Source organism: Dioscorea cayenensis, unplaced genomic scaffold (assembly GCF_009730915.1).
Source record: "Dioscorea cayenensis subsp. rotundata cultivar TDr96_F1 unplaced genomic scaffold, TDr96_F1_v2_PseudoChromosome.rev07_lg8_w22 25.fasta BLBR01001243.1, whole genome shotgun sequence".
Classification (NCBI taxonomy): domain Eukaryota; kingdom Viridiplantae; phylum Streptophyta; class Magnoliopsida; order Dioscoreales; family Dioscoreaceae; genus Dioscorea; species Dioscorea cayenensis.
Window position 1 is genome coordinate 7,473 of NW_024087634.1, and position 72,089 is coordinate 79,561.

At 33.5% G+C, this 72,089-nt stretch overlaps 4 protein-coding genes across 6 annotated transcripts; 1 reads left to right on the forward strand and 3 right to left on the reverse strand.

Annotated features, from left to right (window-relative positions):
• The first annotated feature begins 24,181 nt into the window (after positions 1-24,181).
• LOC120255920 (serine/threonine-protein kinase PBS1-like) lies at positions 24,182-28,964 on the forward strand. 3 transcript variants are annotated; one of them, XR_005535143.1, is made up of 6 exons: positions 24,182-24,432; positions 25,029-25,237; positions 25,377-25,566; positions 27,056-27,447; positions 27,626-28,260; positions 28,363-28,964. XR_005535143.1 is itself a non-coding variant. In XM_039263688.1 (5 exons), the coding sequence occupies exons 1-5, from the start codon at positions 24,312-24,314 to the stop codon at positions 28,070-28,072; spliced, it is 1,359 nt and encodes a 452-aa protein (XP_039119622.1). In that variant the 5' UTR covers positions 24,182-24,311; the 3' UTR covers positions 28,073-28,317. The 3 variants fall into 3 exon arrangements, 1 of the variants encoding a protein (XP_039119622.1); XR_005535144.1 differs by having other exon boundaries at positions 27,626-28,236; XM_039263688.1 differs by lacking the exon at positions 28,363-28,964 and having other exon boundaries at positions 27,626-28,317.
• A 4,237-nt stretch (positions 28,965-33,201) lies between these two features.
• Positions 33,202-35,359, reverse strand: LOC120255922 (bidirectional sugar transporter SWEET13-like). Its single transcript, XM_039263690.1, has 6 exons — positions 35,179-35,359; positions 34,571-34,607; positions 34,257-34,467; positions 34,018-34,179; positions 33,783-33,902; positions 33,202-33,673 (listed from the first exon to the last, which is right to left on the reverse strand). Exons 1-6 carry the CDS (start codon positions 35,228-35,230, stop codon positions 33,434-33,436), a joined length of 822 nt encoding a protein of 273 aa, XP_039119624.1. The 5' UTR covers positions 35,231-35,359; the 3' UTR covers positions 33,202-33,433.
• Positions 35,360-54,696: 19,337 nt separating this feature from the next.
• LOC120255921 (probable protein S-acyltransferase 7) lies at positions 54,697-59,715 on the reverse strand. Its single transcript, XM_039263689.1, has 5 exons — positions 59,437-59,715; positions 57,067-57,249; positions 56,046-56,342; positions 55,577-55,810; positions 54,697-55,483 (listed from the first exon to the last, which is right to left on the reverse strand). Exons 1-5 carry the CDS (start codon positions 59,533-59,535, stop codon positions 54,941-54,943), a joined length of 1,356 nt encoding a protein of 451 aa, XP_039119623.1. The 5' UTR covers positions 59,536-59,715; the 3' UTR covers positions 54,697-54,940.
• A 2,502-nt stretch (positions 59,716-62,217) lies between these two features.
• Positions 62,218-64,625, reverse strand: LOC120255919 (mitochondrial import inner membrane translocase subunit TIM8). Its single transcript, XM_039263687.1, has 2 exons — positions 64,487-64,625; positions 62,218-62,619 (listed from the first exon to the last, which is right to left on the reverse strand). Exons 1-2 carry the CDS (start codon positions 64,529-64,531, stop codon positions 62,434-62,436), a joined length of 231 nt encoding a protein of 76 aa, XP_039119621.1. The 5' UTR covers positions 64,532-64,625; the 3' UTR covers positions 62,218-62,433.
• Positions 64,626-72,089: the final 7,464 nt, after the last annotated feature.

Genomic DNA, 72,089 nt, shown 5'->3' on the forward strand with positions numbered 1-72,089 from the left:
TTTTTAAATTACCTTGTGATTTGCCTCTTTCTCAATTTAGTACCTGTGTTTTAATTGTTAATACTTTAGTAGACTTTGGTTTTAACTCGTTTGCAAAAAAAATGGCAAAACATTTAACCCCCATTAATCCTTGCTGATGTGGCATTTAAAAAAACACAAATTTACCTTTTTCCCCTTATAGGTTTATTATTTAAAAACACAAGATCTATTCTAAAAGGCTTATTATTTAAACCTATAAGGGTAATAAGTTAAATTCATATGTTTTCAAAATGCCACATCAGTAAGGATTAACGGGGTCAAATGCTTTGATATCTTTTTGCAAACTGTTAAAACCAAAGGGTACTAAAGTGTTAACAATAAAACCACAGGTACCGAATTGAGAAAGAGGCAAACCACATGGTAGTTTAGAACCATAAGTAGACAGGTAACTAATTTTGTTTTGAGCCTTGTTATCAAGAAGCGAATGCTAGTCATGGCATGATGGTAGACAGAGTGGAGGATGCGTTGTTAAATAAAACTAATAATTTAGAAGACTCAGACCAATCTATGATTGGATCAGAATGGTTGGAGGAAGAAGATGACAGAATGGAAGAAGAGCTTGGCGATGATATGACTCTTGGGCAGGTCTAGGATGAGATAAGAAAAGAAACTCTAGTTAGGAAGACTGTCCAACTGGCAATGGTGTCCCAAAACAAGGGAGAACGGAGGGGAACAACAGCGGGACCTGATTGGTCTTATTCGATCTACTGTCTCCGTCTTTACTCTCATTCTTATTAGTTTATCTCATGGAATTAATCTCTACTATTTTTATGTTTACTGCACATTAATACTGTTAATGAGTTTACTAAAAGTCCTTTATTGGACTTGTAGGGGTTTCGGGTGTAGACAAGCTCAACCGGATCCGTTCGATGGCACATCATCATAAACCTATGTTTATTTGTTTAGTAGAGACACGGGCAAATACTGACAAGGTTCATCAGTTTTGTTCCAGGTTTACCAGAGGTTGGGAATGGGTGGCTATTACCACTGATGGCCGATCTGGAGGCATCATTATTTTGTGGAAGAAGAATTTAGACATTGTTACCCCAATTGCGAAATCTAAACAAGTTCTTCATTTGGCACTATCTACTCCTTCTCTCAATACTTTATTTGTTTTAGTGACTTATGATAGCCAGCAAGTAAATATTCAAAAAAAGGTTTGGAGAGAGTTGACCAGGTTGGCTTCTCTTGAAGTTCCTTGGTGTATTTTGGGCGATTTTAACTCTATTGTTTCCTCTGAGGAGCATATAAGGGGGTGTTTCAATTATTACAATCATAAGGCCCATGCTTTCTCTAATTTTATTTCTTTTAATGCTCTGCTTGATATTGGTTTCATTGGCTCTGCTTTCTCCTGGTGCAATGGCCAATCTGGTCATGCCAAAAGATGGGCCAGGTTAGACCAGTGTTTGGTTAATACTTGTTATACCTCTCTGTTTAACTCTTATAATCTTTTGCATCTCCCTCGTACTTTTTTTTATCACTCCCCTCTTCTTTTAAATGCTTCTATAAATCTTATTTCTCATCATAATGTTTTTCGTTTTGAAAATCACTGGTTAGACTATGTTGATTGCTATGTTACTGTGAGGAAAGCTTTATATTTCCAAGCTCATTCCACCCCTATGCATGCTTTTATTCATATTTTAAGCAGGGTTTGGAAGAACTTGGTTGATTGGAAATCTAAGGGTAATTGAAATCTAGATAGGGATATTAAGGCCACTGAAGGTAGCATCCACTCTTTAGAGATTGAAGAGGCTGAAAACTCCCTTCATCCATCTAACAACATTAGATTGAAGATCTTTACAACAAGCATAAGGCCCTTTTTAGGCAAAACTTTACTAAATGGATGCAAAGAGCAAAAGCTTAATTGGGTTCATAATGATGATCTCGAACACCTCTTTTTTCCAAAATTGTGGACAGTTTTGGAAATACCCATATTGATCAAGAGCAAATTTGTGATACCTTTGTTAGCCACTTTTTCAACTTTGGAAAGATTCCAATAACCTTTCTATTAATTATTTGCTAGAAGTTCTCCCTAATGATTTGCCCACCATATCCACTAGGGATTGTGATTTCCTTACCAAAGAGATCACCAAGGAGGAGGTCCTTCTCACTTTAAATTCTCTTCTCCTCGATAAAAGCCTAGGTCCTGATGGTTATAACTCAGAGTTTTATAAGTTTTTTGGGAAGAGATAGGAGACCATATGTTCCTTGCTATAAATTTTTTTTTTTTGAAACATCTAGAATTCCCAAAGCCTGGGGCAGAACTTATGTGGGATTAATACCCAAGATTGATCATCCCAAGAAGGTTTTTTATTATCACTCAATTTTGTTATGTAATGTTTGTTACAAAATCATTACGAAAATGCTTGCCAACCATCTTAAAGGTATTCTAGGGAGATTAATTAGTAGAGAGCAAAGTGGCTTTGTGTCCAATCGAACTCCTACGGATAATATTATTGCTATCTAGAGATCGTTCACTCTATCAATCAAGACCTCTCTAACCCCCTTAGGATGATTATCAAAAGTTGACATTGAGAAAGCTTATGCCACTTTAAATTGGCATGTTATTGTTGCTACTCTCACTAAAATGGGTTTTCCTAGCAATTAGGTCTTTTGGATCGGTGCTTGTTTATGGTCTTCTTCCTTCTCGCTTCTCATTAATAGCCAGCCTATCAGGTGGTTCTCTTCTTCTAGACGAGTGAGGCAGGGTGATCCCATCTCGTCTTATTTATTTATTTATTATTGTCTCTCAAATTCTTTCTAACATCATGAATAAGGCTAAGTCTATGAACCTTATTCTTGTGTTCTGTAGAATAGCTAAATTATGATTTCAATCACCTCATGTATGCTGGTGACCTGATTTTAATTACTACTGCCTCTAAAAAATTAGCTAGAAATATCAAACCTGGGTTTGGCTATGTATTCTTTCTTGTTTGGCCAAAAGCCTAACACCTCTAAGTCTAAAGTTTATTATCCAATCTAGTTTAATGAAAGGATCTCCAAGAGTATCAGTCATATAATTCTCAATTTCAAAAGAAGTACCCTTCCCTTTCACTTACCTAGGGGTGTTAATCTCTCATAAGAAATTGGTTGCGTCCCATTTCAATACCATGACTAAGAAAGTGAAAAAAGCCACCACTGCTTGGAACAGGGTCAAAATCTCTAGAGCTGGGAAAGCTATTTTGATCAACAACCCAATAATGGCCATTCCTTTTTACTATCTTTCAGTTTTCCCAGTTCCTGATTTTACTCTGGATAAGATGACCCAATCTTCTAGGAAGTTCCTTTGGACTAGCAGTAGCAATGGTAGTGGCATGCCAATGATTAGCTGGAACATTACTACACTTAGTAAACCTTAGGGGGTTTAGGCATCCCTAATTTAAGGTTGGCTAAGCATTACTTAATGGCTAAAAATGTTTTCAATCTTCTCAACCATAAAAATTTTATTTGCGTGGATATTGCCAAGTAGAAATATTGCTTGTTTAATCCTTGGCTCTTCACTACTTCGGCGAAATGCTCTTGGTTTTTCAAAGGTCTTTGTTGAACTACAGATTTTTTAAAGCCTCATATTTGGATTATTATCCTCAACCCTCACAACATTTCTATTTTGAATGTTCCCTAGTTTTTCAAAATTCCTCTGAGATTCAAGCCAACCTACTTGAACATGAATTTGTATTTGGGATAATGTTCATTTCTCTTATTCCATTAATGGCAACAACTGGAATGTGCAAGAGTTTTTTTTTCAGCTTTGGTCCTTCCTACAATTCTCCTATTTTAAGTATTGGGAAAATGGATCCAATTTGTGATAATCATTGGGTCTAGTTTCCAAACACTAACATTGATAAAATTCATGTTGCTATCTATAGTTTTTTTTTAACAGCAAACATCATAACAATAAGACGTGGATTGGCTGGAGAAACCTTTGGATGTTCTCTTCCTCTCCAAGAGTTAAAACCTTTATCTAGCTCTTATGTCACAACAGAATTAATACTTATATCTTCTTGCATGCGATTAATTTGGGTCCCTTTCAAAATTGTGTCTTCTGTGGCCTTTAGGAAGAAAGCAGTTGAATATATTTTTAATCACTGTAGTAAAGTGTAGCTATCTTAGGAAAAAAAGCTGCTAATCTTATATGAACTACTGCATTGTTATGATTGTTTAACCTCTGGTTCCTGGCTGGATTTTTCTCTAGCTAATTCCTCCAAGTTTAAGGCTTCTATCATTGTTGCTGTTTGTTGGTATATTTGGAAAAAAATGGATGTGACTTGATCTTCAATAATAAAATCCTAGATGTGGTATCCGACTTTTTCCTACTTCCTTATCTCTCTTCTGACCTACCTTCTCACGTATATCTCTTGTGTGTTAGTTTTCTTGAGTGTTGCCTTGTGTTAGGACACAAGTTGGGAATATTTGGAGGTTAAAAGGGTGTGGGAAACCCTTAAAAGCAAAGGGCTAGGCTGTAAGCCTTGCGGACAACTCATGCGCCTGCATGGATGTCAGCAAGGGCTTTTCCTGGGAGCCTTGCAAGGAATGGCTGCATGGAACCCCCAAACTTAGGGTTTTAAATACCCTTTTTCCTTGTTTTCTTTTTTCCCTTTCAAGCTCTCTTTTCCCCCATACCTCTCCTCCTCTAAATCTCATTCTCCTCACCCCAAACTCCCTCATCCCTTGCCTTTAGATCATGAGAAAACCAAGGTGTAGATGGGGTCATCTTCTTCTCCTCTTGTTTCTTGGAAGTTGGAGATAAGTCTCTCCCATTTATTCTCTCTCTCATCTTGTTGATTTTCTTCGGGTGAGATTGGTGGGAAATCTTAGTGTTTGTTTGAGATTTGAGTATGAAAAACTTGTATGGTTGTATTATTTCCATTTTGATGAAGATTGAGAGAGATCTCTTCATCTCCCAAACTAGAGTTACTGTAGCACCAAACCAACTTAGGTTCACTTTGCCATTTTTGTTAGCATTGAGTGTTGGTAGAGATTGATTCTTGTAGGATCATTTAGAAGAGGTGCTTAGTAAACCCTAGGTGCATATTTTTCCATCTTGAGGAGTTTTCCACATCCTTGTGATAAGTTATCTTGGCTTTAATGCATTGTTTTGTTTGAATTGTTCTAAGAGGCGAGGCACCTGCGAAGGGTAAAGGATCAATGGAGAATTAACACCGGAGTTGGGTGATTCGCCAAGTTTGTGAGTACGATTGTTGATTTCATGGACTATAATATTATGCATGAATTAATTTTGTTTGGTTTTTAATTACTCCAAATGATACTTTATATTGTTAAAAGTCTCTTGAACATTATTTATGACTCTTGAAATCATCACTTTGATCTTAATTGAGTTTATTCAAATGTTTGCAAGTATGCATTGCTTGTATCTGAAACCTTGTTCTTGAAATGTATATTCGAAGGTTGAATGCAAATGGTGTTTGTCTTTGAGAAAAAGTATTTGTTTCATGATGAAATGACATTTACTTGAGTTGATATGTTTAAATTATTCACTCTTGGAGTGAGGATTGTTTATGTGAAAAATTGTGAAATTATGATGAGATTTATGTACATCTTGATGATTGGCATATATTGGGCCTTCGGACATTACTTTAATTTTGATGGTGACATGGAGTCAAGGTCCAGTACTTCCTATAGTTAGAGAGTATCCATGGACCAACCTAGTTGGGGTGGCATGGAGGACTCTGTTATAATTCGCTCTTTCAGGAGGTGCGTAAAGAACCTGAAAGGTATGCGGCGTTGGGTGCCCAAAATCATCACTCAGGTATCCCAACGACCAACGCCAAGAAACCGTATCTTGGTGACTCTAGATGTAATACCCTAAACCTATGGATAACTGTTGGAAAATATATTCAGGGAATTACTACAGTGGTAGTAAGATTTTTCTACAGAGTAATCTTGTTGAGAAACCCCAAGTGGAAAAATTAAGGACCTAAATGTAAAAGTTTCTAAAAGATTTTGGGTTAAAGAATAAATGAAAAAGATTGATATGAAATGTTTCAAGAAACCAAGGACTGGAAGGTAAGATGGAAGGGATCTTTTTGAAATATTGTGTTATAATCCAGGGACCATTGGATAATTTTAAAGGACCGTTTGAGAATACTATTTCATAATACAGGGACCATTGGTGAGTTTTTCAGAGACTGTTTTGTAATAAATTATATTTTGAGGGACTAACAGTGAATTTCGGCTGAAAACTTAAGTTGGAGAAAAATCTAGATTTTGATGGTTTGTTTGTTCATCTTCTACTCTCTTAACCTGCTACAGTAACCCGTGAGAGAAAAAAATATATATGAAGAAATGAGGAGAAAAATAGGAGATTTGAGGTGGAGGATTGGAGATCGTCGGAGGGAGCTCGCCGGAGGGATGGTTTGGCTTGGTAAGGAATTCTTGATGTTGTATTTTTCATGTATGTATGCATGTAGGTATATATGTTAGATTTGATGAAAAAAAATGATGGATTTGAATATATATTGATGAGAATTAGGGATGGCAACGGGTCGGGTAAGGTGCGGGTATTACCATACCCATACCCGATACCCCACTAGTATACCCGAACCCGAACCCGACGGGTTTTAAAAACCCAAACCCACACTCGCACCCGACGGGTATCGATGCACCATGGTATACCCGCCCTCCCCTAATATTTAAAAAAATTAATAAAAATATATTATTTTTTTATAAAAATAACTTAAAAAGTAATTATAATTTTTTTATAAAAAAAAATAAAAATTATTATAAAATTACAAGACTAAAACAAAGAGGAAAAATAAAAAACCCTAAATTGTTAACTTGTAGAACATATTAGTATATATATATATATATATATAAATTTAATTTCGGGTCGGGTACGGGTATTAGAATTCCCATACCCGCACCCGTTTCATACAAGTCGGGTTTTACCTGAACCCGACCCAAAACCCGGTCAAATCGGGTTTTACCCGTCAAACTCGGGTCGGGTCAGGTCGGGTTAGGGTCGGGTATGGGTATTATTGTCATCTCTAATGAGAATGATGAGGGTGTTATTTTTGAGATGAAATTTGTGTTATTGTATTTGTGATGAATCTAGCTTGAATGGAGGATGAGATTTTCGGTTTTAATGTAACATTATTGTAGCACCGAGATTAGGGTTTGGTTTGGTTAATTAAGTTGATGATGATCATCATTAAGGTGTTAATGATGATGGTTGGATTGGAATTGGTTGGGTTTAGCCAAATTGATTTGGTTGGATCAAACCAAGTTAAAATTGATTTGGTTGAGTTGAATTGATTGAGTTGGGTTTGATTTGGTTGAGTTGGGCTTGATCAAATCAAGTTGAGTGTGGTTGGACTTGAATGGTTTGGTTGAATTAAATTGGTTGAAGTTGATTTGGGTTTGGTTTGGATGTTGGGCTGAACCAAGTTGGTTCAATAGATTTTGTATAAAAATTGGGTTGGTTCAAGGCTGGTTGGTTTAATTAAACCTGGTTCAGCGAAATTGAGTTTGGTTCAATGAATTTGAGTTTGGTTCAGTGGAATTGAGGTTGGTTCAGAATGGTCTAGCCCAAATTGAGTTGGCTTAAGTGCAATTGGAGACCAATTTGATTATGCAAGGTCAAGTTTGAACCGATTGAAGTGAGTGAAACAATTAAAGAGTCGGTTATTGATTTCATGTATTTTCTGTTGGGTTCAATTATGTTTTAAGTTGTCATAATTATTTATTCTTATTAGTTGTTGATTAGGCTTGGGAGGGAGTTCCAGGTCTAGCAAGAAACCCAAGGAAGACCAGATGAGTTTATAGTGACTATTATTTAAATTATTGGAAAATTATTATTATTTTGGAAATAATTATTTGATTATTATATTTTAAAATAGAGATGGGCACATGCCGACATTTGGCCCGGCCCGCATTGTAGCGGGCTCGGTTACGGGTAAGGGGTTTCTGAACCCGTGTCCCGGCTGGTTGACCAAGTTCATCAACCCGGGTTTTGATTATTATATTTTAAAATAGAGATGGGCACAGGCCGACATTTGGCCCGACCCGCACTATAGCGGGCCTAGCATGTAAGGGGTTTTCGAACCCGTGTCCCTACTGGTTGACCAAGTTCATCAACCCGGGTTTTGATTATTATATTTTAAAATAGAGATAGGCACAGGCCGACATTTGGCCCGACCCGCACTATAGCGGGCCAGGTTACGGGTAAGGGGTTTCTGAACCCGTGTCCCGGCTGGTTGACCAAGTTCATCAACCCGGGTCAACCCGCCCAGTCTTTTTTAAATGTTATTATCAATTTTTTTTGGTGTTCATGGGATTTGAACCCATGAGGTTATAGTTGGAGAGCAAAAACTCAACCACATGAGCTACAATGTTTCACTAATATGCATTGGAAAAGACTATAGATATATATAGATAGGTGTATGATATAGTCAAAATATTTTAGTGGAAAACAACTAAACTATGGATTACACATTTACACTTTCACAAATTTTTTTTAAAATTATTTTTTATACTATACATATATATTTAATTTATAAAAAAATTAAGAGACCATATAATAAATTAAAAAAAAACTATATAAATCAATATGTAAAATATCAAACTACCAAACAATAAATTTTCATAAATATTAAAAAAAAATAATTATTTTGTTAATCATCATTTGGCTCATAAGCACTAAGTCTATACACATGCACACTCTTAAATTCTCTTAAATAGGGACACTCTTATTTGTCACATATATATTAGATTATTTTGTTTCAATTTATAAAATAAAAAAATTGTTTTAAATTATGTATATCAATTTATAGAAAAATATATTAGTAAAAAAGGAATATTTTTGAATAATGGTTAACACTATATTGTTTTGATTAGTAACTTTTTCCAATGACAACATGATGAGCACAATAATAATAACCCTATAGTTCGAGACCAAAGTGAAATATGAGAGCAAACCCTAATTGTAATAAATAAATAAGTTGATGATAACTTCAACTTAAAATAAGAATACTACTTGATATTTAATTTTTGTTGCACTTAAAAAAGTGTGCTAATAATTTAATTGGATAGATAAACAAATTAAAATATAAAATATTTATTCTTTTTAAAATTATTTTGATATGGCTCAAAATTTTTTAAGTTATTATAAATTATTTGTTGTTTGGGATTAAATTTAAAAAAATATATATATTTTGCAACTTCTTTATATTCATTTATATTCTATAAGAAGATCAAATAGGTCAGTTGGCCCATTGGTTAGTTTGTTAATTCTCCATGTGATACTAGGTTCAATCCCATCCACACCAATTTTTTGAAATTGAACAACATTAGCTATTTAATATAATAATAATAATTGTGTAACAACCCGCCGGGTCAAACGGGCCTGACCCGGACCTGGCGGGTTATCTGTAAAGCCGGGCCGGGTCTGGTTCATATTATAAGTGAACCGGACCCGGCGGGTCGGGCCCGTCGGGCCCGGTTAACCGGCCAGTGTCCACCTCTATTTTGAAATAACTATTTAATGGCTAGTATTCTGGAAATGATGGTTTAATTATTTCATTTTATTATGTCTAATTGCGTATACGGTTGGAATATATTTATAACTATTTGCCGTTGATGTGTCATGACAATCGTACTGATACACATGATATTGTATAATTATACACATTTTTAAGTGAACCTGACCCGGCGGGTCGGGCTCGTCGGGCCCGGTTAACCGCCCGTGTCCACCTCTATTTTGAAATAACTATTTAATGGCTAGTATTCTGGAAATGATGGTTTAATTATTTCATTTTATTATGTCTAATTGCGTATACGGTTGAAATATATTTATAACCATTTGCCGTTGATGTGTCATGACAATCGTACTGATACACATGATATTGTATAATTATATATATTTTTAAATAGTGAAAATACACATATATATGATTTAATTATTTAATTCATGTATTTATTTTTTATGGGTATTGATGCTTTGATTTGGAATGAGTTGTGAAAACATGTGAGCATATTAAAATGTTTTATCAGCATTGTTTGTGGAATTGTTTTTCATTCCTGGTATAGGAATGGTATCGTGGATCTGGGCTTTACTCGTATTATGCATTGTTATACTTTTGGCATTGTTTTTGTGGAAAATAATGTTTATTTCCGTGATGTGAATGCTTGTCTTGGATAAGGATCCTGTGATATAATTTATACCGATTGTATTATTGCTGTATCTACTTGATGGTTTGGACGGTGACGGCTGGCTAAGGCCCGACTACTGCAGTAGTGGGTCCCCACGGGCCAGCCTTTAGAGGTGGCGTGGTGGACCTGGGTATTGATTTCTACGAGGGCCAGTTCAGGTGGGAGCGTAGGAGCCCTGACTGGATATTCATCGGGTAGCCGGGGTCACCGACCGGTGAACCGATGGGTCAGCGTTAAGGACATGAGTTCCTTGACGGCTCTGAACCTAGCCGCGGCCACGGCGAAGGTTTAGAGAGTTTTCTAGACCATGTTATGCTGGGTGAGTGTTGGGTATTGCTTAATTTTGAATTTAAGATTTATGTTATTTTTGAATTGTGATGAGGGCAGTCTCTCACAAAATTTGTGTTTTCTGAGAAAATCGAATTGATGTTGATTTCTGTTGAATTTCAGTTTCAAAAGCTCTTTAAAGTTGTATTTTTCTAAAATTCTGGTATTTGTGAAAGTTGGGAAAAATTATTTGAGAAATTGATCTTTATATGCTTTATGTATATTATTTTTAAATTATTTGAAATTATTGAGGCACTATCGACCAACTGAATGTGTTGTAGTTGCAGGAGAAGGACCTTAGTAAATCACTATTCGACTATAGAGCTAGTCAGGTTAAGTTCAAGATTGAAGTGGGTCCCATACCTTTCTTACTATTTGTTGTTGTCGTAATCTTGTAGCGGTTGTACCCGCAAATTTTGGTTATTATGTTTGTTATATTTATGTATTTGAACCTATAGTTGGTGTAAAATTGTAAATTGTGATTGTAAATCTGATTTGATTTCTGAGAGGTGTCAGGTTTCCAGTTAAAAAGGAATTTTTAACTGATGGGCGCCACATTTACCTTGTAGAAGGGGTGGGTGTGACACTAGACCTATCCTAGGGCACGGTTAGAAATGGAGAGTTTCTTGAGACCATCTATTACATTGATGGATTTAAACATGTTTCTTTTCATGGAACATTGATTTTTGAAATGTTGAAAAGAATTGATATTTATTGAATTGAAACCTTATTTTAAACCATTTTATGTTTTAAAATATCATCATTGGTGTAAATTGTTCTTTGTAAACAAGAGTTTTACTCTATATTTGGTATTTTCACATTTCTATGTATCGGAAAACTCTTAAGAATTCCTATTGGTATATTTTTTGTATTTTGAAAGGTATGACTTTATAGATCATGCTAATTCCTTCACTGAGTAACCTAGTTGCTCATCCCCCTCTTTCCTCTTCCCAAGTGATAGTACAACATAGCGGTGCGGACACATCGTGCTTAGGAAGAGTTTATTTTCTACTCTAAGTTTGTGTATGTATATTTTCAGTCCATGACATGTATTGAGTGGGATCCATTAGGGTATTTTATTGACTTATTTGTACTCATTTCCCTTATTTGGAAACCCTTATAATTGGTGTTGTCTATGTGTTGTATGAGAAACTATACTTAGGGTTTGGTTTTGTATTTTGATTATATATCTTGTGTTGTGATTCCCTATGTTCCCATATCTTCATATTGTCAAGATGATCATGTATAGAGAGTTTGTTATATATATATATATATATATTGTTGTGTTCCTCCTTGTTGTTTTAGTTATTATGTATAGGTAACATGTTAGCCTTACGATGATCTAGAGTTGAGGCGGGGCTTGGCCTCCCTTAGGTTATCGTGGTGGTATGCCGCATGTTGGGCCCGCTGGTCGGAACGCGACACCAGATTTTTCTGGGATTGCTAGAGTTGTCATGGATCATGTTAAAAATTTCTCAATCAGGCCGACAACTTATAAGGGTTTAAACTTTTTCTATACTAACAGACCTCAAGCGGAGCATATTCACATTTTTGCTGCTGGATGTTGGAGGAGCACCACAGGTAAAGCAGGTTTAGGCTTTTATACTGCGAACTCTAATGCGGAAATCTTTTTGTGTAGGTATGGTTTAAAAAAAAAGTGGATCAATTGTAGAGGTAAATGCTTTGGCTCTTTTTGAAGCTTTGACTTGGATTTCTCAAGAGCGACACTACAATCAGAGTGTCTTTATCAGTGATCAGATGTTATGGAGAGCACTTCAAGGGATGGAGAATGAGATCAATTGGTTGCTTTTATTAGATACTCATGGAGATTAACCAGACTATTGAACATATTAATAATCTTCAAATTGACTTTATACCTTGGGACTAGAACAGACTCGCCTTCATTGCTGGAAAAGGTTTTCAAATGGTTCAACTCTCCCTTTTTCATCAGGGAATGGAAAAACCCCACTGGCTTATGCAAGTAGTTGAAAAGTTTGGCCTTTTTGTTAGCTAATTCTGGTGTTTTTTTTCCTTTTTGTTCGTCTTGTTGGTTTCTATCTAGAGGCTTTTGTTTCCCCTGGTTAGTGTAATATGTCCTAGTTTTTCAATAAATTAGCTACTTTGCAGCTCTTTTTCTCAAGAGGTGTCATTAAATTCGCTACAATTTAACAATATAGGGTGAAGAAGATATCCTTTTGTCTTGACTTCTTGCTAAAATGCAAGTTAAAAATGAACAAAAAAGTATATATTGAGGTTATATATTCTTGGGCACTTCAAAGAAACCAACCATGTCACAAATAAGATGCCAATGCCAAGAGATTGCAAACACAAGAAAAATAAATAAAAATAAATTGTGGCGATTATATTACTTCAGGGAAATAATTTCATGCCATTTAACTAACAAAGCAATGTTGTACCTATAAATTATTTTTAAATTTTAAACCACAAACTCATGCTATAATTTCTAAACTGAATTTCTCATAAGAGGCATGAATATGAATGATTACAAAAATGGTTTAGAACCACTAGTCAAATACAACTAGTTTTTGCAATATACAATCAAACCAAATAGAAGACAAGGTACCAAAAATTGAAATGGATCCCTCTTCTAAAAAAATAAAAAAACCCTCCCCACAAATCCCTTTGAATCTTCAGTAATGAACTTCATTAAATGTTAAGTTGTCACTAGATTTGCAACACTGAAGTAGTATTTTAGCTATTATAATCGTCACTAATGAACTTCATTAAATGCTAAGTTGTCACTAGATTTGCAACATTGAAGTAGTATTTTAGCTATTATATCCAAATAAGATAATATTCATTTAGATGAATAATAAAGAGGAATAATAAAAATAAACTTCTTTCAAATTGAACTTTCTTTTCTACTTACTATACCAATTTTAATTTAAAAAAAATGAAACTAAAACAACTTCATCAACACTATAAATACCAATTTGACGAAGCAAACCAACTTGCTTGGTGATCTTATAAATAACCTCATATGAGAGCTCATACCAGATTAAGAAGGTGGATTTAGATTTACTGATGATCTGACTGCATCATCTCCTCCTTACTACCAAAGCCCTCTACCAACAAAATGCTCAAAAGCCACATAGTTCACCAATGGCACAATAAACGCCTAAGGGCTCGATGTAGAGTCACGATACACATGGATCATTGGTTGAGAAAAAGAGAGAGAGAGAGAGATAGACAGACAGACAGACAAAGAGAGAGAGCTAGACCGACAGATATAGAGAAAGAAAGCAACTAGATGTTGAGCTGCGTAGGATGGGTAGATAGATGGCATGGGACTACGATGTCCTCATCTTGAGAAGGTTGCGCAAAGACAAAGATGTAGATCAAGCAAGGAATATGGCGAGAGCGTGAAGAAGAAGACAAGCGAAGCAATGGTGCTAGGATCTTGAATTATTTTTGTTTTTATTTTATTTCATAGTAGTTGAGTAGAAAGAGATAAGAGATGATGATGTAGATTCCAACTAGGCATCCACGCCATTCGGTTGGTAAATTCAAGAACTTATGTAAATAACTCTAAAATTAGAGGACTAATATATATATATATATATATATATTAACAAAGTAGATAGCCACGGATGTGCACATGTGAGAAGTTAATACCTCAACTCACATGTGCTCTTACACTACTTGAGTTGAGGTTTGAACTCACCTCATCGGCAAGAACACAAACACTCTACGCAAAAAACCTAATCTCAATAGACCAAGAGATCGTTGGCACTACCATATCATTTAGGGTGCATTTAGTTTTGCGGAATGGAAATGGGGGAATGGGAAAGTTAATGAAAATGAAAACTATATTTGGCTAGAAGGGTAATTTATTGGAAATGAAAAAAATAAAAGAGTAATTTATTAAGGATTGGAAAAATAATGAACTGATATATTAAAATTTCTTTTATTCTCTTAATATAAAATATTTAAAATATTATTATTATTTAAATTACTTAATTTTCAATTAATTAAATATATCACCATAACCAAAAACGTCATATCACTTTAATTATTATGATTAAACATCTAAATTTAGTAATTTATGTTAATTACTAATCATTGTAATTATTATAATTTAAAATTTAAATCCATGACTTGTATTTGAACTAAATATTTATTTAATATATAATTATTATATGATTATTAAAATTAAATATTAATTATTTTGGTATTAATATATTTATATTAAATTAATATATTAATATATTGTTATATATAGATGTATTATAAGAGGGAGGGGTAAAATAGATATTTCATGCACATTCCCCCTCCATCCCCTTCCATTCCATCCAAAATCGGTTGAAATGTGATTACCCCTTGGGGAGCACCTATGAAGGGTAAACATTAACCCCAGATACATATCCAAATATGGGTATGCACCTAAGTAGGCAATGAATCATTTATGTTATCCAAACACAACCTTAGAACTAATATATACTCTCTCTCTCTCTCTCTCAATAAAAATACCTCTTCTTAAAACATTGCGTTAAGATTTTTAATTTGAAATATGGTTGCTTTAATATTAGGAGTCTTTCCATAATTCCTAAATCCTCTGGTTTTTATAGGGGAGTTTTTAATTGTTGCACCCCTCACACTACAAGCTTCTTGGGGGATCCTTGGCTTTTTGACATCTCTCCAGCTCTTAAACCCACCTTCTTATTAAATATGAACTTGGATTTGAATGATCTCAATGTCTCTCATAAATCTCCTTAACTTGGAAGCCATTCAAGGTCTATTAGAGGGTTTATATAAAAAGGGACAATTGTACTAATTTTAGGTTTGTTTACAATGAACCAATTTTTCGGGTGTGGTATTCTACTGCCTAAAACAACAAAGTTGCTAGGGTGATTTATAGTCGTTTGAACAAGAGTGTGGAACTAGAGGATAGCTAGAGGGGGTGGAAAGCTTTGTGAAATTTAAAGGTTGAAACAAGAGTCAAACTTTTCTTACAAAAAATACTTCATGGTAAAATTCCTACATTTGCATTCCTCTATAGTTTAAATATTTTGCCCTCCCATGCCTTGTGGTTTTTGTGGTCTTACTCTAGAGACATAAGAACACATTTTCTAGAATCAAAATAAATCCAATATTTAATGAAATATAGTTGAGAATTTTGCTAGTTTTTTTAAAGTAGGATTTAACGATTCATAGAGGGTAATCAACTTTTACAGACATTCAGCTATAGAATTGGAGACAAACTGTTAAAAGAAATAATAACAACATGTACTTAGGCAATATGGAAAGCAAGATGCATGATGTGAGATCCGTAAGAGCACGAGTCGCCAAGTAATACCTCTCGTGCGAGCACGAGAAAGTCGTATTCCCTAGGGCCCAAGGAGCTACTATTACTTCCCTTTCGTCTATTTCCTAGTCTAACACTTCGAAAGATGAACAATAATTATGAAAAGAGAAATAATTAACTACAATGAAATCCAGGCTACTACTACACACAATACAAACTCAAGGGAGAATCAAACACTGAAGGGAGTGATTTGGACAACGAATCCCCATAAGGGTTGTCATTAAGTCCTGAATTTAGGATGAAATGTGAGATGGTAGTTGGGTCAAGAGACTCCTAAATTAGCTCAACCCGATGGTCACGGCAATTGAACCCTAAACCCATACAAGTATTGGGTCAGAATTACTTCTGCCCAAATCCTCGTATGATTGCATTACACTCAGGGAAATATCTAATTAGGGATGATACTCAAACTAGGTCAAACCCTAATTGTTGTAGGGGTACAAAATACCCGATGGTCACGGTGTATTTGTACGTGGTTCCCTTCAAAGCCAAGTGCATCTAGTATAAGGGCGATGGTCACGCAACCAAAGTACAACCTAGAAGTTGAAATACAGAGTTCTCATGCAAATCAACACATCAAAGTACACAAGGCTTGAACCACAAGCTACAAGATTCCATAAAAGAAATACAACATCTAACAATGCATCAATAAAGATGATCATCCAAATTACAACAATCAACCCTAGAGTTCATCATGTCCAAATCACAAATAAGTTAGTTCCTCATGAAAGAGGACCACTCATACATGTCCAAGGAACAAGTAAACAAGAAAAGAAGTAGAAACTACTCCCTCTAGTTTTAGATGCCCTTGGATGGTGAAGATCTTGAAGATTTGAAGAGATCTCCCCTCAAATGATACTTTCGATGCCTAGGATCTTCTCCCTATCTTCTCCTCCAAAGCTTGCCTTCCTCTTGGTGAAGTCTTGCGCAATAGATCGCCGGTGAGAAGAGTGAGGCGGTGGCCTAAGAGGCCCAAGAGAAAAACTCCCCCTCTAAAAGCTCTCCCCTTGCCCTAGAAAATCAGCCTCTTTATATATGCCGTCAGGTCCATACGGGCGCATGGAGCCCGTGAAGCTCACTGCCATTTTGCCCAGAAAAGGTGTCGGTGCTACAGTACTAAGCTACAGTGTTTTTGATACATCATTTCTGCTACAGTACCGAGAGTTGTGAAATTCCAGCAAACCTTACAGGTACCCATGCGGGCGCATGGACTCTGTGAAGCTCACAGCCGAATGCCCCGCAACATGAATAGTGACTCCGCTACAGCACCGCTACAGTGCCAAAACCCCAAAAATGCCGTTTTTGGTGTCGAATTCATCCAATTTGTATTTTTGAGCTTCGTTCGGCTCTTTTAAGATTTGCAACACCAAAATAACCAATTTAAACTTAAATGGGCATCAATTCATTAAAATATACACAAATAATACAAGATTAATACATATAAAATACGTACATTCAGGCGTTTATCAATGCATATTTACTTTCAATGGTGTGAGTCTTGAGTTTTCAAAGAATTGGGCAATTAGCCATCAGGCAATCAATGGATCACTCAAAGCAATAGGCTAATTATATTAGGGAATTTTGCTCTTTCTCACATTCTAAATATAATTTTTCCTTTCTTTGTGATGCCTCATGGTCCAATGAAACAACTAGTAGTGGAATTAGATTTTTTTTTATAGGATGTTGTGATGTATCTTGTGAGTCTAGCTTACATGCAAAAGCCTTTGCCATACTTAAGAGTTTCGGAGACTTACTTTGCAAAAAACTTGAGGTTGGTTGATATGTGAACAGACTGCTAGAGTTAGTTGTATACTCTTAAGCAAGTGGATAGAAGAGTAGCCTGGACACTTAATAACATTATTGATGAGATTAAGGAATTGTTGAACGGATCCTCAATAGTTACCTTGAATCATATCCCAAGAAATTTCATTGAATTAGAAGACTGTTTGGTAAGTTATGCTGGGTATAATCTTGGCTTCTGTCTATATCATAAGGGATGGAGCCTCCTCACTAGATCATTAAAGCAGTAGTAGAACCTAGACTTTGCTTTTGAACTTTTTGGTTTTTTAGATTGTGTTGTTTGGTTAGTTGGTCTTCTTGTTTTTGATGATTCAGTTGTTTATTTTTGGTTCAATTTGTGTTTTAGACTTTTAGTTACCAGTGTGTAACTTATTTTGTCAAATAATAATATATTATCTAAAAAATATTATGTTGAATTCCCCCTCTATTTCTCCATAGCCACACTATTGTTCCAAAATTATAATTTAATTGATATTCAATAAATATTCAATTAAATAAATGTAGAGAACAAGAAATTAATTGAAATTTAAAGTATAAATAAATTGAATTTTTGACATTTGATAAATTAGATTTAGTACATATATTTGTCTCTGATCTAAGTGATCAAACATTTTTTTTTTATTTACATACAAATTTAAATTTGAAATGATTTATTTAAAGTAGCCTAAACCTCCATGTAGACATGGCCACGGTTCAAGAACCGCCGGTTCAGATTTCAAAAAACTTTGAACCAGAACCGAACCGCTTAAGATTCCGGTTTTGGATGTTCAATTCAACGGTTCCGGTTTGACGGTTCAAACGGTTCGACCTATTTTTTTTTAAAAAAAGTAAATAATCCAATATTTCAAATTAAAATAAACATAAAAATACAAGAATTAATTTAATACAATATTTTATTAAAAGAATAAAAGTATTAATAATTTAAAATAATATTTTACAATAAAAGTACAATAAGAGAAATAAAAAAATAAAAAAAGCTTAAATTTAATTATATCAAGTTGCCTAGCATATCCTTTTCGAGGAATCAAAGCCATATAGTCCTTTTATGTGATATTATAAGTCATAATATTATTTTAGATAATATAATAATACATATATAATTAGTTAATTTGATATTTTGAATCTTTCATTCAAGTAGAATCGACGGTTGAACTGCTAGTTCGAAAAGTCAGTTCTACGGTTTTAAAATTTTGAAACTGAAATCGAGCCTTGTATGAAAATTCCGTATTTAGTTTTAAGAGGGGTTACGGTTTTCCGATTTTGGTTCCAATGCTTCGGGTATTTAGTTTTAAGAGGGGTTACGGTTTTCCGATTTTGGTTCCAATGCTTCGGTTTCGATTTGGTTCAACGATTTCAGGTCAAAGCTGTCATGTCAATCTCCATGAGACCCACTTTATTAGTTTAATATTAATAAGAGAATAATTTAACTTTTTTATTACCAAAGATGATTCCATTTATGATTATGGCCTTTTGAATTTTTAAAACAGAAATTAGAAGTTTTAAATAGAATAGAATATTTTTGCTTTTAGATAATAAAAAATAAAGAAAATTATGAGTCAAGATCTTGGAATGCGGGAGCATGTGATGTGCCTAAGGATTAAATTTTTGTCGGTGGATCACGTTAACTGCCGCCCATATTGTTTCCCCTCACGTGCTACGTGGCAGAATCTCATTCGTTGTGACCCGGATATCTTTAAAGTGGTCCATCAAAAGCTCAGAACAAAAGATAAAATATACACATTTTTTAATGAAGTACTATGCTTCACTCCACCTTTCCACATCTTGTTACTTCACTGTACCATATCAACAATTATTTAAATTAAAATATTATTATTTTAATATTTTTTTAAAGAAATGTAAGGATCAGATAACAGTGCGCAACACGAGAAAAGTATTTCAGTACTTATTTATTAAAAAAAAGGTAATATTTTGTCATGAAATAAGAATTGTTTAAAGTAAATTTATGGGCTGGGGCAGAATCAAGGTGGGGCGAGAGGGGCTTGGGACCCTGGTTCCGGCACCAGTGAATTTATCATTAAGTAGTTATAAAATTTTTTTATAGTTGTTCAATTAAATATATTAATAATATTTTTTTTGTATGAAAGAAATATAGGGTGTTGGAAGCTTGTTACCGGGTATTCATGCTCAAATCAACGGTCTCGAGTATACCGCTGCATCAGTTTCCAACACCTGTTGATCAAAGATATCTAGGAATTGAGAAAGAGAGTAAAATCTTATTATTTAAGGAAATAAGGATTACAAACTGATTTTCTCTTACCCATAGACTTACATTAAATAGGTGAAAATATCACTAAGAAAAGAGATAATTCAAAAATTTACCAAAAATAGTAAATTCTCAAATATTAGCAATAAATAAAAAATTTATCAAAATAAAGACTATTGCCACAAACGGCTCACAAATCAGAGATTTCTATCCTAAGATATAACGAAATCAATTATTACTAATAACGCAAAAATTAGAGGTTTCGAGGCCTAAACGATGGAATTTAGCCAAATTTTGACATGACTCACAAATAAAGCTAGTGACTTGTGTTCGTTGACCTATTTTCCTTCAAGTGAGACCCTTAAAAACCAAAACTCCACCGCTTGAAAAATTACCAGAATGCCCTTGTTAGGCTATATCCCTTTTGTCCAGAAAGACACAGGTTTGCTCCTCAATACGCCCCTCATCAACCATGAAAGAAGACAATGGAAAACAACAACAAAGGCAAATGAGGAGAGAAGACTCCCTCAAGACAATATCAGCTAAGCTAGCCCGGGATCTAATTAAGGGCCTCCTCAGAAGACGGAGCCCCACTAGGCTCCTCCATGTAAGTTTCTAAATGTTAATAAAAATTTATTAAACATAAAAAAAAATGTTATTAAAGTTTTATTAAATTTATAAAAAAATTTAGTAATTAAAAAAAATTAAGTTGATGACGTATTATAAACAAATTGTGATAGTTGCCATAATATAATAATAATATAGATGTTAAAGTAAATGATCGATAGTTTGATTATTTATTTCACAAGGAAGGTTGATTCTATAATATTTTCAAAAATTAGAAACCAGTGAGATGCATTGCCTTCTCTTAGTTACATACCTCACTTGACTGGCACTGATAATAGTAATAGTTTAAATTAGAGTTTATGTTTTTTTAAGTATATTTTTCATTTAAAAAAATTGGTTTGTTAGATGATTTTTTTTTTATACTTTGCCTTCAGCCTCCCTATCATGGCGTCCTGATTCCGCCACAGTTTATAGGTCATATTAAGAAGCTTTGCCGGAGAATAATTGAGTAAAATTTAAGATGCCAAAAACAATTTTTTTAAAATGAATTTAGTTTTATGTTTAGAAAATCAACTATAGAAAAAATTACATTTTAAGAAAGCTTATAAAAATGGGAAGAAATACTTGCATGTGATATTTATTGATCTAGAAAAAACATTCACTAGAATGTCTAAACATAGACTTTGGGTTTTAGAAAAGAAAGTAGTTACAATTTGATATATGAATCTATTGAAAGATATATTTGACAGCTATAACATTAGTTTTAAAATGGTAGAGGAAAGATTAGAGAGTTCCTAATTATTATGTCTATATCAAGGTTAAATATTAAATGTTTACCTATTTATTTAATTGTAGATAGATTGATCAACTATATTTAAGATCTGATCTCTTGCTATCTATTTTTTTTTTAACTAATGATGTAGCCTTAATTGATGAAAATGGGGAATGTGCCAACTTAAAACTAAAGATGTAGAAAAACATTTTAGAAACTAAGGGCTTATTTGGTGGAAATGATAAAGGCAAATAGAATAAGAGGACTTGATAAAAATAGGAAATGATATGGATCTGATAAACTCATATCCTATTCTATTTGATGTATACCATATAAGTTATTATATAATATTGTTTTCCTATCCTATATTTGAAGTTGACCAAATAATATCATGATATGATATAAACTCTATGAAAATAGACAAAAGTGCACTTATGGTGTAATAGCATATAATTTTGTGATTATTATTTTGGCTTTATTTGTATCCTATTAGGTTATCAATTAAGTTAAGACAAACTTTCTGTAATAAAGCAAGAAGTAGCAGTTTTTAGTATCTAGACTTTTATAATATAAGATGATGGGAAATTATAAAACTTGTTGCAAAAAAATTAAGTTAGGGGCGGAGCTTATACAATTTAATGTGATCATAGAAACCTCTTTGATTGAAAGACAAATTTTATAGATCAACTATATATTAGGCCAACTATGATATATAGAGAAAAATTTTGGGCGATTGAAAAACAATGTACATACCCAAATAATGGGTGCAATTAAGATAAGAATGTAGAGAGGATATCAAGCATTACTAAGAAGGCTTATTAAGGAATGAATTTCTTCAAAATAATTTAAAAACTGCACCTATTACTAACAACTTAGGAGAGAATAGGTCAAAATTGTATGAACATGCTCTTCGATGACTTGTAGATGCCTCTATTAAAAAAATAGAATATCTCCAAATAGAAAGTCTTAGAAGCGGGAGAAATGAACTTAAAAAGTATTTAACATAAACTTTACGTAATGATATATCTGTGTCTAGTTTATCTAATCTTTTGACCTTGTTAGAGTAATGTAGAAACAATAGATTTATATAACTGATTTCGAATAGTTAGGACTAATAGATTGTTGTTGTTGTTGTAGTATTAAAGTCATATTTAGAATAAAAAGATAACAAAAGAAATAATACAAAAATAGTGAAAATTATTTAAAAAAAAAGAAAAAAAGAAAAATAGCTTTCACCTTCTCACATCCACTGAAAAACCATCCTTCCACATTTGATGCTGTAACATATAATACTAATAACACGAAACGATCAAAATGGACAATTAATTAATAATTTTGAGTGAAATATTTTTTTTTTAATTAAAAAAATATTGAATTTGTACTTTCATATTTGATAGCTTTATTTAATTAGTATAATAAATATATCCATTTGATTAAAAGAAAAAAAAAACTCAAAGCATAATAAATAACTTACCCTTTCTATTCTATTTTCTAAATTCACACATAAATATATAAGTAAATGTTGTGCTTTTGAGAGAGGATTATGGCATGAAGGATGGGTGAGTGGGTGGGAGAGAAATGGATAGGTTTGTCATTTTAGGCCACATGGCTTTGGAAGTTAGAACTTTAGAAATGTTCTAAACTCATGTGAAACTTGGAATATATTCATAATTGACGTGTCCATATAATCAATAGTATATGAAAAAGATTGCCACTCTATTCAAGAAAAAGACTTGAATAGTAGATAATATTTTCGATGCGGAAAAGACTTGTAGCTCTCTTGTAAATTTCAAGAAAAGATGTATGTTTTATGAAAATTTTTGAATATATATATATATTTAAATATTTTGAATATACTATTTTTTTTAAAATATCTCACAAATAATCATTCATACATGGGCATGGGCATGAGCACCTATTTACCTGTTTACTTTAGTGTAGTAGGCATTTGTCTACACTCGTAATTGATGAACAAATAGAATTCTTCTTGTAGATATTAATATAGTCTCACATGCTATTGTTGATTAGTTGAAAAATCAAATGAAAAAGATGAAGTGAAAATAGTCTATTGGAATTAGCTCCGTATCAATGAAATTTCATTATTCATACGGGTATAGTATACATACCATAACATATGAACATCAAGAATTAGAATTTTTATTAATACTGGTTTGAATGGGTTTATGGATAATTTATAAATAAGTTATAGTTATTTTAATTTATAAAATAAAATTCTAAAAATAAAAAGAACTAGGAAGGCATTTAAATTTTTTTTAGATATTTAAAAATACTTGAAGGAAAAGAAAAATAGAGACTTTATGAGAAAATAGAGATTTTATATTAAAATTTTTTTAAACATCATCAAGTGCAGCTTATTGGGTATATTCTTGTTGCTCTATAAGTCTTCACATGGGAAAAGAAATAAAAAATTGTTTATATATTTTTTTTAATATATATTTGTTTCAAATAAATTAAAATCATTGATTTGAAAAACCAAAAATTGACTTGTTGACTTATTTAGATGTGAAGACGAGACTAAAAATGGCTTACATTAAAATTTATTGTCAATATCTAAATAAAAAAATATCCATAAATATCTTGCAATATTTGGTTAATTAATGACATCAATATAAATAACAACATTGATATATTCACATGAAAAAAAATTATTTAAAGTAATAATTCCATAAATACTTAATAAAAGAGCATTAAAGTTCATTGGTTTTCATTAATGAGAGGGTTATGTCCTCAATTAAAGCATAAAATTAATTGTGTCACGTGTACCTGCAGAGTTTTTAGATCAAACATGATGGCACATGATAAAGGAGTGAGGAGAGTTATCTTTTCATATTGGTCCACTTTTAAGTTAGAGTGAACCTGCATGACATCTTATCCTCACCATCCCGCGTTTATAAAAAATTCATGAGTCGTCATTTGCCCTCAAAATTCCATTTTTTTTTTGAGAAAATTTGTTGATTTGGTGCTGAAATTGAGGAATTTGGATTGGATTTGATGCCGAGGAGGGTGGGATTGTGGAGAGTTGTATGAAAAATCGGGTTTTTTGGTGGGTTTTAGCTCTGATTTGAGCCATGTTCTGCTGTTCTTGCTTCGATTCCGTGGTGGAGAAGAGGATTGTTGATGGGAATGGAGGAGATGATAAACAAGAGGAGTTGCCCATGGCGGCTCCGCAAGTTGAGAGGCTATCTTTAGGTATATATATTTATATATATATAATTTTTAATTTTTGATTTTAAGTGGTGATTTGATTTTCATTTTTTGGGATTATTAGGGTTTTATAGGTTTGTATGTGGAGAAAAAGGAAGGAAGATGTTATAAGTTTGTTTTTGATTGTTGTTGGTTGAGATGGTTGGATTGAAATATGTTTGATTTTTGAAGGATTTAGCTCAAAATGGAGTTCAAGATGCTTGCTTGACTTGTCCTTCATTTTTCCTCGTCAGTTTTGGTTTTTGGTCCTTGTGAATATGGTAAAATTTGATGGCTTTTCTCAACTGGATCTCATTCAGGATTTTGGTATTTCACTTACTACTTGTGTTTTGATTTTTTGAAGTATGATGGAGTTCAGGATTTCATTTGATCTGATCATGAACTATTTGATGTATTAGACTCCATTTAATTTGATAAAGTGGCCTGAAGTCATGATCTTCGATCTTGTGTCTTCTCAGTTTGAGTTTCTAGTTTTTGTTGGTTTTTATTGTATTGTGTTCCTTATGGCAATATGCAAGGGTGTAATAGAATTTTGATTCTGTTTTAGATGTTTCCTTATTCTAGTTTTGATGGAATTACAGGGGCTGAGAGGCCGGAACCTGAAAGAAAAATGGATACAAATAAAGAAGAAAAGGTTCAGCAGCTGGATGGTTCTGGTTTGAATATCTCTGCGAGAACATTCACTTTTAGGGAGCTTGCTGCTGCAACAAGGAATTTTAGGCAAGAGTGCTTATTAGGGGAGGGGGGATTTGGTTGGGTTTATAGAGGGCATCTTGAGAGCACTGGGCAGGTAAAGTTTTCGATTAAAATCTTTTGATTTTTCCAATCATGATGTATAGGGAGGAATATCCTTTTAGTTTTACATAATTGAGTGATTTCTTTATAGTTTGGGTTAATTTTTCATGGTAGAGGTGTTTGCTTGGCTGCAGGAAGTAGCTGTGAAGAAACTAAACCATAATGGATTTCAAGGAAATCAGGAGTTTCTGGTGGAGGTGCTCGTGCTCAGCTTACTACAGCATCCCAATCTAGTTAATCTTATTGGTTATTGCGGGGATGGAGATCAACGTCTTCTTGTGTATGAGTATATGCCTTTGGGCTCATTGGATGATCATTTACTTGGTACGCTTTTTGTGTCAGGACGCTGCTAAATTGGTTTTAGCTTATGTTGGAATTTGCTATTCTTTTTCTTGAACTGCATATGTAGAAGCTCAATCAATGTGCTATATCATAATTTTTTTTTGAAAAACACCAATTCTTGTTGTATCTGAAAAAGAATATTTCCTGTTAAATACTAAACACAAATCCAATTCCAACTTAGCTTATGTTGAAAGTTGCTACTCTTTTCTTCGCCTGCATATTAAGAAGCTCAATCATTGTGTTACTTCATAAAAAAATCTTGAAAAATGTTAATACCTGTTATATCTGAAAAAAGAAAAAAGAAAAATTTCTGTCAATTACTAGACACAAATCTATCTCCAGCTTTCTTTCTAAGTGTCTTCGGGTTCATGCATACAAAGTCTCTGTGTTTATGATCAAGAAAGCACATACCATAAGGCTGAAAACTTTTGTATGCAAAACGGTTGCCAGTCACTTGAGATGTCGGCATATTCCTCCAGCATTTAACTAGGAAATATTAGAGAAGAGAATTTTCTTAATAGCTATCTTTAGTTCTTGTCATATTTTTGGTTTGCCACCTTTTGTGTTCTGTGGATATTAAGAACAGTGGATAAATCAGATTAGTAGCTATTAACCACCTGAAATATAAATCTTGTAAATATGGACTATTTAAGAATTGAAACACAGTTAATCATCTCTTTTTTTGCGCCCTATAAAGTTAGTTACCTACAATTAACCACCTGAAATATAATGCAAATTTAGTTAGAGATTTATATGTATCTTATGGTCTTACCTGAGTTTCTGATAACGCGTTCGTAATTATATGCTATTGAATCCTTTCTGTGCCGCTAGCTAAATGTGTGGGTCATATGATCTTGTGAAGATAACCATATGATCTATCTGAGTATGCTTCCAGATTTAGTTAGAGATTCGTACATTTCTCACATGAGTTATTAAGTTTACAAAGTTATTCTACATGAAATTTACAGTTTGATAAGGAGTTTGAAGTTTTAATTACATTAGATTTTTTTAGTTGTGATGAAGCCCAAACTAAGAAATCTGCAATTTATGTAATATGCTACAGAGATAAACTATGATAGGATGGTACCATCTTCTGCTAGATTTTTGAGCTATAGCACATGTGAAAATGATGTTGCCCGTTATCTTGCGCCAAGATGAGGAACACTTGGAAAATCTAGAGATGGATACATGTTTTTGAGAGAGTGGCATAAGTTTTACATTTTTCATTGTTTTTTTAATATAAATTAAGTTGTTCGAAAGGTCTTGGTATAATCTCAAGAATCACCATCAGCAATACATCATGTTGACAATATAAATTTATTGCCTACTATTTCAATTATTTAAGAACTTTGATTAATTTACTAAAAGTTATGTGTGCTCACACCCTTCATCTTGACTATGTTCAAATGGAGATTGTATTGAAGAATTTGGCTAAGATGCTAAATGTGAATGCTAATGTTTTATTTTGCAGAACTTCCTCCTGACAGGGAACCTTTGGACTGGATTACAAGGATGAAGATTGCTGCTGGTACGGCGAAAGGTTTGGAATACCTGCACAACAAGGCTGTTCCCAGGGTAATCTATAGGGACCTCAAATCATCGAACATATTATTGGATCGGGAGTTCAATCCAAAGCTTTCTGATTTTGGGTTGGCAAAACTTGGTCCTGTCGGTGACAAATCTCATGTTTCAACAAGGGTGATGGGAACTTATGGGTACTGTGCTCCAGAGTATGCTCTGACAGGGCAACTAACAGTTAAGTCAGATGTCTACAGTTTTGGTGTTGTATTATTGGAGTTGATTACTGGACTAAGAGCAGTGGACCAGAACCGACCACATGCTGAACGGAATCTTGTTTCATGGGTAAGTTGATTCAGATGTTTATCCTAGTCTTTATGAATTTTGTACTAATATATTATCACAGTTAATTCATCATTTTAGCCATCGAACTTAACTGTTTATGAACATGAAGCTCATTAGGGAATACTAATTGAATTCAAGTCATTCAGATAAAGCATCTTTGATAATGAAATACTTGCAGGCGCGAACAATGATGAGTGACCGAAGACAAATTCCAAAGCTGGTTGATCCCAAGTTAAACGATAGATATCCAATGCGTGGATTATACCAAGCTCTTTCGGTGGCCTCAATGTGCACTCAAGAAGAGGCAGCTGGCCGCCCACCCATTGCTGATGTAGTTACTGCTTTCTCCTTCTTGGCGAATCAATCATATGATCCTAAGCATAATTCCAGAAGTCAAGGCACATCACATGTTTCCAAGAATGAAACTGAAGGTGCATCAGAATACAGAAGGAATTTGAAGGAGTCGGGAAAAGAAGATGCTCCAAGAGCAAATAATGGAATACTGAAAAACAAGGACTTTGATCGAGAGCGCGCCATAGCAGAGGCAAAGAAATGGGGGGAGAATTTGCGGGAAAAGAGACGGGCTGATGAAGAAGCAAGTTCAGCTGGTTCAAATCAAATGTGAATGCTTGAAAGCATAAGACCATGACCAAAACTGAAATCTTTTCTCATTTTTGAGCTGTGTGAGAAGTGAAACTGTTTTGTGATGTTGTTGTGGAGCATGGTTAGGGAGGCAGAGTAGAGTGTACATTGTTAGAAGGGGATGAAGAAGTTGCAGAGATGTAGATAGTGAGGAATAACTTTTTTTTTTTGGTAGATTGTCATGAAACAATAACATATACAGCTGTTCATTTGGGCACTGTTTTTTTTTCCCTTGCAATCTTTAAAGACTGAAACTTTCATGCTGAATTGTAGGTACTTCTCAATGGTTGGAGAGACTCAATAGGAATCCTTACTTAGAAAGAATGTGCACAGGCCAAGCTTGTATCCAAGCGTGTCATCACTCATCAGACTGGAGTTCATCTCTGTCCAGATCTCCCACTAGGAGCCAAAGCCTGCTTGTCTCGCTTCCTCGTTGGAGCCACTCCCCAAGCAATGATGGCTGGAGGATCCTCTAGGGGTAATGCAAATCTTCTGGTCCCAAAATTTGTCTTAGCTTCTATTGCTGGAGATCATCGTCTTAGGCTTCACATTCAACTTTATTTATTGACAAAAGTACTAGACAAATCTAGAGCTGCTATCACTAAAATCCTAAGCATGACAGTCTGTTACATTAGGCTCACCCGGAAAGTGGAAAGTTTTCCAGTAGGTAAGACTCTTTTTCTATATTAACTAAAGGATATTCTTCGGAACATTTGAGGATAGGGAAAATTTATTATTACTGATATTTGTCGCATGGGTTTTATTGCATCAAATGTGAATTTGAGGACTTTCAGAATAAGATGTTCTATGGCGGACCTTGAATAATTATGGATATGGTCCTTCACCTCTTTCAATTGAAGAAAATTTTCTAGCTATCCTTTGAAAAATCTCTCTTGTTGTAGCAGTCTGACTTAAATTGCATTTCTTGCCTATAAAATACTGGGACTTTGATTGTTGTGAACTTGTGATTGCTTCAAAGTACGGAAAAGCTAATTAAGATGAATAATTTGATTAGCACCGTAGAGAAGGTAAGGTATGCAAAGGTTTTATTTTGTGGAACTTGATCCTACAAAATCTTGTAAGGTGTGGAATCTGCTTAACTCAACTAAGAAGAATATTACAAGAAAATTACAGTTTAAAAACTGCTTTTTTTTCATTTTAGAAATATGTTAGAAACAGAATGTTTTAGTTCCTAAAAGCCTCTTTGCTAATTTAATTAGCACGGAAGTGGTGGTCCGTTTCTGAAATTACAAAGGATTAGCATCGGACTTGATTTCGTGGCTAAGGCTAAATCTTAAAACCTAAAATCTAAATCTTAAAACCTAAACGGAAAGTGTTTATTGTTGTATATATTGGATGAATGCCTTTATGTAAGTTGTTACAAATTTGGGATGATTGGACATGGAGTGGAGAAAATCATCTATTTTAATCCTATTGAATGTTGATTATTTGACTCTAGCTCCCTCTTTTAGACCTGCTTTGAAGGGTTCCCCCAAATGATTTTTGTGAAAGGAGACACCTTTTTGCCAATATTATGGGTATAAAAATAAGCAAGTGGAATATCATACACCCAAGGATGATTCCAAATATTTATAGAATAAGGATTGCACTTTGCAATTGGATTTATAGAAACCATAGGAATTATGAATTTTGGCACAATTCCACAGATTAAAAGGCCAATTTGAACTCAACGTCTAACAACAGCTTTTGGTTTGATTTGGCCCCTAAGACCACAGAACATTTAGTTGTAAAACTATAGCATTGCCCAACTAATTTTGGCAATTGTCTTTCAATTAACTGGCAAAATATTTTGAAAGGTGAATGGATTTTTCAATAGGCTTTTAATGAATCGAATGGTAACTTTGCTCATTTTGTTGTTGCATTTGTCAATTGTTAGTGCTAGAGGATTGGGTGTGTTGTCAATTTTAAATGAGTTTTATCCAACTCACTAAAAGGGATGTTATGTACACAAGCATGGGATTCACATCCCAAAAAAATGGGTCAAAAAACATGAGAGTTAGTCCTACCTTTATATGCATATGAATACTTTCTTAATTAGTTGATGTGGGACTAAAAAGTCTATTACATAGCAACTGTGATTAAAACCAGACGTCTTCATTAGGCTCTAGTGCGCAACCAACTAGTCTGCTTGAGCGGCCTGTCAGACTCGACCGGGCCCTTCACTGACCAATTTCAATGAAAAGCATTATTGTTATGTATACAAGGGTGAGATCCACATTCTCAAAAGACCGGTTTAAAAGTGAGGGTTAGCCCACTTTTATATTCACATGAATACTCTCTCAACTAGCTAATGCAGGGATTTCTATTTCTCAATGATATCCCACGATCGAGACGATTGGCTGAATACCGTGAAACCATTTCATAGAAGTTCATTGATATCTTCTTTTTTATAAAGCAAATCGACTTCGATTCTTGAATGATCCACATCACTTTTGGTTCTATTGTAACAAAAGGTTCCCTTTTTGTGACCAAAGGTTCCATTACAAGGGAGCATAGGGGTATTTCATTGTTACTAATTGAGTTCATTAACGGTTACAGGGAACTCTCTGCCTGCTATTTGCTTTAGCTTTTGAGTGTGCATGTTGAGAACAAATAATTAAAATCGCTCATGAGCAAAATATAACGACGGATCAACTATGAACAAATCATTGGTCCTTTTAAATGTTATTTATGAAGAGGATATGCTGAGATATATATATATATATATATATATATTTATTTATTTATATAAAAGTCAAGAGAGACATGCTTTTAATTCTTTCAACGTCTCATTGTGTTACTATAATGAGAATCTTACTTGTGCACCACCTCTATTAATTTAAAAAATGTAAGTGTTTCTAAAATTTTCCCATTTTTTCTAATAAATTTTTAACAATTTTAGGAGTTTTTTAAATATATTTTTGGGTTTAAAATAAAAAATATAAATAAAATATGGTCAGGTCGGACCACGTGCTGGGTCAATCTTAATGGTAGGTGAGTTGTGCCAGTCTGAGCATGCACAGTTCTCAGGCCAAGTCGGTCCACTTAACACCATTATCCCATCTCATACGTTTGTAACTAGGCGAAATGACATGAGCAAATTTGTAATTTTAAACTAGAATCAGTCAAATTATAATTATTTTTATTTAAAAAAATTGACTTTGTAAAATCTAGATCTTATTTGGAGATTTTAAATTTTGGAATTTTGGGTATGTGAAAATTTATTAATGACTATTAAATCCTTTGACAACCATTGCATGAGGCAATAGTTTTTTCATTTTGACAGCAGAGTGTGTAGGCGTGAGGTCAAAACTCTATGTCCGTGGTTACAATAAAATATTATTCATTCTATATTCACTAGGATAAAGTACTGTATAATGGGTCCTTTATGGGAGATGTTGTATTCACCATCTCGTTTAGAGTTGCATAGCACTGAGATTTATCATTGTGGGATTATTCTCTTTACTATATCAATTTAGGCGCACATGGTAAGCCTTTATTATTCTGTATGTTACCTCACCCACATAGTAAATCTCTAGAGGATCATTAATAGGGACGTATTTATTACATGGTGGCCAGTGGAGGCAGCTACCCCCACGAAAATTTGAAATGCCCACTATGCCTATAGTTGTATATATAGTTAATTTTTTTTAAATTTTTTACCATTTATCCCCACTAAAATTGAAAAATTAAATATATTTATATGGTAAACCTTTCTCTAGTAAACAAAAATTCTAAATCCGTCCTTGGTCGTTAAGTCGCTGTAATTAATGCTTGCACTTGCACATCTATCAGTTTTTTTGACACTCTTAAGAGTGTCTAGATCCATTTCTGATCGTTAAGTCGCTATAACTAGTACACACTCTTAAGTGTGTCTGTGTAAGAGAGGGGTTTAAATCGCTATAACTAGTGCCACTCTTAAGTGTGTGTCCTTAAGTGTGTGGGTGTTAAGTCACTGTAACTAGTACGCGCACTTGCACATTAATATTTCAGCCTTTTTGACACCCTTAAGTTTGTCACTAATTAATCCTTTCTTGTGCTTCTCTAATCTCTTAAACCTTCTTATTAGACTACAATTCTTTTCCACATATAATCCATAATCATCATGTAAAACCATAGCAATCCTCATATCAGGAAAATGTCCATTTTGGTCTGGATTTCATTGTTTTATCATATAAACAACCGTTAATATTTACATGTTCATATCCACGTCACACATATCATCATTGAATTTTTCACTCTTTTATTCAATCAATGTGCAAGTGGAACTGCTTAATTAATCACCTTACACAATTCAATATTTAACTAGAATTAGAGGGGTATATATTACAATAATCAATCTACCAAATGGAGGCTATCCCTTCCAAAAATGCCTTTTTAATCTCAATAATTAAGCATGGCGTAGTGAAGTTTAACATATATATATAGCTTGAATATTTTATTTCACTGAAACTAAAATCCTCAAATTGTTCATTAGTAATCCTAGAGACGACAGTAGGTAATATCATAATTTTTAGATAAAAATTTTATTATAAAAAACTCATCAGGTAAACAAAAATATTAAGATTTCATAATCAATCTAAAGTCTAGTGAGAATTATATTATTCATGTATTATACATACATTGTATATCTGGGCTCTATTCATAAAAAAAAGGCGCTTGTCACCTATTATTCAAAAAGAAAAAAAAAAGTCTAGTGAGAAAATTTCATTGGATCAAGAGAAAGCCAAGGAACCCATTTGTTCACCTATTTATGTTAATATTTATAAATATGCCGTCAAGATTGTGCACGGCCCTGCCTTTGTTAATGATCTAGCTGCGCATCTTGACAAATTTATAAATTTGCAAAACATAAATATTTAGTATTTATGTACATATTTTTATAGTCAAAATGTTATTAAATTTTTTTAAACTTATTTAGCATTATTTTTTAAATTACAAAGGAAAGACAAAGGTGAAGGTATTAATTAGTTTTTATATTACACATACATGCATATATGTGTGCACACATATATATATATATATATACATAAGTTTTTCTTTTTTCCCACAACACCTGAGATTTTATTCAAACCAGATGTAATGCATAAAAAGTAATACATAGTCCCAGGACCTTACATACAACATAAGATATAAGAAAGTAACAACCCCATGACCAAGCTCTAATAGACCTAATGATAGAATTGGACAAGCAAGTCACTCTCCTACTAATGGAGTCCATTGAGCAGGAAGTCACATGCCTTCCAATGGACTCACTTCTACTACAAACTATTACTATTACTTTCATATAGTGACCAGCCCCAACCATTAATTCATGCATGCATGCATGCATGCATGCAATACATTACACCGCATTTTGACTCATCTCAACCTCCTCTTGAGTTACATTCCTTCCCATATTGTTATTGTTATCATCTGGTTTCCCCTTCACTGTTGCTTCTCCTTGTCCTTCTCCTTCTGGTATTATAATTGAAACAATGTGGTCTGCCAACTTTTCTTCTTGGATGATCTTCTTCTCTCCTTTGTATATCATGTAGAGTATCATTTGTGCCATGCCAAAGAGGAACCCTAAAACATTTGGAAGCTACACACAAATACACATAAAAACAAGTTATAAAAGTGTTATAAGATGATGAAAATGATAATGTATTATTCATGGTAAATTAAGTAAAGATTAAATGTTAATTAATTACCGCAACGTATTTATCCAACTTCACAAGGCCATAAGCAAACCAAGACAGTGCACTCAACGTGAGGAACAATGATAAGTAAAAAGGCATGAACTCCACACTCTTTGTTTGTATCACACGTTTCTGCATTATTGTTATATATATATATATATATATATTAGCATATATTAATTATTATTATTTTATGATGTTTATAAATAGAAAAATATATTTTGATTTATATATAGAACTTAATTACCATGATGCTTAGAGGAGCAACGAAAACACTAACAGCAAAGGCGACACAAATCCATCCGAGAACAGTAGCTCGGCCTTCGCCTTTAGTGAATAGCATTGTGGAGACGACGATGAGGCCGAAAAGAAGGATGTTCACCAAGAACATCATTTTAGCAGTGAAGATCTAGTTTTTCAAAACCAAATCAATATTAATTAATTAACCATAAATTAATATTCATATGTTAATATATATATATATACCTTTTCTTTTCTTGGAGCATAATGGATGTACATAGAGATGTATATAAGCTCAATGAAACATCCAAAAGAGTTGATGGTGATGAGAAGAACAGTGTTCCCCTTCACAGTAGCATAGTATATCCAAAGCATGGCACTGAATAGTGCAACTACATAAGGTATTGATTGAAACCCTTCCGTTGATTTCTTTCTATACACTCTATAAAATGTTGGCCTGCATAAAATAAAATAAAATGAAATCTTAGTTTAATATTATTATCTTAATTTATTTAAGGTTAATATTAAATGAAAACTAAGGTGTATATTAAAGTGCTTACAGTGGAGCAAGGTAGACCAAGAATGAACTCAAGTTACCTGCATGGCAACACATATAATTTATATATATATTAGTGCTTCATTATGATTTCATTGTTTATAAGATAAGGTGGAAAATAATTAAATTGGCACCAATCAGCAAACACCAAGTATACCATGCTTATGATCACATGCTTTGAGAAGTGGAGATGCCAAAGCATGATTAGGATATAACAAAACATTCTTAGGAGTTCGGGAAAGCAAGACAAAGATATCTTTGAGAATTATAATTAAAGTTTTGTTTGTAACTTAGTGTAGAAAAAAAGGAAAAAAATAAAGCTTCCTTTTGGTTTATATATTAAAGAAAATATATACTTCTGTTCTCATTGTAAGACCACAGCACAAACACATCATGAAAAGTATTTGAAAAGAACTAAGCAAAACTGTTTTAGATCTGAATCAGTGTTAATTAATACAAGTTGGAGAAAACAAACAAGAAACAAATAGAAACATAGTAGTATATAAAATAAACACCTGAAACCCTAATATATATAAACATTAAGATAGTAAATATATAAGACAAAATTAAGATCTCTCCAAGCATGAATAGGAATTGTATTCAAGTTCATACCACACATTCCAAAGATGAAGGCCAAAGGGTGGTTAATGTGAAGAAAAGCCATCTCCTCTCCTTTCAAAAGCACAACAAAGATGGTTGTGAAAAAGACTTAGCTAAACAAGAGGGAGAGAGAAAAAGGGAGAGAAGGGGAAACCCTTGCCCTCAAGCCTGAGAGATCGAGCTCAAAGTAGGAAATGGTTTTGGGTCCTTGGTGAATTGTGGGATAATGAGAATGACCCTTTATATAGAGGACAGAAGAAGAAAGAGAACTAGAATACCACAATGTATGTTATGCATGTATGACTTCATTTAGGGTTTGCATGAATGAGGTGTCTCATGGACATAACTCCACAACTACCAATAAAGACCAATTAGACATGGACATCTAAACATAACTAAAGTAAAAAAAAAAAAAAGAAACTTGTGTTTATGTGAAGTTATTAAGGTTGTTCACTAAGAAAAGGTATACATATATATATATATATATATATGAAAATTAATGAAAATGATTAGGGTTGGGATAGTGAAGGGTATGATCCTATATATGTTGGCATTTTAGCTATGTAATTTTGGTTTGCATGCTTTGTGATGTTGAAAGCTAGCCACCCTTTATGAAGGCACCCTAATAAGTTAACTTAATAGGCTAATACCATAGCACATGCTTTGATGACCTTTTGGCCATTTTCTCTATGTTTGTAATCAAAACCCTAACTAACTTGTTGCTCACCTCTCTAGGTATCTTTGTTGATCATTATCAAAATATTTTCTCATCTATTTTATTCAAACTACTCATTATAGTAAGAAGAAAAGAGTGGAGGAGGAAATTGGTATAGTTAATTTCCTAGAATCTTGAAAATTTAGAAAAATTGTTTTTTGGGGTTTGACCTTACTTATGATGTATGTCTAGGGGTTTCCAAGAAATTAAATAATATTTAAACATAGTTAATTACTTGGTAGAATAAACGGGGAAAAAACAATAATTTAAATATTACATAAATTTGGATGAAAATTTTTTGAGGATAAAGCATATTATTTCATGTATGAGGAACCATGGACTTGATTAATTAAGAATTGACCACAAAATATTAATTAGTCTCCAGTCCTAACCAAGAGTTTCGAGCTCAAAATTGTGCCTATGGATTCAATCACCTCACTTATAAAATTCCATCAATAATTAATTTTTTTTTTAAAAGCCAAATAAAATTATGAAAAATTCTTTTAAGAAAATTATATATTTTTGAAAACATATGCCTTATGAAAAATTACAAAAAATCCCACGTAATAGAAGAAAGAGGTTATAAAATATATATTATGGTAAAAAGAGTGATCTATACATATTAAATGCTATTAATTTTGTCTTTATGTTAAATATATATATATATATATATTATGCCTAAACATATACATATATACATATATATATATATATATATATATATACATATTACAAAATAGATAGCATGGTTAGACTATATATATACAAAAGTTGAATGGTAGTTCATTTTGTACTTATGATAAATATATATATGCACTAATCCTTAGCATGAGCACTTTTTAAGAATATGATTTGAAGGATGATTGATGAGATGTCCTAATCTTATAAACAATATATGAAGATTAATGTTAGTGATATTTGTCATTTAAGGCACTAACTTAATAATTAGTGATCCAAAAATATAATATATATATAGAAACCATCAAAGATGACGTCTAAATGAAGTTGCAAAGTTTGTGGTCCTAAATGAAGGTACACTTGTTGATCTAACGAAGTCCTAGAACTAGAGTGAGTGGGAGCTTTATCTAGGGTTCCTTAACCAATGACTTAGAACCTTAATGATTTGGTTAAAGCTTTGGTTATCCTCTCTCTGAATATTAATATTCAATGCATGGGTGGGACTCCTTTTTATTTCTAATCCTACGAAGCTTTTTCCATGGCCTTTGGCGAAGGCAATAGGAAAAAGCAAGGACAAATGTCCCTTGATTTGGAACTCTTTGATCTTTTGTGCTAAATAAATAGCATTAATTTAACTTTGTTAATGGAGATGAGAAGTTAATTAAGGTGGAAAAATGTGATAAGATAGTTAATTGATTGAATTTTCTAATCTTAATCTCCTCTCTTAATGCTCACTAACCCAACTCAACCATCAAATATTAGCTCGGATGCATGATATATATATACATATATTAAAACAATATCTTTCTTATGTACATATACTAAATGAAGTTGAAGTGTTCCAATTTTATTACATGATGATGTTGTGTCTTAAAGTATATAATGTATCATTTGCATTCAAATATTAAAGCATAGGGAAGTTCTTTTAACGTTGTCAAAAAAGTTGGTAGGGCATTAAAGCAAAACACATGCATATTCCACTACTAATGGTGTGTAGTTTTAAGAGTAGGTTTTTATTTTTATTTTCTGTTTGTTTATATTTTTACATTCTTCCTTTTTTTTATAAGCCCTTTTTTTAAAAAAAATATTATCTTCCAATGATACCGTAACTAGTGTAAGTAGCAATGTTTTTTTTTTCTAATAATTCAAACTCTTTTATTTTTCTATATCAAAAAAACTTTGTACTTTGATTGTTCATGGGTTGAGAATGAGAGTCCACCCCAACCATAGCTTTTATGTGCTAAGCTTTAAGACCTTAAACTTTAAACAAAAAAATAAACATTAATAATGTTGATGATAGTATAAAGTATCATAGGATTTGATTAATTATGTGTTTCCAACAAACAAAAAGTTTGCATCGACGACCATCAAGGAAAGAATGTGAAAGTTGAAAGCTCATAATTATGTAAAATTAGAAACATTATTTTAATACATCAACATAATTTTTTTTCTCTTAAGATAAGATAGAAATAGAATAAGACGAGCGGCTAAATCCGGGGCATTAATGTATGAAAAAAAAATTAATACAAGCCTTTATGTATATATATATATGAAACATGAAATGGTAGATTGACACCTAATGATGATAAGAAGTTGGACCAAGTCAACAAATTAAGAAAAATAAGAATTTAATGACTTGAACAATTGAACAAAAGAAGAAATTGCATTCTAAGGACAGCAATGTACAATGAAGGGAATGATATGATGTTTCATGTATAAACTAGAGAAAGCTAGAGGACAAGACAGAAAAGACAAAATTAATGAGATTTTCACATAGTTTGCTAAACTTAATTAAATGGGTATAGTGATTTAATTAGCGTTTAAGACAGTTAAGTAGATATGGAGAAGGATTTCGATCAATTCCTTGGTGTGAAGGAGAGAATTTGATCTATGTTTAGAATGTAAATTAAAGAAGATAGACCAATCTTATCAAGATAAGGTGGGAGCTTAGCTAGCCACCATCATAAATTAAAGAAACCCAAGGTTTTGGACTCATTATACATTAAATGTTTGTTCCTAATATTTTGGAAATTTTATTGATAGAATGAGGTCCATGGCATCTAGTGGAAATAGATCTTATTTTGGGAGGGCAATGCAAGCCTACCCTTGGATTTGTATGATCCTAAAAGAGATCTTGATTGTTTGTCATTTTACTTATGTACTCTTTCATGTGCATATAATTAACCCACTCAAGCCCTTAGCTTGTATCTTATTTAACTTAGTGAGGTTGGTTGGATTTATGTAGATCTACTACTCTATAAGTGGATTTTATTTTTGTATTTAAAAGAAGGGATAAGAATGAAAATTAAAAGAGAAGCGTGTTCTTGTTTGATTAAGGAATGCAAATTTGTTTTGTTCTCTTAAATGATCTAGTTTTTTGTGTTTAAAGAGATTGGTGATTTCTTCGAACTTAGAGTTTGACCAGGATTAAAGTGTTTACCAATCTAGTGGTATTATTTAGAGATTGGATCAAATTAAAATGTTATGCAGTTGTCTTCTCATAGCCATAAAAGAAAAAAAAAGCAATTTCTTTGTAATCTATTGTTTTTTTTTAAAAAATTAATAATGGACCATTTGGCTATTGCATGCTAGCAAATATAGTTCCAATTTGAGTGAATTATGCATTTCATGTCTTGTGAATGTGCTTATTTGTATTTATTCTACTTATATCTCTTTGCGCTATTTTTTTTCTTACTAATAGGCAACAAGCGCCCCTCATCTAAGAGATTGTTAAAAGAACAGACAGATCTAGAGTGCACCGATTACGGTGACTTACAAACCTTCTAAAAAAATTCCCCTGCCCTTCAAGCCTCGAGGGTGAAATCATTGTTTCTCCCATATGGGACCCACACCCAGGCCGTTAACAATACATAAATACTACATGCCTAAGTGTATATTACATGAACAGTACTACAGGGGAAGGATTTGAACCCTTGCCCTCTTGTGTCATACCATTAGGCTATCCAATGGTTGATATTTATACTAAATTTTGGATATCGTTTTGTTTATTAATTTTGAAAAATCCTATTATTCACGCACCTTGGAATATTCCCTAGTTTATACATTAATTCTTAAAAAATGGTTTTTTTTTTATAAATTGTATGATTTTTATTTATCGAAGAAGTAATGATCAGAACTACTACAGTGTTGCAAACTCAATGATGAATACAAGTACAAATCTAGGTTTTGCTTCAATAGCTAGATACCAAAACAAATAAAAACTACTACTAAATATAGACAAACCCTTCCTAAATTGCAATGTAAGTAATATTCAAACCCTAGTTATCTCTAAAAGAGACGAATTAGCTGGGTCTCCTAATATATAATTTAGAAAATGCAATGCAAGCATTACGACATCAACAACTAGTCTATACACACCATCAGGTGTTTTAGCTCATCCCTTAAAACCTAGCTAACATTCCTTTCACCCCAAATATAATAGCAATAAGCACACCAAAGCTATTCGCAATACAATTAATTAAAAGGAGAGCTTTTCCCTTGCATCTGTAGCTACCCAGTTCTTCTCAAAATTCCCCGTCTTCCAACCTCCATTGTCATACCACTACCAGCTTCCAAACTTCTTTAAAATAAGTATAGAAAAAGAAGATATGGTCTCTTTATTCTATATCTTAATTATAAATCAAGCACGGCCTGTTAGTATCGAGTTGTAGTCCCTAAGTTAAAAGTCTACTCCGAGTAGGAAGCCTATCAAATAGCACCATCCAAATAATTATAGAATATCGAGGATATATAAAATTTGGACGATACCAATATATCCCAATCAATCTTAGCATATATATATATATATATATATACTTGATCTCTTGCTAAGCAAAAGCAACCTTATGTTTGTTCCCCAATATTCTCATAGTACCATCTGCTTGGATAAAGTGCTTAGCCATGTTTCTTATCTTTAAAATCTTTATTAAGTTTTAGTTGAAGCTTTAAAAAGCTGCAATCTACATGCTACTTTAACCCTTCAAAATATAAGCTTCAACTCACAACACCCCAAGGGAGCTATATTCACATAGATTGTCCAAAAATGTCTAAGAATGTGACACTTATTCTAGAGATTCAACTCTTGAACCACACAACTCCTTCATTCTTAGAATGGCACATGAAATTCTAACTCACCTTTGTGAGCACCTTTTCTAGATCCATTATAGCCCTTCCAAAAGAAACTAGTACATGTTCTAATAAGCTTCTTCACCTTGGGTTGAGGCAAAATGAAATTTTGGCACCAAAATTTCTCTATGTTAAAAATTATAACATGGATCAGTTGCAAATGTATTGCATAATATAAATGATTTGCGGACCACCCTGAGATGAACTGAGTTATCTTATTTATCAATGAAGCACAGTCTTTGTCACTTAGCCTTTTAGAAACCAGTAGCACACCAAGGAACCTTGCAGGTAGTCTTCTAATTTTAAATCATGTACATTGCTTAAGTTCCTTCACTTCATCAGCCTAACACCAGCAGAAAGATTTAATTTTTTAAGTAGTTAAGCTATAATCCAGAAAATTCAACAACTATAACAGATTTTTGACCCCCATGACAAAGTCTTACTTACACTTGGTAAAAAAAAAGTTGAGATAAAGAAGCTCAATCTTCTTGAGTTTGGGACAAAAGGAAAATTTACTAAGTTTCACAGTCAAGTTCAACAATTTAGAGAGCACATCATGGAAATCTTGATCCTTTGATGTTCCAACAAATCAAGGAGAGGGGAGTCAAGGAATAGCACCATATTGGCACTATTAACTTCTAATGTTTTGAGGCAACTCTCTCAAAGATGTTGCTAAAGTGATCTTTATTGAATATTTAAAACTTGCTTCACTTTTTAATTTTTTTATATAATTGAACCATGGGGAACCAACTACAACTTTGCACTGGGATTCTTCAACTAACTTCTAAAATCTAAGTGTTTGGACCAAAAGTTGAAAAACTTGCGAGGCTTTGGTAGGGAATATTTCTTAGAATCCAACTTTACCAAAATAAAGACATTTCTTTGACATTTTAAGGGCAAAAAATTCTACCAAAACATTTCCAAAATATTGTAACCAACCATGGCTGATTAATGCCATTTATATCAAGTTTCTTTACCAAAGGGCTTACAAGACAGTTATTACACCATGTAAAAAGAGGGTTAGTGTAAGAATGATCAAAAAGATCATTATGTGCTACTCAACTATGGAATTCCTAGACATCTAGAGATAAGTGCTTGAATGTACATATTTTTTCATTACAAATTGCTATACTTAGCTTGTCCTTTTTAGTGAATTAATTTTGTATTAATTAGTACTTTTCTTACCTCTTTTGAGTGTGCAAACTGTAGATCACAAGCTTCAAGCAAAAGGAGCAAAAAGTGAGTTATTCGAGGGTGAAAACCAGCTAAAAAATGAAGTTCTAAAGAATTACACAAGATTCCACATAGCCCAATGTAAATTAGGCTACCCACAAGTTTTCCTCCGATTTCAAGGAAATCCCAAGGGTTACATGGGGGTCCACAAGGCCTCGTGTACTAAATCGTGTAACAAATCGTGTAACTCTCCAAAAAAATTCGAAGTATGTTTCAGAATTGTAACATAGCCCCGTGTTGACCCCGTGTACTCTTCATAAGACCTCTTGTAAAATTTACATGGCCTATATAATTGAGGGTCAAGGTCATGTAATCCTAGGGCTTCAAATAGTTTTGATTTCAAAGGGGATTACACAGCTTGGCACATGACTTGGTGTTCGACCATGTGTACTTATCCAATACTTAGACTATATTAAAAGGGCAGACATAAGGGTTTTGAGTGGTGACTTCAGCCGAGCTTCTTCTAAACTTTGACTAGGGGTTTCAGCAACACTTCAAGAGGTTTCTTGGAGAAGATTCCAACTAATCTTTAAGGGGATTGAAGGCACTACAATGAAGAGAGATCCTTAGCGGCTCATTAGAGAAGATATTGGTAAAATATATAGCTCGGAAAAGAAGTGTAGAGAACAAGGGGGTTTCCTTTATCATGTTTTTTGTTCTCTTTGTATATATTCTCCCTTGATTTTATTTTACTATTATGAGGAACCAACCTCTTAGTGTATTTCGTGCAATTATGAACCCTAGGATGTGATTTGTATTTGACATTGGATATCTGGCTATACATTTGAGATCATTTTTATTATGATTCAATTGTGTGTGTTGAATGCCTTGATTTATGTATAGTGAGAGCTCGATATCATGGTTGATATATATGTAGGAGATTGAGAAATCCTTGTACATAGATCTACCATGATTGAAGGGAAATTGGGATATAGACTTAGAGGTGGAAGGTCCTGATTCGGATTAATTGCCTTACCTCCATATTTCACTAAGTGTTCATGCAATCATAGGGAGCTAGATTAGAGAGAGATCTCAATTTGGTTTTCTAGGGGATTAGTTACTAATTTCCTTAAGAAAGGAGTAAGTTAATATTAGGAAGTCTGAGTTAATCCTCTTCACAGGGTTCATAGAGCATTAATGTAATCATACGGTGTCTGGGTTAGGAAATGATTTTAATCTATCTTGGTAAGAGATTAGTTGCTCATCACCTTGAGAAAGGGGTGAGTATGTTCTAGGAACACCCACTGTTCAATCCACTCAAATTTAATTTGATATCCTAGTTTAGCATTTCATTAGACATCCTAGGGGGAGTTCTTGTCCGGATACCTCTCTTTTCATAATTGATTACCTCTTTGTCAATTTATGGTGATTTCATAGCTTTTAATTTATTTTGCTTTTGTTCATCATATATTTTTACTTCCTATCAGTTAGATTATAATAGACAAATAGCTAGTCCTAATACTTCCTATCCTCATGGGATCGACAACCTTGCATTTATCGAATACTTTATAACTTGATACAACCCGTGCACTTGCTTGCTTGAAATCACATACATCATCAAGTCTAGAAATTTTTAAAAGCTATCATAATCAAAACTCTCTTCAAGGGAGGTAACCACATTAAAGTCTCCACCAATAATTTAGGGAACCTCATCAATTCAACCTGAAAATTCTCCTAATTAAATTAAGCCATAGATTCCTCTTTTCCATCCATCTATTACCGTCATAGATTGTGGTAAGATAAAATCTCTTAAGATAGAAAGATGCCTTTATTGTGATAGACTGAGCAAAAGCATTAATGATGGGTGTTGTGCATGCTCTCTAAATGCAACCATTAGACGCAAATTCATGTGTCAATCAACTAATAAAGTACGTTATGAATAACAAGACATCGAACCCATGAAGACTAAAGCTAATAGTCATAGTAATAAAGGGAACTATATTTAAGGCTTAACACTTAGACACTAAGGGTTGGCAATCTGTCAATGAGAGAGGTACCTGAACATGGATCCCCTAGGACCTCAGTTGCAAATTGACACTATGTTGAATAAAGGTTAGATTGTTTTGAACCATAGAGACTCTTAAATTATGTTAATACCTTTCTCAAGGCTATTAGCACCTAATCCTGTATAAAGATTAATTAAAATCTCTTTCTAATCAAATCTCCATTTGATTGCATTATGCTTAATGAATCTCTCTATTAAGATTAATGATATCCCGCTCTCTAATCCTAATCTGAAAAAGTTGTGATACCAAATATTTACAACTTCCTTTGCTTATGCTAGATCTATAAACGAGGATTTTTCAATTTCACACGCAAATCAAACATGAATTTTATAAGGCTCTTATTATATGCATAACTTGTTAAAATATTCTGATGATAGGCTGCACATGTGAAATATATATATATATATATACATACTCACCTAATCCTCTCTTTCACCTAACTTTCACCTAATCTAAGGATTAGGTGAAATAATCCTCATCCTTCTCTGCTATAAATAGAGGGGACGAGGGACATTCTAATTGCACCATTTCAGAGAAGAAGAGTGAGGGTGAGAGAGAAAGTGGGAGAAAATAGTGAGAAGAAAAATTAGAGGGTTTGTGTTGCTTCTATTACAGGAGAGAATAAGTTGTTGTTCTCCTTATTAATAGAAAGCTTGTAACTCTTATTTTTCACTATAGTAAAATTATTCTATTTTGCCCGTGGTTTTTACCCTAATTTGTTTTGGGGGTTTTCCACATACATCTTGTGTCCATCTTTATTGCTATTATTTTTCAAGTACTTTTGCTGTGACCCTACTCTACCCAGTTCCATAATTTCACAACAAGTGGTACGAGAGCCAGACTTAGGGTGTGTATATATCTACTTATCGTATGCTCTATGTCTAACACTAATAGTGGATCTTCCACATTAGAAAATAAGTTAGATTATTATTCACCATTTGTAGGAACTTGGTGACTGCCTTTGAAGCAGTCTATGAAAGAAGCAATGACAGCAAAGTATGAGTTTAAAAAAATTAATGGAAGTAATTTCTCATTGTGGAAGCTAAAAATGATAGCTATCCTGAGAAAAAGGATAATTATTTAGCGGCCATTACTGAAAGGCCAGCTGAGGTTAAAGATGACAAGTGGAATGAGACCGATGGTAATGCCATTACAAATCTTCATTTGGCTCTTGTTGATAGAGTTCTATCAAGCATATCAAAGAAGAAGATGGCGATGGAGATATGGGATCACCTTACAAAGGTGTATGAGGCCAAGTCACTCCACAACAAGATTTTCCTCAAGAGAAGACTTTATACCTTGTGTATGGTGGAATCTACTTTAGTGACAAAGCACATGAGCAAACCGAACACTCTATTTTCCCAACTTACATCATTGGGACATACAATAGAGTCAAGTGAACCTACATAAATTTTACTCCAAAGTCTACCAGATTCATATGATCAACTCGTCATCAACTTAACAAATAATGTCTCCACGGACATTCTAGTCTTTGACAACATTACAGCTGCTATTCTGGAGGAAGAAAGTCGACGTAAAAATAAGGAAGATAGGTCGGCAAGTTCGCAACAAACGGAGGCCTTGATGGTGATGAGAGGAAGATCAATGGAGCGTGGTACAAGTAGGGAGCCGCAATCAAGGTAGATCTAAATCAAGGAGCAAGAAAAACTTCAAATGCTACAATTGTAGTAAGAAGGGGTCACATGAAGAAGGATTGTTGAAACCTAAATAAAAATGATTCCAATCCTAAAGGAAATGTTGTAAACACTTCAGAAGATGGAAATGCCATGGTATGTGAAGTAGAAACAAACACAGGGAAACGGTTTGATGATATTTGGCTTTTAGACTCAACGACAACCTTTCATACGACTTCCAGAAAAGAATGGTTCTGCCACTACGAACCTATCTCCGGAGGTTCTATGTACAACTGCAATGATCAAGCTCTAAAGATAGTTGGTATTGGCACCATCAAACTCAAGATGCATAATGGTACAACTCAAACAATTCAAGAAGTTTGACATGTGATGGCCTGATAAAGAACTTGTTGTCTATTGGACAACTTGATCTTGGTTGAAAAATCAAAGTCTAGAACAAGGTGATGAAGATAATTCAAGGAACGGTTGTATGTATGAAGGGAGAGAAAATAGCTGCAAATTTATACATGTTGAAGGGAGAAACTTTGCAAGAAGGAGAAACTTCAATTGCCACAAGTAGTCCAAGTGAAAGATGCACAATGACATGGCATAGGAAACTTGGATACATGTCGGAGCAAGGAATGAAGATTCTTTCCGAAAGAAATTTAGTTCAAGGTCTCACAAAGATAACACTACCCTTTTGTGAATATTGCATTGTGAGCAAGCAACATCGACTGAAGTTCAACACATCTAATTCTAGAAGCAAAGAAATTCTATAATTAATTCACTCTGATGTGTGGCAAGCACCAGCTACATCCCTAGGAGGAGCAAATTACTTTGTGTCATTTATTGATGACTATTCCAGGAGATGTTAGGTATACCTTATCAAAAGAAAGGCAGATGTGTTTCAAGTCTTCAAATTTTACAAAGCGGGATGGAACTTGAATCTGGCAACAAGATCAAGTGCTTAAGGACAGATAATGAAGGAGGATACACTAACAAAGAATTTGATGAATTCTGTAAGCAAGAAGGCATCAAAAGGCAGTTCACTACAGCATACACTACTCAACAAAATGGAGTGGTAGAGCGGATGAACATGACTCTATTGGAAAATACAAGAGCCATGATGGGAGCTGCAGTCTTAGAGAAGAAGTTCTGGGTAGAAGCAATTAGCATCGCCTGCTATGTGGTGAATCGGGCTCCATCAATTGCAATCAAGTTGAAAACACCGATGGAGATGTGGACTGGTAAGCCAATTGATTATTCAAACCTTCATATATTTGGAAGTCTTGTATATGTAATATATAATACCCAGGAAACTACAAAGTTGGATCCAAAATCCAGAAAATGTATGTTTCTAGGAGATGTTAATGGTGTTAAGGGGTACCGCCTGTAAGATCACACTGCTCATAAGGTTGTAATCAGCAGGGATGTTATCTTCATAGAAGACAAAGAACAAGAGCAAGTAGATGTCAAAAGAAAGCACAGAGACTACAACACTACAAGTAGAAAAAGAAGTTGAAGCTATACCAGAGCACGAGGTACAAGAGCTAGCTGAATCTAAAGTTCCAGAAGTTCGGCGGTCAACTCGTACATAAAAAACACTAAGTTGGCATTTTGACTATATTATGGAAGGTAACATTGCATACTGTCATCTAACTATATTATGGAAGGTAACATTGCATACTATAAAAAACACCAAGTTGGCATCAAATCTTCAAGAGGCACTGAGTAATTCAAATGCATCTCAGTGGATGGCAGCAATGCAAGAAGAAATTGAAACCCTTCATAAAAATAGGACATGGGAACTGGTGTCACTACCATAAGGGCAAAAGCCTATTAGCAACATATGGATGTACAAGATCAAGCACAATAGTGATGATCAAGTAGATCGTTATCGTGCTAGATTGGTGGTGAAAGGATATGCTCAAAAGGAAGGAATTGACTTCAACAAAATATTTACACCTATGGTTCGACTCACAACAGTCCGAGTAGTCCTACCAATGTGTGCTATATCTGACTTGCAACTTGAGCAGTTAGATATCAAAATTGCATTTCTTCATGGAAATTTTGAAGAAGAGATTTACATGCTCCAACCAAAAGGATTTCATGAAAAAGGTAAAAGGAACTTGGTTTGCAGGTTGAACAAATCTCTGTACGGTCTAAAGCAGGCCCCAAGATGTTGGTACAAGAGATTTGATTCCTTCATCATGATCCTTGGATACAGCAGATTCAATACAGACCCTTGTGCATATGTCAAGAGGTTTGAAGAAGAAGATTTCGTCTTCTTGTTGCTGTATGTTGATGACATGTTGATAGTAGGCCCCAACAATGATTGTATCGAGCAATTGAAGGCATAATTGGCTAAGGAGTTTGAAATGAAAGACTTAGGACTTGCAAATAAGATTCTAGGGATGCAAATTCACCGAGACAGAAATAATAGGAAGATTTGGCTTTCTCAGAAGACTTATCTGAAGAAGATCTTGCGACGCTTCAACATACAAGACTATAAGCCAATTTTCTACCCCACTTCCTATTAATTTCAAGTTATCCTCAAGTATGTGTCCTAGCAGTGAAGAAGAAAGGATGAAGATGTCTCGAGTACCATATCATCAGCGGTGAAAAGCCTAATGTTCGCCATGACATATACAAGACCAGACATTGAACATGTAGTGGGAGTGATAAGTCGATACATAGCAAATCCTGGTCGAGAGCATTGGAATGTTGTTAAGAGGATTCTCATATATATAAAGGGAACCTCAGATGTTGCATTATGTTATGGGGGATCAGACTTTATTATTAGTGAATATGTTGATGCTGATTATGCAGGTGATCTTGATAAAAGAAAATCCACTACTGGATATGTGTTCACACTAGCAGGAGGAACTGTGAGCTGGGTTTCAAAACTGCGGTTAGTTGTGGCTACGTCAACGATAGAAGCAAAGTATTTGGCAACTACACAAGCCAGCAAAGAAGCAGTATGGTTGAAGATGGTGTTGAAAGAACTCAGGAACATATAAGAGAACATTACTCTATATTGTGATAACCAGAGTGCATTGCATCTTGCAAGAAATCTAGCATTTCATTCAAATACAAAATATATCAGAGTTCAATACCATTTCGTCAGAGAAAAAGTGGAAGAAGAAACAGTGGATATGCAGAAAATTCATACAAAGAACAACGTAGCAGATGTTCTGACAAAAGCAATCAACACTGACAAATTTATATGGTGTCGATTCTCATGTGGCCTGGTAGAGACGTAAGTAACATTAAATGGCAAGGTAGAAAAAACTGTGTGAAGACCTGATTGACTTTCAATCAAATCTTCAAGTGGGAGAAATGTTAAAATATTCTGATGATAGTATATATATATATATATTTACTCACCTAATCCTCTCTTTCACCTAACTTTCACCTAATCTAAGGATTAGGTGAAATAATCTTCATCCTTCTCTGTTATAAATAGAGGGGACGAGGGACATTCTAATTGCACCATTTCAGAGAAGAAGAGTGAGGGTGAGAGAGAAAGAGGGAGGAAATAGTGAGAAGAAAAATTAGAGGGTTTGTATTGCTTCTATTGCAGGAGAGAATAAGTTATTGTTCTCCTTATTAATAGAAAGCTTGTAACTCTTATTTTTCACTATAGTAAAATTCTTCTATTTTGCCCGTGGTTTTTACCCTAATTTGTTTTGGGGGTTTTCCACATACATCCTGTGTCCATCTTTATTGCTATTATTTTTCAAGTACTTTTGATGTGACCCTACTCTACCCAGTTCCATAATTTCACAACATAATTCATGTATCAAAGCATGATAAATCACTAAATCAATCTAAATTAAACAATATAAAAAGACATCCTATTACAAATCCATCCTAGGGTTCTCTGATATCATGATACCCAAGAAATCTAGTTCCTCATTATCATCGAGGTCCTTATACAATCCAAAAGAGAGAATGAAATCAATGAAACATAGAAACACCTCCTTAAAGCATCACTCTCGAATGATGGGATCCCATACAATTGAGTCAAAACAATAGTGATAGCGATGTCTATCTCTCCCAACAACTCCCTTAAGCCCTAGATTGATACTCCTTACCCCTAAAGTATTCCAAAAATGATTCTTGCAAAAGTCAGTGAAAAGCCCCTTAAAACCCCCATGACGGCCTTTTTATAGTCCAAAAGATCTATCAATCCACGGGGTAATTAATCCACACCCATGGATTAGGGTGGGAATTGCAGCGCATATCATTTGGAGCACAACCCTTGAAGAAATCTACAAGTGTTAGTGTGGGCTAGATGACTGATCCATGGCTATAGATAGGTTATAAAAATCCAAACCGTACATCTCTTTGGAAATTAATCAACCATGGCCATATGAATGACAGTGGATTAGGGCGTGGATGTTTCCTTACAAATTTCTCTACTTTAAATGACTCTAAATCACCTTGAATTGTCTTAATGTTCTCCAAATGCACTGATTGTATCCTGATTCCAAAATGACAACAAATTAAGCACCAAATTGACTCAAAATTATCACATATACATGCCAAGTGTTACAAATAATAATATGAAAATATGCTAAACAGTCACTTACTAATTAATGAGATTAGCTTATTATTTATTCTTACTCAAAAACCAAATTCTACCATTCACAACAAAGTCATAGTTATCGTAAAAGCTCTAATCACCAAAGAATTTGTCAATGATTTTATGAGAATTGAAAGACTTAACTCTGGTCTCCAAAAGACTCAAAATATCAACATTTAAAGAAAGTAACCTACCAACCATATATTTTTCTTAAGTGGATTATTAAATCCTCTTACATTTTAAAAAGACTAGAATCATTTGGAATAAGAAGAGGAAGCACCCAAAGCAAACTTTCCCCTTTCACTTGTTTGGTTTCTTTTGTGTTCATATTAGGACTTCTTTATTTAGGTATAGTCTGTTTCATGTTTTCAACAACCTTGGTTGTAGTTACTTTTGATTTTCTATATAAGAAGATCGACATACAGATTAACCATTTCAACATTATCCTCATCATCAACATAGTCATCTATAAAATCTATCTCAGCATTCTATAATTGAAGAATTGAGAATCTATTAAAAGAAGCCTTAGAAGGATTCAAACAGACAACCTCCTTAAGACTTCTCCTAGAGGAATTCTCTACCGATCTTAAAATGTTAGCCTCCTCAACCATATTGTCGGGAGGAGTTTTTCCTTTAGTTGATTTAGTTGACAAACCGCGTAACTGAATCCAATCCTTAACTGACTGAAATAGGATTACAACTAAGAGAGGCTTCACCCTTAGTTTTCGAAAGCTATTTTTCTCAATAGCAAGAGGATTGCAATTAGAATGCCCAAAAATCCTACACTTCAAGCATTAAGTAGGCCTCCATGGAATCTTTACTAATACACTTCAAGAAAGGCGGAATCAATGCCAACTTCTGCACAGACTTTTACAGTAACAAGCTTTTGTTTTAAGGCATAGCTTTATCCATGTAGAATAGACCACCCAAGCTACTTGCAAGGAAACTCAATCCAATTTTCACATACAATTCTAATGGCACATTTCCTAGTTTTACCCAGACAGGAATTCTAGACATATTAATGTCCATAAAGGTACTTTCTAAGGTTTCCAATCATGCACAACTAACTATCAAGGATTATAGATGTGCCATGGTCCTGATTCTAAAACCTATCTCTTCATATTATAATTTGGAAAATTGAATAACAAAGAGATTATTCTCAATGGATGTAATCATAACAAAGAGATTATTCTCAATGGATGTAATCGTAACTGTTCCATCTCTTCCCCAAAGCAAATTTACAATGAATTGAAAATTAACTGAAATTTGAATCTTTACCCATAAATCATGCCATGATATAATTGTTCCATTTGTTTGATCCGGACTTATATAACTCCATGGGCACCTTCAGAACCTTGCTTTCTAAACTCACTAAAGAAATGTATTTGCAAGATTAGTTGAAAATTTATTCATTTGTTAATTATCTTTCGACATTTCGCCAAGTGCATTCATAACTAAAAATTTCTAATTTAAATTAAATTTTGTCTTATTTCAGCCACTAATCCAAATGGATATAAATTATTTCTGAAGTATTATCTAGGTTCTCATATCTCATAAGATAACTAAGCCACTAGTTTTTTTTTATATCCTAAATCAACCATGAGAGTGGTGCAAGTGTACGTGCCGATCATGTAATAGAGTGTGCGTAAAAACAAGATGTCGTTCCACAGGGAAGAATGAAAATACTAACAATAACCCTAATTCCGAAAATTAGCCTAATCAATCAGTGATATGTGTGTGAACAAAAAAGAATAAAACAAGAAATACGGAAATAAAACAGGAGAGAAGTTAGGGGAAAGAACGATGTCCAAGCATAGAATCCCTCTAAGGTTTGATAATGTACAAGACAAAGGTTGTCTATGTATACAATCCTATTTGAACTTAGAGGCTTCCAAAATTATACTAAACCCCTCAGTAGAGGATGAAGAGTAATTGAATCATTGCAGAGATAATACAGTCATCCACACAATCGCATTAACACTTTATGAAACCTCACTGTGGGCTAATGAGGATTTCAAAAGTAAGTAAATTCCCTCTTGTGATGAGAGATTACTCCTACTCCGAATACAGAGTAAAAATGTGATTTCTCGTAAAATCTACTCCACATGATTGCAAATAGCACGGAGATACTCATTAACTCACTTAGGAGAATTGAGGGAGACGGAGTCTCCAAAATATCATGTATTTAGGCTTACTCACAATTCCCTCTAATCACGGTATGTCTATGCTAGATGGGAATTTTTTCTCGTCACAAAGCACATCGAACATGACAACTAGGGCTTTTACCACAATAGCAATCAAGCATTCAAACATGCGATTAGATTCAAATAGAAATGATTGTAATTAAGTAAAACAAATAAAAATATCATGAGTCCAACAACCAATGTCAAAAGATAAACCCTAGAGTTCACTATCCCAAACATCTACAAATTAGCCCTCAACAAGCAAGTTAGCCCTCAACAAGCAAGATACGATGAGAAACATTGAAAACATAAAAACCCCCTTCTCAATTGTGTCGTAGGTGAATCGCTAAAGAAACTCTCGAAAAGCTTCCACGCACGGCGCCAAGGTGTCTTAATAGATACGATCTCGTATCTCCCTTGAATGTGGATCCAAATGTCCTCTAGAATAGTCCCTTGAGCATTGGAGAGTCGTCTCCTTCTTCCCCTCACTTCACCTCCAAAAAGGATCTAAGAAAAACTAATAGAATGCCCTAAAAATCCTCATCATATCTATTTATATTCTGCTCTTATAGGCGTAAGGACGTGACCATAAGGAGCTAGAGAAGATGGGTAGCGAGTCTTACGGGATCACTTACGGCCTTAAGTCCCATCGATAAGGTCTTCTGTCTATGTTACGGTCAAGATTATGCCATAAAACGCTAGACCGTAAGGTTTTATGTGTTACCACTTGCGACTGTCCTTATAGACGTATGCTCTGATCGTAAGCTCTTCTGAATAGTCCTTCCGAGCATCTTTACGGGCCGTAAGTCCTGCCCGTAAGGTTCTCTAGTTTGGCTCTGAATTCCTCCTTACAGGCATAAGCATGCCCACAAAGTTCTCTGAAAGTGCTTACGACCGTAAGTCAGGCCGTAAGCTACCTGTAAGCCATCCAGTTAACCTTGTCCTTGTTCAAATGATGCCATGAGAGCTCCAATTTCTTCTTTTAAGGTTTGTAATGCACCTTTTTGGTTCTCTCTCATTTTTAAGTGATGCCCAAAGCCTGAGAATGCAAGACATATTAGAATTCCACAATATAATTCTAATACAAGCCAAATGAGTGTACAAAATGATATGAAATATTAAAATGTTGTACACTCATCAAACCATAACTTAGAATGAGCTTTGAAACTCACTAATATAGTATAACTATCACATGAAATAATCAAGAAGTTACCACTTAAAGATATTTATATGTATTATTACATATTAGCTAAGATAAATCAAGAACCCATGTTAATGAATGATGAGATGCGCAACACTAATCTTCATATATGTATATTGTACCTGAAGGTACTATGTATATGTAACTAGCATTTGATATCATGTTTATATATATACACACACTTTTAAGCTAGATGAAAAAATTATGATGCACTAGATCTTTATTTAGTATGTTATATGGGTTTATAACCATTGAGTATTGGAGCAACCAATAGTCTTCCATTGCTTAATTTAAAAAATATGAATTTGAACCTATTAGTCTAGATTTCTCCTTTTTGCTTAAGCTTTTGGGTCAAACTAGAATATATGTTTGGTTTGCATTTAACATGGTGTCAAATTTGGTTTATTTGGTTGGTTTGCAACGTGTCAAATTAAAATAGACTTGCCTATAGCACAAGAACGTATTAGAGTAACTAATAGTACATATAAACTTGGGTTTTTTTCATCCTATCATCTTAAGCTTTTAAATTGAATGGGGCTCAGATATCATAGATTGGTTTATATGGTTTATTTACAGTCTCCATTTAAAACAAGCTAGTCTAGATCAAAGAGACATATTAAAGTAACTAATAGTATAGATAAGTTTTGAGTTATTTATCCTATCAGTTTAAACTTTTGAGTTGAATCGAACTAAAATGATATTTGTTTAGTATTTAAAATAATATGAGAGATTGATTTATTTAGTTTATTTACAATGCAACTAATTAAAATAGACACATACATATCAAGAGGTAAATTAAATTAAAGTAACTAATAGTATATATATATATATATAAACTTGGTTCTTTTCATTCTATTAGCTCTAGCTTTTGGGTTGAATAGACCAAAATTTTGCTTAACCAAACTAGATTTTACAATAAGAGTACTGATTTTGGGTTTGACAATAATTATGTCTTGAAATAACATGAAAACATTGATGCAAGAGGAATTATTCAATGCTATACTTATTCCACCGAGTTCCTCGCATCTTTTATCATAATTGTTTCAGTCTTACTAAAAAGTATTGTCTAAATATATTATACAAAAAATTAATTATACAAAAATTTGATTATGACCCAACTAAATATATATTTATAGAGAATCAAAGAAATAAATTAATATAAAAAAATAGCACATAAACTTTTGCTCTGCTTTCTAAACAAACATAAACACATTGAAAACAAACATTGCCATTGTCTAGACAATAAGAATTATATACAAAATGACCAGCCAACAATGAATGCTCTAAAGCAACAAAAACAACACCAAGTTCCCTCAATTGCACACAATGACAGTATACTAAACTTTCATGAAGAACAACAACCTATGAAAGTGAAAGCTCAATAGACAGAATCACAATTTGCGATGAAATTCTATCTATTGGAATAGTTGATACTAGCACGACGACTGCTGTCACTGCTAAGTCGATTCGAATCACCGATTCCTGATGCTAAAGTCATGATATCGGGCGAAATATCCCAGCTCCCACTCTTTCTACCCCAGCTCGACCTCCTTGGTTGCATCAATGCTTGTCCTTCCAACCCCTCTGAAGAAATTCTCTGCATTGGATCCGGAGATGCATTGTTGATTCTGCTGTCCTTGTCCTCTGCTGCGTCGTTGCTCATTACCGCTTCTAAATCACCCATTGTTCTGGCTTCACCCCAAGTCATCGGCTTCACACCCATCCCAAGATCTCTGGCAGCTTTGCCCATGCTTGGGCTGATAAAACCTTCACTGAATGAGCTTGACTTCATTGAGCTTGACTTCATTCCTTCATCGGGTGGCACTCGAGCACGGAATTTACTCTTTGGAGGAGGAATGCTTGTGAAGAAGACTTCCTTGAAATTCACCACCAATCCCCGGTTATATGGATTATCTCGCCGGTCATAGCGGTATCTAAAATTCTCATATGTTGTCTTCCAGCCAGAAACGTAGCAGATAAGAATGTTTTAGAAAAAAAATTATTGTTAGAAATAATTCTCTATGTTGTGTGAAAGCAAATTGATTACCTGGTTGCCACTGATAAGATAAAGATGGAACACTGAAAGGCCGCCGACAAACCAAACTGAGATAAATGTGTATATGATCAATGCAATTGAGGCCGGAGTCTTGAGCATTGCTCTCCAGATGTTCGTATGCTCAGCATCCATGATCTTCTTAATGTACACCCAGCAGAATCCGAAAACATAAATACAGAGTAGAGTTGTTGAGAAGACGAACATAAAAAAGAATCTGTAATTTCTCTGCATGTCAGATGGTAAAAAATCATTAATTAGACTATCAAAATCCATGTGAGGATTAATAGAAAATTAATCTCCGAGTGATAAAAAAAACAGGCATTTGTCTGGATCTAGCAGGATAGATTGATTTCAGTTTTTCTGCACACATCAATTTGTAAGATGTTTAACATGGCCAAGATCATGAACAGCAAAACCCGCTTCATTAAACTGGCATTCAGTGAAACAAAATGCAACTTACACGGCCAATGCATTGCCCGACCCAAGGGCAGTGATGGTCAAACCGTTCAACACAGTTATTGCAGATTGAGCAGTGAGAACAACGTGGAGGTCGGTACAGCATGCAAGTATCACAGTATTTAACCTTTACAGTGATCCCATTGACAGTGACATCCTTCATTCGAGGTATACGAAACTGTGGAGTTTGTTCACCTCCGACATCAGAGCTCCCCTCAACGGCATCTGGTTCAGGAGGATGCATATTACGAGGTATAATACCAGGATCTCTTCCAGAAGTGAGGAGAAGAAGAGTCAAGTCCTGAAAAAGATACATCTGGCATCAAATTGCAATTTCAAAATAATGCGTAAGTTATAGAACTAAACAATCAGTAAAAGATTAAGCCAATGATTACCATCATATTGCTAAGGTAAATTTAAATATTTTTCTATAGCTCTTCTCTCATGAAATGGCTTATTAATGAAACATGGCTGACGAAAGAAATAACCATAACCTGCTTGCCGTAGAGCATGAATACTCGAAATTGGAAATAATCTATGCTTGAGAAGGAAAATTTGGTGGCTATATTGGCTGAAAAAATGACAAAAGAGAGATTATGGATAGCATATAATTAGTGGCAAACAAACTAAAGGACAATAAGAAAAATTTTGGTCTCAAACAATAGCTAGTGAACTCAACTCATTCAACATTTGGAATTGCTCTGAGAATGCCACTACTCTAAATTATTTGCAAATTTAACAAATTAAATTTTTCAAAGTCAAACTTTCAAAGTCTAAATTCCTAAAAGTTCAAAATGGTAAGAAACAATAAAGTACTTCAAATTTTATTAATATTAATTTTTATTATTCAAAATCCACCATTCTCATCACAAATTTGCCAAATTTTTCCAACCAGCATATTTCTGAAAAGTTGAAGCACATCCTACATTTTATGACAGGCAAATTTCATGGAAAATTATAAGAGAAACAAACTAATTCCAAGCAGAAAGAGTTGCCAATCATGGATTATGGCGAGGCTTACTTACATATAATGTGAATGCAACAGCAACAACCATGATGGATATTCCTAGATGATGCGGAAAGTGGTTCATTAGCTTTCTCGCAACAAATACACAGAATACTGCAACTGGAACAACAATGAGGAATATTGTGAGGAATAAAGATCTGACATCAGGCCCAAATATAAACCTCCCTCCGAGAAAGAACACCTGGAGAACAAGTGATAAATAACATGATCAAAGACAAACTCAGATATAAACCTTGAATCAGAAGCCAAGAGATGGTACTGTAGGATACATGAAAATCAAGACAGAACCCAAGAGAAAAGAAGCCCACTCGCATGGCAGATATTCAACCATGAGAAATCAACAGCATTCACCAGGGATCTCACCCTGCATACACTTCAATTTGGATAAAAGGTCTCACTATCTCTAAATATGTTCATATCATTGCATCTAACCCTTGTCCTCCAGATATATGATCCATTACTTCCAAAAAATGTCCCTCAAATTTTTGTTTCATATTTGTCCGACACTGCAGATAAGAAACAAACATGATGAAGTACTTCTGCTCCTGCACGGCCTTTGTCTGCTCATACACGACAAGACCAGCTGCATTATATATTGAATTTTCCATCAACAATGTTCCATGCATAACCCCAGGATGCAGATTCTTGGTTTAAGTTGTCTCAAGTTTCAACATACACAGGCCCCTTGAGACAGTATTTTTGCTAACCCTTATACTCCAAACATGCTACATGATTCAAATTGAAATCCTCAAAACTTCATGTTATGTTATGATAATATATGATTCTGCTCAAGAGAAAAATACCAGTTGGTACTCTTTGTTAGCTATTGTTTCTTCATACAACATGCCTGACAAATATTATATATACCGAGTTTGCCAACAGCAACACCCCATCAAACTTTTGACATAGTGTTGTTAATTAGATGTGCACAAGATCACATTAAGAGGAAAAAAAGATATTTGAGATAAGGGGAATAGCAAAATCATAGGCAGATTTCTTTCTGGGAAGATCCCTTTCCTTTGTTCAACAGATTGAGATCATGGGCATGCCTTTTCTTTGATTTTAATGCACACAAAGATGGCTCGTCCAAGAAAGAAAGCATTTCAAGAAGGTCAATTTTTTTCGAAAATAGCTCATGACAATAGATAAGGGAACTTTCAGATAATTCAAGCTAACCTTGTTCAAACTTGAGATTGGATAAATACAAAAAATAAAAAAGCAAAAGAAGAAAGGTCCACATATATTCTGGACTAGCTTCATACCCCAAGAACTTTAAATGCTCAATCCCAAACATCTATTTCAATCTTGTAAAATAAGAGCCAATCTCATACATCTAAGTATCCTAACCTAATCTTCCCTTGTTTCAAGCCTCTATATTTGAAACTTTAACTGCATTCATATTGACAATTTCAATTGAAAGGAGAAGCCAATTTTGATCAAATTAATAAAGTTAGGCCTCAATAGGTCCCAAAGCTCTGAAGTTTCCAACAGGTCCCATCTAACAAATAATCAGCACAAATTAGAAAGTTCAAAGGATTGGTTGATATTTTCTGCAACTGCAGCAAGGGAAAGCTTACAAACAAAACTAGCTGGGGTATGATGTAGAAAGTCAAGAATATCTCCAATTATGTTAAAAGCACTAAAGGTCCATGACTGGTCCCCATGTTATCACTTCTTATTGTCTACCACACCAGTCATAATAGTTCTTTTTTAAAAAGTTCTGAGGCCATAGAGAAAGTCAGATTTACCACAAACACCAAGAAATTGACTGAAAACAGCATGAAACCTAATTTAAATCATTAATGGATTCCTCCCCAGCAGGCCCTGATCTCGACTGACTACAAGATGTCATCAGAGATAAGTAATTTGTTAGTGGAAAAACTAGACCAAAAAGGAGTAACAGAACTCAAATGGATCACAAAATTCATAGTTTGAAAGAAAAAAAAAAGTAAACATATTTAGCTGCACACCATTAAGAGTATAAAGTCAATGAACAACATGCACCCCATCTTATAATCAACAAAACAGAGACCATTCTCAAGCACAATAGATTCATAAATTATATCAAAGCAGCCATTAATTGTGCTTCCAATAATCACAAACCACATTTTCCAATTCAAATTTTTTCTTTTGGGGGAGAAACCCAACATGATACCCATCAATTCAAACTGCAAATCAAATCAAAATAAAGAAAAAAACAAACTATATATAACTTCCCCAAAAATCACAACAAGTTATTAAATTTATACCTTTTAACTCATCAAAAAGTAAAAGACATCAGACATCCAAATTGAAACGAATGTAAGAGCAATCCACTAATTCCCTTAAATAGCAACAGAAGAGAAGAGAGATTAAGAACAAGACTTACATTGCTTCCTCTCCAAACCTCATAAACCCTCGGAGATCCTCCTCTCGCCATCGCCGCAGCAACTGGATCAGTATCCTGTGGCGGCGGGGCAACGTACATCCTTACCCGCCGCCGCCGCCGCTGCCGCTGCTCTCCTTGGGCTCAGACCTCCACTGGATCTACAAAGGAAGCAAATTTATCAAGACTCCGGCCAATCTCCGGCAATTGCTCGCCGGATCAGCGAGATCTCCGCCGATGTTCTCCCGCCCTTCAATCCTCCGACAAAACTCGCGTGCGAAGAGTGTTTGAAGAAAACTGGCAACTTTTCGTGAAATTCCACAAATGCCCTCGTTTTTACTCAAAATTACGGATGCTGACGGCGCCAACCGAACCTTTAAGTCGTTTCCCAAATGCGTTTCTCACCAACTAAACTTTGAGTCGTTTCCCCAAAACTCGTTTCCCGAATATTCTCGCTGTGATAAAATTTGGCCGGCTTATTACAGTGAATGATACAAAACTCACTTCTTTTGTTACACACTAAAATTTAAATTTAATAATAAATATAATGGGTTTATATATATATATATATATAAAAGAGGACCAGTCTACGGGAAATGTTTGTCGTGAAAATTTTTCCAGATGTTTCTATATTTATTAGATTTGAATCCAACAACTGAACATTATCTATTAATGTAAATAATACAATGAATATTGTTTGTCAACAGGACTAATAACAATGTTTTGAATAGTATTAAGTAAGATGCACGTAAAAAAAATACATTGAACAGTTATTACATCAGAATAGTTCGATTATCATCTCAATAATAACATGTTAATCATAGCCGTCAAATCTCATTTGCACCCGAAGCCATGAAATTTTTTTTTTTAAATCAACTAACCCACGCTTTAAAACCAAGTACAACCCTCAACACTGTTGTCTGTCCTCTCTCTTTACTCTTATCTTTGTCTTTTTTTTTTCTTTACTTTTAGTTTTTTGGAATATTTTGTGACGTCCGCAGAGAAACATATTTCCAGTATATAAAAGTGAATGTGTCTAGGGCTCCAATTTCACTTTCCCATGTTGCCCTTGTATAGTTGTTTATTACAATAATGCCATCAATGAGATCTTTTTCCATAAAAACCCTTCAAATTTTAAAATTTGTTTAATATATATTATGTTTGAAGACATAAAGAGAAATTTGCATGTAGATCCCCTTATATATATAAATTAAAACTTTATTTCAAAACCTGGCTTCACTCTTCTGGGATGTACATGGTTGGAAGATGCTTGTTAGGATGTTTTTTATGGCAAGCACATGAATGATTGAAGGCACATGTTTGTACAAATGTTTTGTGTGTGTGTAATTTTTAGTTCTCATAAATAGAAATTAATTTATCTAATTAAACAAATGAAGTTTTAAAATTTGAACCAAAAACCAATTCATTATTCAATTGGACTAGTGTGGATCAAAACATTCCAAGCAGCTCATGCCAACTGTGTTGTTACATTGTTTGCATGTTTTTCCTTGTATGATTTTAAATAATTTATAAATAAGTTAATTATTGAAAAATCCTTATAAAGTTGCTGATTTTGCTGTAGGTTATCTTTTTGTAGTACTTCTGCCTAAAGTGTATTGTTTTTCCCTGAAGCTCAAAATGAACTGTTTCAGTCCAAACACTGGCTTATTTTTTTTTAAAAAAAAAAAAAATAGGGACCTATAAGGAAAAGAGATTGGAAAGGCATAAAAAAGTTAGCCATTTTCAGGGACTGTTTAATAATTATACTTTAAAAGTTGTTAGATTTGCATACGGCAAGAAGAGGAAGATGGTGACCACTTGCCTAAAAAATTAATAATAATAATAATAATAATTAATACAAAGTAGCATTTAAATAATGCAAACACAAACATTTGTTCTGTTGTGGATTTAAGATTAACAAGTAACAATAACTTTGAAACTTGTGTGGCAGCCATAGCAATCCTTTATAGATATAATAATGAATAATAAGACATAGAGTTAGGCAATGTGTGGTTGATGAAACAATTGAAAGATTTTTCCAAGCATATATCTATCTTAGCAATTCTTAATTAAAAACATCTCCGATTCTCTATTTTGGTTGACGGGAATGTGACTTACTTTTTCTTTGGAAAGTAACCCCTTAGAATAACATTATCATATTTAGTAGAAGTTTATTATTTTTTTATTTTTTTATTTTTATTTTATTTTATTTATTTTTGTGAAAAGTAAGATTGCCATGAAATAGTAATTCCATTAGGGTGAGAGAAAAGTGATTCCCTCACTACTTTGTTAGAAAATTAGATTCCCATGGGCATAGAAACTGAACCCCTAGCTTTTGACCAAACTACCCTCATATTTTTCAAAATTACATCTACTTGCTATTAGGTATTTCAGTATATTACATATATACTGTGTATTTTGATATATTATATATTGTTTATTTTGGTATATTATATACAGTGTATTTTGATATATTATATACCATGTATTTTGATATTACATACTATGTATTTTGATATTATATACTAATGTGGCTTGAACCGAGCTTAATATGTTGTTTTTATTTTAATACTAAAAACAATAGCAGGTTGTTTATGAGTAAAGTAACATAAGTGCATTTATGTCATACAAAAAAATTCCCAGGAATGTGTTTGCATACAAAATACAAATATTACTTCTCTATCAATTTAATCAAATTTTCCAATGCATACCAAACAAAAGAATGTTACTTTGTAAGGAATCACTTTCCCATCAATTAAATTCCATCACAATATTCCCATGGTAAAACACCAAACGACCCTTAATTTCATACTCATTCCTAAAACGGCAGCTGAGAGCAAACAAGAACATAAATACACATAACAAACTAAATCAACTTCTATGAATAATTCATCGGATCATGCAGATAATTCATCAGATAATTATCAAATCTCATCAATAACAGATTAATAAAGTTGGCAGAAGTAAACGATCGAACAGGAAATTCATAAGCCAAGCACACTACATTGACTGAAAACGCTTCATGATTATGATGCTCATGTCCATATACCTCTGCGCGCAGCTCGTAAGGCAGCTGGTCTCGCTGGAGCTAAACTTGCTGCCTGGACTGCCAGTGATGCATTTGTCCCAGCATACACTTGTGAGTTTCCCAACCATCTCGCTGATCATGGCTTTCTGCTTCTCTTGCTGCAATCAAACCAATAGTTTTACTCAGTTGATTACAGGATAAAAGAATATTGAAAGTGAGTTTAGAGCAATTTGCTTATCCTTAGAACAAAAGCAGCCTAAATGGGAATGTGCATAGACTTAAATCTAACAAACTAAAAAGTAAACTAGAAAAATCATTGATCAGTCTAAAGTTTAGCATCTTTGTCAGTTGCCAACAGTTATATCACTACATTTCAGTATTTATGAGGCTTGCCATAACAGAAAGAATTGTTGGGGGTTGACCAGAGAAGTAGAAATGATAAAACTAAATATTTGTTCTCAAGTAATCAGGAACCTATAAATCTCATCAATCACCAACTACCTTTCTTTATGTGATTCACATCAGAATGTGCAATATATACTGAATGTGAACCAGAGTATCAATTCCCTCCGATAATAAAAAAATCATTCATCAGTCTAAAGTTTAGCATCTTTGCCATGTTTCTAACAAATGTAACACTCCATATCAGCATTTATACTCACATGAAGAGATGAAACTTGCCATAACAAAAGTAATCCTGGTGACCAGAAAAGAAATATGTACGCTGATATGAAGAAATGATAAAACTAACTAGGTCATCTTGAGTTACCAGAACATTATAAATCTCATCAATCACCAACTATCTTTATTGATGAGATTCACATGGAATCGTGCATGAATTAAGTCTGAACCAAAGCCAAGAACCATTCTGCTTGAAAAATCATTCATCAGGCTACCATTTAGCATTTTTTCAGGTAACCAATCGTTATAAAACTCTATATCAGCATGTATGCTCCTATAAAGGAACGAAGCTTGCCATAGCATTCATTGTGACCAGAAAAGAAGTAGAAGTGACATAATTAAATGCTTGACCTCAGAAGTATCATGAGCTTTAGTGATGGGGGAAGAATAAATCTCATCAATCATCAAATCTATCTCTTTATGTGATTCAGATGGGTTTGCGCATGGACAGAATACTTACCAAAACTAATGCCTTTCTACATAAAAACTATGTATCATGCTAAACATTTAGCAAATTGGTTATGTTGGCAACAATTATAACAGTACACATCAGTACATAAACCGATGTGAAGGAATCAAGCTAACAATAACAGCACGATTTATCCTGGTGACCAAAGAAAGTAGACACAATAGAATTTTTATTTTGGCCCCTCAAGCACGAACATACTTATTTTAAAACCCTGAACTAGACAAATTTATTTATTCACCATCCCCGGCTGATGTGGAAGCTTATACAGTAAACACAAGACACATTATATGTAAATCCATTTTAGCTATAATTCATCTTGTTTAGGGGTCAAACACATTTTACTTGAGGGGGCCAACAACGGCAATAATTCTACACTTAAATACTTGCTCAAGAGAGCATCAATCAATTAACAGAAAAAAAATTCAGAAATGCCATTTCTTGATTTGCATGGATACAAGCACTCATAACACTGTTAACAAAAAAAAAAAGTTTTAAAGAAAAATATCCAATTTTTAAATCAAATAACAATTGACTCACCCAGTAAGCATCCTGGAAATTGGTAAGCTAATGACAAGATACTGATCTAGATTGACATGCAAAAGCATTGTTCAGAAAGACTACAACTTTGCAAAACCCTCGCATAACTTCAAGACATTAATGGAAAGCATGAATTCGATCAAATAAATTAATAAAGCATAATAATCATCCAAAAAGCCTCATTCTAAATCGCTTAAAATCAAATTCAAAGACAATTACAATCCCCAAATAGAGATCAAGAATACATACAATCTGAATTTATTAAACCAAGCAATGATTCAAGCTACTCTTAAACTATCCCGAAATTCTCCAAATGATAGAAAAAATATGAATCAAACCTCAAGAAATCGCTGAAGCTCCTGCGAATTTTCCATCCCAGCCATCGTATTTCCTCCCAAAGCGTTCTGATAAAACCCTAAAAAATTTTCTTAAAACCCTAAAAATCGAAGGAGCCGAAACCCTAAACACTTGCTGCGCATTATAAAGAAACCAGGATATATATATATATATATATATAGAGATTAAAAAAAGGGCCTTTCTATTGGGCTTCACGGATGTGGGCTTTTGATGGGCCTATCTTCTGGTTACTTACTATTAGTCCTTTATTTTTTATTTTAATTTTATTTATTTATTTATTTGTTTATTTTGAAATCCCTAACACTTGCTGAGCCTTCTAAAGAAACCAGGATATATATATAAATATATATGAGATTAAAAAAAAGGGCCTTACTATTGGGTTCACTGACGTGGGCCTTTGATGGGCCAATCTTCTGGTTGATTACTATTAGTCCTTTAATTTTTAATTTTTATTTTATTTATTTATTTTGAAATTCCTAACACTTGCTGAGCCTTATAAAGAAACTAGGACATATATATATATATATGAGATTAAAAATATGGGCCTTACTATTGGAATCACACATGTGGGCCTTTGATGGGCCTATCTTGTGGTTAATTACTATTAGTCCTTTATTTATTTTATTTATTTATTTATTTTGAAATCCCAAAAATTGACAATGTTGGGGAGTTTTTATTTTTATTTTTTTAAAAAAAAGGGACCAATCCATACTTGTCTTTTGTTCTTTATATTTATAACCTTAAAAAGGTCTTTTTTTGTTATATTAATATTATATAGAAATAACTACGGAAAGGTATTCAAATGAGAATGGTACATGAAAAATATTATATTATATTTAATATATATATATATATATATGGCTTCTTTTCAAGTTGCCATTTTTTTTTTATATATTTATTCATCAAAACTTGCCTTGGAGCCATCTTATTAAATGCTCGATCAGCACAAAGTGCTGATTAGTTATTAAAACAAGACAAAAAAAAAGGCAAAGCTTTTTATTAAGCTTTTGGTTTAAATGTTGTTGATTTTTTAAAACCCCTATTTATTTCAATAATAATAATAATAATAATATTATTATTATTATTATTATTATTATTATTATTATTATAACATGCTTTACCAAAAAATAAAATAAAATAAAATGGCATGCATAATTGTTTTTATATATATATTTATTCTATAAGTTTTACTTGATTGTGTTTTAATTAGCAAAATTACATATATTTATAATAAACGTTTTTTAAACTTTATACTTGATAGAATAATATAAGCGTTCATTCCATGATATTGATGAATCTTTTTTTATTATTTTTATGGTCATTTTTTTTATTCACCAAATTACAAAAGATAAAATTTTTGTTTCGTTGATTTCGTTTTCCTTTCCTTTCCCTATCATTATCATGAACAAATTTCCTTGTATTCCACTCTTCTTTCTCTTATCTCAATTGACATCTAATTTGGTCTTTTTGAAGTATCCTACTCTTCTTTCTCTTTCTCTATGTTCACAAATCACAATATAATTTAATATACATCATTTTCACAATTTATTTTAAAAATTTTTATCAGATATGTCGGTGGCCGACCGATGTGCCACATGTCACCATCCTAATATATATATATATATATATCACAAATATGAAAAGCTTCATTCCTTTTCTCCACATTTAATTTTCTACTTATATCATGTTCTTGCTTCAAGAACAAGAAGAGTACAAGTCAATGCATACATTCCACTCTTAAAACAAATGCAATGCTTTTGCTTTGTCAAACATTGCTAAGGACTAGAAACCCTAATTTTCTATTCATGTGAGTGTTTTAGTTGGCTAGGGTTAGGGTTTCATCCACCATTGTTGACCTTCGCCACATTTAGCCCTAGTTTACTAGACTAGCCATGAAGAGCTTTCTACCAAAAAGTCATGAAAGTTAACAACCAATTTATAGTTTCAAGACATTCTTTAGTCAACACACCTTTTGTTTGTTTGTTTGTATTTGATTGAAAAAATATGCTAAAATAAGAGATATGATTCTTTCCTTGTAAGGGTTGCAAGCAATTCCACTTACATATTAAAAAAGATAATAATGTTCTTTAAAAAATAGAAATTAATATTTTTTATTATAATTTTGTATTTATATATGTGTTGTTGTCGTAAGAATCACACAATCTAGTATTCAAACATACAACTCTAATGAAAATATTGACATACATTCTAGAAACATTGAATAAAAATAAGATAAATCACATTTAATGTATTACATATGTACATCCTAAATCATTAATAATAATTTTTTTTTCTCTATATCAATTTAGATTCCTTTCTCATAAAATTTTTAAAATAATAGAATATTTGCTTATTCAACATGTATTAATAACTTAATTTTTATTTCTCTTAAATTTATCAAATATACTTTCTTATTCACTAATAGATATTAAGTTTTTGTTCTTGAGATTAGCAATATAACCCTCCCGAGTTATTGTTAATAGTTGTTATCTCAATTCAAAGAATCTAATTTATACACATGGAGTTTTTTTTCTCACAAAAATTTAAAAATAACATCATATTGTTACTTATTCAACTCATATTAATGATTTAAATTTTATCTCTTTTAGATTAACTAAATAGATTTTTCAACTGTTTAATAACACCAACTTGTTTCTCCACATAAATAATATCTTCATCTCAAGATATCATAAATAATTATTGAGTCAATTCAGAAAGCCTAATTTATATAATTTTTTTTTCTTCTCATCGTATTTTTTCATTGTAAAAATATTTTTCTGATTCCTATCATTCTCGACGAAATTCTTTTCTTTAAATCTTTCCATCCCACACTCTTTATTCTCCAAAATTGATATGTATCTTCCCCCATATTCCTCAATATTTCTCTTGGTATGAAATCACATAAACTCAGAAATTCCACTTTGAAAACAACTCCCTCTCACACACATGATACAACTTGGACCATGACATTTCTTGATTTTTAGATGCTTCTCAAAAAGGGCAACTATTGAAAGAGAGATGCAACAACTAATAAAAAAAAGGGGCCAAGTTCAAATACTTTGAAGAAAAAGACTAGTATAGAATTCACATTGTTCATATTTATTTTCTACTTTACGATGCCATTGCTTGCAAGAATGTGTCAACAATGAGCTTTCAAATTTTTCTCAAACATTTACTCTTCCTATCATCATCATCATCAATAATAATAATAATAATAATAATAATAATAATATTATTATTATTATTATTATTATTATTATTGATAAAATAAATAAGCAACATCAAAGATGTGCACCGACGAGAAAATAATAGTTTAACACACTTATCTCTTACCTTGCGTGTGTTGAGATTTAAATTCGACTTCTAAATAAAAACATGAACACTCTACATAAAGGACCGATACCAATAGACCAAGAGATTAATGGTCTTATTATTATTACTATTATTATTATTATTATTATATATACACGTATAATCCCAATAAACGCAACTAAAAGTATTCATCCTTATTGAGAATAATTATATATTTTCATATTATTGAAATGATTTCTTTGGGGTCCATCCTTATAAACAAATAAGGTAAAACATTTTATTAAAAAAAGAAAAAAAAAGTTAGCCTACTCATGATTCAATAATTGAAGCATATGCATGTAGTTATTTCTTAATGTTCCTAGAAACACTCTTCAAGACACACACGCAAAATCCTTTGACCAAAATAAATAAATAAATAACAAAATTAGCTTCATGTATCACACTTAATGTGTGCTCAATTTTTTCAGAACAAATATTATTTATTTTAGTAAATATAGAACTAGAAAAAAAAATCAACCACGTTTCCCATTTCTTTCTAAATCATGGTCTTCTTTTTTACTTTTCTTTTTAAACACAATTTGTATTTAATATTTTAATAATAATAACAATAATAATAAAAAATAAAAAAGATTACCATTGCCCACAAGAAATCATTACCTCAATTGAGTAGTTATTACCACCTTTGCTTCCTACTCTTTCTGAGTTGATGAAAAGTGATATATCATGATGGGTAAAAAGGCATTATTTATTAATTAATTTTGATGCTTTATCTATATTAATTTATATTTGCATAATACATATTGACCTTTGATAGCTAACAATATCAAACACAAATTGTTTTCTTTTTTTAAGAAAAAGTACAAATACATAATATAAGATATTAAGGATGCTTGACTGAGCAACATTTTATCAGTTTGATATCACAAAATCTAATCTGAGTTTCCCTTTTTTTCTTTATTTTGACTCCAACTTTGTATTTTAAACGTATGATAAAATAAAAGCATCAAATAAAAGCTAGTGTGTATTCTCCTCCATTGTTTGTCCTTAAGCACTTGATTTTCTTGCCAAATTCAATTTTCACTCGCGCTTTGTAAAATTTAAAGACTTTGAAACACATTTGCCTTTATTTTGATAGGATATACCAACATCTCCTGGAATAATCATCAATGAATGATACAAAGTAATTTGCTCCTCCTAGGGACATAACTGGTGCTTGCCACACATCAGAATGAACCAATTATAGAATCTATTTGCTTCTAGAATTAGATATGTTGAACTTTAGTCGATACTGTCTACTCATAATGCAATACTCACAAAAGGATAGTGTTACCTTTGTGAGGCCTTGAAGTAGATTTCTGCAAGAATCTTTATTCCTTGATCAGACATGTCTCCAAGTCATTGTGCATCTTTTACTTGGACTACTTGTGGCAACTGAAGCTTCTCCTTCTTGCAAAGTTTCTTCCTTCAGCACATATAAATTTGTAGCTATTTTATCTCCCTTTATACATATAAGTGCTCTTTGAATTATCTTCATAACCTTGTTTATATCCAAGATCATCAAGTTGTCCAATAGACAACAAGTTCTTAGTCAGTCCCTCTACATATTGGACTTCTTAAATAGTCCGAGTTGTTATGTCATACATCTTTAGTTTGATAGTGCAAATACCAATGATCTTCAAAGGTTGATCATTACAGCTGTACACAAAACCTCTAGAGATAGGTTAGTATTGATAAAACCATTCTTTTCTGGAAGTCATATAAAAGGTTGCCACTGAGTCAAGAAGCCCAACATCAGCAAACATTTTCTCTATTTTTGTTGCTACTTCAGATACCATGGCATTTTCATCTTCTGAAGTGTTTGCAATATTTCCTTAAGGATTGGAATCCTTTTTATTTAGATTCCAACAATCTTTCTTCAAGTGAAGTTTCTTATCACAATGATAGCACTTCAAAGTCTTCTTACTCCTTGATTTTGACCTGCCATAACCCTAGCTCCCACTATTGCCACGTTCTGTTGATCTTCCTCTCGTCACCATCAAGGCCTTTGCTTATTGCAAATTTGCCAACCTGTCTTCCTTGTTCTTGCACCAACTCTCTTCCCCAGAATAGCAACTGATGACGAATTGATCATAAGAGTTTGGTAGACTTTGGAATGGAACTTTTGCATGTTCACTTAATTCTATTTCATGTCCCAGTGATGTGAGTTAGGAAAATAGAGTATGTAGTGTGTTCGGATGCTTCATCACTGAAGTGAATTCTGCCATATGCAAAGTATAGAGTTTCCTTTTAAAGAAAATTTTGTTGTGGAGTAACTTGGCCTCATACAACTTTGTGAGGTGATCCCAAATCTCCTTCGCCATCTTCTTCTCTACTATACTTGATAGAACTTCATCAGTAAGCGCTAAATGAAGATTTGCAATGGCAATACTATCGTTCTCATTCCATTTGTCATCTTAACCTCAGGTGCCTTTTTAGTAATAGTCGCTAAGCAATTATCCTTTCTCAGGATAGCCTTCATCTTTAGCTTCCATAGTGAGAAATTACTCCCGTTGAATTTTTTGAACTCATACTTTGCTATCATTGCTTTTGTCACATACTACTTCGAAAGAAATAACCAGTTTCTACAAAGGGTGAATAATAATCTAACTTATTTTTTGATGTGGAGGATCCACTATTAGTGGGAGCCACAGAGTATACGATAAGTCGATATATATATACACACCTTAAACATGGCTCTAGTACTACTTGTAAAATTATGAAACTGGGTAGAGCAAGGTCACAACAAGAGTACTTGAAAATAATAACAATAAAGTGAGGGATATAGATTTTATATGGAAAACCCTAAAATAAATTAGGGTAAAAACCACGGGCAAGATAGAAGAATTTCACTTTATTATAGTAAAAATGGGAGTTACAAGCTTTCTATTAACAAGGAGAACAACAACTTCTTCTCTCATATAATAGAAGCAACACAAACTCTCTAATTTCTTTCTTCCTATTTTTCTCACTTTTCTCTCACCCTTTCTCACTTCTCAACTGAATGGTGCAATAAAAGCTTTCATGCTCTTGCTCTTTTATATGCAAGAGTGTGATGTGATTAAGGGTTAATTAACTCACCTAATCTCACCCACCAAGCAAAAGTAGTGCAGCCATTTTTGACAAAACAAAACATCACATGCATGCGGCCCATCATCCAGAATATTCTAACACATAGCGTAGTGGATTATCACATGGCAGTGGGTGGGTACTATAGAGTTGAAACCATGGGCCTGCGATATCTTCACCCACTACTCCTAGGCGAGGTACTATTTACATTACTATTCAAATGGGTCCCCTGTAGAAAGGGTCGTATCTCTCCCTCCAGAGTTCTATGGTAGAGAGGGGCCTATTAGCTCAATATGGTTCCGCAAATCTCCTAGATGTACATGTGACAAACTTTCATTGCCTCATGTGGTGCCTGGATGAGTTATAAGTCCCTAGGGGTCAATAAGCCACCAAAACTAATGCAACTATCTATCTCTTGAGAAACCCTTAAGTTGGGGGCGCTTACTACCTATCATCAACAAAAATAAATAAATAAATCTAGAGCCAAATTCTTTATGTGGTTATTGATGCATAGGGATTAAACATTAAATTTTTGCATATGGCTCATATACAAGGGTGAATGGGTAGATGCTGGAGCGGAGCGATAAGATGGGTTGGGGTGCTGGAGCAACGCCCCCGCGATGCGGTATAGGGGTATTTTGGTAAATTATACTGGGTAGGGTTTATATATATATTTTTATATATATATATATTCATATAATATGTAACCCTAATTTCATTCTAATAAGAGAATCAATAGTCGCTCCACTCCCGAGGGAACGTTGGCATACTTTGCTGAACCTTGTTAAATCTCATGTCTTTGTGTGATTGTTTTCGAATTTTCCTTTTGATCTTTGTTCAATTTTTCAACAATTGGTATCTGAGAAATTTGTTGAAGATGATGAACCTTGTTGCGAAGTTTGATATGGAAGCTCGATGGAACTGGGAATTTTGGCTTATGGCAATGAAGGGTGAATGATCATGTTGGCGCAGCAAGGGATGTTAAAAGCTTTGTGGAAGACTAAGCCTCAAGGCATGGACGATACCGATTGAGTGGAAATGCAAGCGATAGCGGTGACATCAATTCGGCTATGTTTAGCAGATGATGTGTTATATCATGTCATGCATCTCTCATCTCCAGTGGAGGTTAGGAAGAAATTGGAAACCCGGTATATGTCAAAGTCTCTA

What these genes read in the sequence shown, in the direction of transcription:
- LOC120255922 (XM_039263690.1), bottom strand. Translation starts at nt 35,230, where the DNA reads ATGGCTTTTCTTCACATTAACCACCCTTTGGCCTTCATCTTTGGAATG. An exon ending in TTGCTCCTCTAAGCATCATG is followed by an intron (nt 33,903 to 34,017) that starts GTAATTAAGTTC and finishes ACAATAATGCAG; the next exon opens with AAACGTGTGATACAAACAAA. An exon ending in AGTTGGATAAATACGTTGCG is followed by an intron (nt 33,674 to 33,782) that starts GTAATTAATTAA and finishes ATTTGTGTGTAG; the next exon opens with CTTCCAAATGTTTTAGGGTT.
- LOC120255919 (XM_039263687.1), bottom strand. Translation starts at nt 64,531, where the DNA reads ATGGCTGGGATGGAAAATTCGCAGGAGCTTCAGCGATTTCTTGAG. An exon ending in AGCTTCAGCGATTTCTTGAG is followed by an intron (nt 62,620 to 64,486) that starts GTTTGATTCATA and finishes GTTTGATTGCAG; the next exon opens with CAAGAGAAGCAGAAAGCCAT.
- LOC120255920 (XM_039263688.1), top strand. Translation starts at nt 24,312, where the DNA reads ATGTTCTGCTGTTCTTGCTTCGATTCCGTGGTGGAGAAGAGGATTGTT. An exon ending in AGTTGAGAGGCTATCTTTAG is followed by an intron (nt 24,433 to 25,028) that starts GTATATATATTT and finishes ATGGAATTACAG; the next exon opens with GGGCTGAGAGGCCGGAACCT. An exon ending in ATTGGATGATCATTTACTTG is followed by an intron (nt 25,567 to 27,055) that starts GTACGCTTTTTG and finishes TTTATTTTGCAG; the next exon opens with AACTTCCTCCTGACAGGGAA.
- LOC120255921 (XM_039263689.1), bottom strand. Translation starts at nt 59,535, where the DNA reads ATGTACGTTGCCCCGCCGCCACAGGATACTGATCCAGTTGCTGCGGCG. An exon ending in TCGGGCAATGCATTGGCCGT is followed by an intron (nt 55,811 to 56,045) that starts GTAAGTTGCATT and finishes TCTGACATGCAG; the next exon opens with AGAAATTACAGATTCTTTTT. An exon ending in ATCTTATCAGTGGCAACCAG is followed by an intron (nt 55,484 to 55,576) that starts GTAATCAATTTG and finishes TCTGGCTGGAAG; the next exon opens with ACAACATATGAGAATTTTAG.